At 45.2% G+C, this 71,806-nt stretch overlaps 2 protein-coding genes and 1 gene segment (V, D, J or C); all 3 read left to right on the top strand.

Moving 5' to 3' along the window:
* smoc1 (SPARC related modular calcium binding 1) overlaps positions 1-25,365 on the top strand; it is a 63,862-nt gene extending 38,497 nt beyond the window's left edge. The window contains exons 10-14 of the mRNA XM_061222937.1: positions 4,009-4,091; positions 6,468-6,573; positions 7,575-7,822; positions 9,682-9,715; positions 22,580-25,365. Coding sequence (XP_061078921.1) covers positions 4,009-4,091; positions 6,468-6,573; positions 7,575-7,822; positions 9,682-9,715; positions 22,580-22,619 — 511 coding nt within the window. The 3' untranslated portion in view covers positions 22,620-25,365. The remainder of the gene's footprint in view (positions 1-4,008; positions 4,092-6,467; positions 6,574-7,574; positions 7,823-9,681; positions 9,716-22,579) is intronic.
* A 7,140-nt stretch (positions 25,366-32,505) lies between these two features.
* On the top strand, positions 32,506-40,312 carry LOC133140959 (solute carrier family 2, facilitated glucose transporter member 1). The gene is made up of 12 exons (XM_061261289.1): positions 32,506-32,519; positions 32,721-32,782; positions 33,224-33,472; positions 34,606-34,739; positions 35,039-35,199; positions 35,756-35,996; positions 36,627-36,789; positions 37,476-37,660; positions 38,234-38,338; positions 38,897-38,998; positions 39,416-39,619; positions 40,133-40,312. Exons 1-12 carry the CDS (start codon positions 32,506-32,508, stop codon positions 40,310-40,312), a joined length of 1,800 nt encoding a protein of 599 aa, XP_061117273.1.
* Positions 40,313-49,791: 9,479 nt separating this feature from the next.
* On the top strand, positions 49,792-50,318 carry LOC133140669 (T cell receptor alpha variable 5-like). The segment is given in 1 exon segment: positions 49,792-50,318. A coding segment is annotated over 1 exon segment (459 nt).
* The last annotated feature ends 21,488 nt before the right edge of the window (positions 50,319-71,806 follow it).

The raw sequence follows: 71,806 nt of genomic DNA, 5'->3' as shown, positions 1-71,806 counted from the left end.
GAAGTACTGGCCCTGGGACAGGAACTTGTTTTACATACCTGCATACCTACCAAGAACAAGAAGTAACCAAAACCCAATGTATTAAGCAGAGGCTATCTCCACTGCTCCGCTTCCTATTTGAAAGATATTTCTTAGGACATTTTTGAAAAATGAATAGCCCACTTGCAGAAGCGTAAATGGCCTGTGGCTCTTTATGGTCTTGCCACCATTTCAAAGGCCCAGATTCAGGCCTCAGTGACCCGTCTGTCAGTGTGTGTGCATTTTCAGCGCCAGCCCAGTTGGGTTTTTGCAATGTTCTGTGTCATGGCTGAAGGCCCTCTCTCCACGTATTGAGAGGGAACTTTTTCCCGAAAGTTCCCGAAAAAAAAAAAGGCATGTTCAGGTCATATTGAAATGAAATGCACATGCATTTTTGAAATTCAATTGTTTCACCCCCACAGTTTAGACACGGAGAAAGAACATTCGTGCCAGTTGTCTCCTGCCCGTGAAATGACAAGAAGTGAATGTACTTTCATCTGCGATAGAAAACAAACAAACAAACAAACAAACAAAAAACATAATGTCTTGAAGTTTTCCCAAGGAAAACTTTATGGTTTCATACTGTAGGGTGCTTCTCAAATGGTTACCAGAAACATGAGAAAAACATTCATATTTACGCATTATGGTTTCAGATTCCGTGTTCAGAGTTGTTGGCAGCTTGTTCTGTTTTATAAGATGTGGTATGACTACAAAGCCCTTTTTTTTATTTCTGGAGGGTTGTATTTTTGCGGTCATGTGTGCGCTATCGTGTTACTGTGCGCCGTTGCCTTGTCGCTGGCTCTTTCCTGCCTCCCCGGATCATGGCACTGCTAGCCTTCCTTTACACAGACAGCGTCTCGCAGTGCGTCTCCCAGTCAGGTTCTGTTTAATAGAACATATCTCAGAGGCATGTCTCAGGCAGTTTCCGCCATTTTTTTTTTTTCTACACTTTTCCCTCCTTTTTCAAAAAGCATGTCAGCACTCACTGCTAAAACCTCTGCGATTGATTCAGGAGGGATAGAGGTACGTTATTGAACCCACTGAATGGTCCTTTGTTATTTGGCTGATCCAAACTGTCCAAATCGAAAATTTGTCCTCTGCATTTAACCAATTCTGGCTACTTAAGATCAGAGGGCAGCCACAGTGCAGTGCCTGTGGAGCAACTCTTGATCAAGGGCAATGGCAGGAATGTATATAGCCTGATGTACATGTATTTCAGTGTGGGAGGAGACCCACACAAACATGGGGAGAACATGCAACCTCCTAGCAGAGAGCTAAGCTTAATGAATATAACCAGAAATAGTCTAATAGTCCTTAACAGGCACTCTAATTTAAGTGAACCTAACATCACTCACATATATGCATTGTCTCGCCTGTAGGCAAGCGGCACAAATTATGGGTCGCATTTCTTTACAGGGCGTGGATAGGGGACTGGTTATCCTCTTGTGACGCACTGCGAGGAGAACATTCGGTTGAAAATAGGACGAGAGTTAACACGCCTAATTCTCCAAAACTAAAGAACGGACATACTAGTACTTTCATCGTGTTTCTTCAATGCCCTCTTGTGCAAATAGCTAAAAAAAATCGAGAGAGAGGACCGACCGCCATGTTAACCAATTAACAGGCGCCAAGGTCAACCAGCAGGGCTCGCTAGCGTGGGAGGAGATTCCAACGCTTGTCGACTGAACCGTCACTAGCCCTCAGCGATGCTCCTGCCAATCACACGTCGGCTCATGTGGCCTGCCAATCACGTGTCGGCCCGTATGGCTACCAGGCAGGATCAGGGTTTGTTCCTGGAACTTGAGGCCCATCCGTTTTCACAAGAATGGGGGCCTCAACTCAATGCGCCTTCCAGTAGCACACTCTGGTATTTCAGTGATGCAATTGCAAACATCACTAGGTGCAGGAGTGGACCTGAACGAGCCTACCGAACAACCAGGATTCTTTCGATAAATTCCCTCTGAGTCCTTATGAGTCCTGTTTATGTGGTGTTGTGCTCTCTGTCCTAAACTCCTGAAGTTTGGCTGCACCCTCGGCGCGATGCTAAATTGTGCAGTGGCGTAAAAGACGTAAAACTTCACCACAGACACATGTTGTTCTTCGTAAAATTCCGGGATGTAATTTTAGCGTCCCGCCGATCCGTCCAAACATCTGAAATTCATCGTCAGACTTTCAAAGAGACGCTCGAAAAAACACGGTCCAGCGGTGACAGCAGACAATTTAAAGTTTCCCGTCTTGCGGCTAAGGCCTCGCTTAATCCGACTGTGCACTGCACTGCACTGCAGACGCTGAAGTGCCTCAGATGACTCTTCCTCCAGAAAGGCCGTAGGGAGGTTAGATTTAGTCTGTACGAAGTCATGAGCCGACTGTTAATTAGCGGACGGATAGTTAGCGGACAGATGTTGTTGCGCTCGTGTGGATTGTTTGTATTCCACAGATACCACTTGGAGCGGGTAATGTTTCCCTGTGAGGTTGTGATGTCGCTATTTGCCTGGTCTGCTGTCGACCTGACTGACTTAAAGATGTAATATAAATATAAAATTTTTTATCAGTTTATCCAACATTTCCTGATATTTTATTTTGAAAATGTATACAGTGTCGTAGTATCTGCTGTAAATGGTTGGCATCTATATAGAGCCTTTCCTATATAGTGCCTTTATCCAAACCGCTGTACAATTGATGCTTCTCATTCACCCATTCATACACACGCTCACACACCAACGGCGATTGGCTGCCATGCAAGGCACCAACCAGCTCGTCAGGAGCATTTGAGGGTCAGGTGTCTAGCTCAGGGACACTTCGACACACACCCATGGCGGGATCGAACCGGCAACCCTCTGACTGCCAGACAACTGCTCTTACCGCTTGAGCCAATGTAACCTACTACATTGGTATTGCTGAGTACATTTGGTATTGCTAATGCATGATTGTAGTATTAAAACCAGTCTTCAAGCCAGATTGGTCAGACCATTACGGTACAACCGATCCACTCCCCCTTACAGAATGGCGATCATGCTAATGAGCTTACATTCAGGCTGTGGATGCCTGCCACAGACCGTGATGTCACCCTGCAGTCAGAGTAGGGGATCTTGGTCAGACTCCCCCCCCCCCACCCCACCCCCCATGCACACTGTGCATTTTTCATTCAACCTGCCCCCCACGTTGGGAACCACTGAGTAAGAGTCTGATTAGTTCTCTTGGCTGCAAACCACAGTCTTTAACTCAGTGGGCTAATAAAATCTCTTGTTACACAGACCAGAGTCAAACCCACAGCAGAAATAACCCCCTATTTCACACACCAACAGCAGCATTTCTGCTCTTTGCTGGCTTCTTGGGTAGGGCCCGGTGTATTAGTGCAGTTACTGTTCGGTTGCTGATACACCTGTAGGCCTGCCAGGCAGTCAAATCTGACAGCTCTCATTAATCTCTCTCTCTCTCTCTTTCTCTCTGTCTCTCTCTCTCTTTCTGTCTCTGTCTCTGTCTCTCCCTCTCTCTGTCTCTCCCTCTCTCTCTCTGTCCCTCTCTCTCTCCATCTTGCTCTCTCTCCCTCTCTTTCTCCATCTCACTCTCCCTTCCTCTCTCTCCCCCTCCCTCCCTCTCTCTCTCCTCTCTCCCTCCCTCCCTCCCTCCCTCTCTCCCTCTCTCTCCCCCTCCCTCCCTCTCTCTTCCTCCCTCTCTCTCTTCTCTCTCTCCTCTCTCCCTCTCTCCCTCCCTCTCTCCCTCTCTCTCCCTCCCTCCCTCTCTCCTCTCTCTCTCCCTCTCTCCTCTCTCTCCCCCTCCTCCCCTCCTCTCCCTCTCTCTCTCTCCTCTCTCTCCCCCTCCCTCCTCTCTCCCCCCTCCCTCCCTCTCTCTCTCTCTCTCTCTCTCCCTCCCTCCCTCCCTCTCTCTTCCTCCCTCTCTCTCTCCTCTCTCCCTCCTCCCTCTCTCCCTCTCTCTCTCCTCTCTCCCTCCCTCCCTCTCTCCCTCTCTCCCTCCCTCCCTCTCTCGTAGGTACCAGACCCCTGATGTGACAGCAGGTGCTCGCTCTCGCACTTCTGAGTCAGAAGATCCCTTCAGGGAGAGAGACCTGCCTGGTGAGTGAGCTTCTGTCCTGATCCCCCCACTACAGATACTTCACTTAACAAACCGATTCAATTTTATTTGTGTAGCGCTTTTTTCCAGAGAACTGTCTCAACGACGCTTTACAGAGAAACAGAAGGAAAATTGATTAAAAAAAACCAGGCCTGAACCCCCCAAATTCAGGTGTTGTTTTTGTCTTGTCCTGTAGGATGGTCTATGACAGGGGTTAAATCATGGTCCCTGAGGGCAGAGAACTGCTGGTTTTCCACCCTCCCTTTACCTGGGTGGATTTACAGTGGTCTTGTAACAATGTTTTAGCACAAAGATCTTACCTATTGTACCTTTAAGTTGCATTTCAGATGGAATAATACACCATTATTAAAGGTAGCCCAGCTGGCCCTCTGCAACCCCATTGGTGATCTCTGAAAACTCCAAATGTGTTTAAAACGAACCATGAGCCCTGCACAGTCCTCTCAGCAATGGTGTCTCAAAAGATGGTGGGAGAACCATGTTGCGGTAGCTCTTAACATTTGCTTCCTCCATGGGAGAACACAGTTTGCCATATTCTGTATGTGGTATCAGTCCCCCCCCCCCTTCGCCTGGTTACTGTTGACTTATTTCTGTTGCTACCCTCTTTCCCCATCATTCACGGTTGCATCCTATTTAAGCCTATTTAAGCCCAGCATCTGGTTACTTTACAGAGTCGAACATTGCTTCTCACTGCGCCGCAGATGTGCGGTGTGTGTGTTTTTTATTTATTGTGGGGGTGAGGGAGTGGGGGCGGGTGAAAAGGATTATTTTTATGTACTGTAGTAGGACGTTCTGAACCGCCACAACAAAGCGGCCATTTTGTAACAACCTCATCAAGTCAGAGGACCAATAGGAGACCGTCAATTAACTCCTGTGCCTTTCGGGCTCTTTTTCTTCAAGCCTGGGATTAGAATGTCCGAATGGACGGGGGTAAACATGCTTATGAGAAGACGAAAAATAATTTTTTTAAAACAAGTACACGGACAAAATGGAGCTCTCTGGGGCAGTGAGGTTATAGCTGTGGAATTATGTGTTCCCTGCACTGGATGCCGTACAGTTCTGTCTAATTTAACACTCGGTTAAAAACGCAGTGGGCCGTTGCATCCTGGCGCTTGTCGTATCTGAGGAGATACTAATTGGATTCACCTGGTGTGCCAGTGGTGACCCTGCGACCCACACAGTGGCTCGAGTCAGCATAAACAGAAACAAAAAGAAAGAAAGGAATGGTGGGGTATGGTAAGAAAGAGAGAAAGAGAGAGAGAGAGAGAGGTGAGGGAGAATGGGCCGAGAGATCCAGAAAAAAAAAAAAAGTAAAACGAGAAGATTAGTTTATTGCGTCGTGCGCGTTTGAAGTTTCCCTTTAAGAGACACAATTAAGGTGGAAAAATTTGCGCTGGTCGGGCACGCTATAAAAGCGCGCATCTGGGCAATTAGAGAACGCTACCCTAGGTGTTCGGCATCGCACCATAAAACTTAACGAGGCTGCACAGCCACAGCAAGGCCCTGTCACCTCTCTCTCTCGCTCTCCCTCTCTCTCTCTCTCTCTCTCTCTCTCTCTTTCTCTCTCTCTTTCTCTCTCTCTCGCTTTCTCTCTCTCTCTCTCCCCCTTTCTCTCTCGCTTTCTCTCCCTCTTTCTCCCTCTCTCACTCCGTTACTCTCTCTCTCTGTCTCTCCCTCTTTCTCACTCTCTCCCTCTCTCCCTCCCTCCCTCTCTTCCTCTCTCCCTCTCTGTCTCTCTCTCTTTCCCTCCCTCCACTTTTTGCTCAACCATACTCTCGCTCACTTTTCTTTCTTTCTTGTCTACACACACACACACACACACACACACACACACACACACACACACACACTTCTTGATCTGTTGATCCCTGAAGGTTATTTATCACAGTGAATATAAGTAGTGCAGTGTATTGGGTTGTTCAGTGTGCATATTTACCCCAAAAAAAGCTGCTGAGCCTCCTTACAGTAGGCAGTAGTCTACGGTCTGAGGTTGGTCCCAGCAGGGCAGGGGCCCCTGTGATGAGGCTTGTGATGCCTGCCTGTGCTTATGGAAGAAGGGTCAGCACTGGTAAGGGGGGGGGTTCAGGAGGGAGCGTCTCTAAACTCACGTCCCAGCTGTGTGAGTTCAGTGCAGCATACAATAAGGAAATTTGAAATGGGTTAAAAGAGATTTTACCTTTATTCAGAAGGGGGATGTTGGTGATATAAGTCACTAGGTCCACGCTTAAGCTTTATTTTCCAGTCATTGAAATGGATCTAGTTGTGTTTTAGTGATAATACATATTTAATATTAATGTGTATCAACATAAATACATATGGATTTTCTTTCCTCTTTAATTGCTTCTTTATACTTGTGACAGGCTGTCCAGAGGGAAAGAAAGTAGAATTCATCACCAGCTTGTTAGACGCCCTCACCACTGACATGGTGCAGGCCATAAACTCACCGGCCCCCTCTGGTGGGGGGAGGTAAGTGATGACGCTGCTTCAGCCTCAAGACTACAAAAGTGCCGGACCACCAAGTGAGAGTATTTTAACGAGTAAAATGTTCCTAATCATCGTTAGATGGGACATGCTCTCTCCTTCGGACACAATCAGCAGTGTGGCTTAGTGGTTCGTCAAGCAGTAAATAACAGGTGGTGAAACCCATTAATAAAAGGCACAAATCCAAGGTCCTGTTCTACCCTTGGGCTAGAATGCAAAGAGAGAGAAAGAGAGAGACTTTCCATCTGTGTAAGTGGATAGCAAGTAAGAACTTAAGCTATGAAAATCTCCCTGGATAAGTTAACAATTCTAGTACACTCTCAGAAAAAATTGGTTCCAAAGGGAACCCTATGATTCCATAGAAGGACCCTATTTAGTTTGAGGGTTCTTTGTTGGGCAACATGGTTCTTTGTCTGCAAGCTTTCACACTTCACACCTATGATAGAGGGTTCCATAAAGAAAAATAGGGTTCCTCTATGGTAGTGGTAACCAACCCTGTTCCTGGAGATCAGCTGTCCTGTAGGTTTCCATTTCAACCCTAACCTGACTCTACTAAATAGCAGCTCAACTAGCTGTTGAATGAGGTGTGCTTTGTCAGGGTGGAAGTGAAAACCTATAGGATGGTAAATCTCCAGGAACAGGGCTGGTTTCCACTCTTCCATGGTGATAATTGAAATTGACAGTTGACAGTTGACAGTTGAAATTGAAATAGTACTTCCCTCCAGGGTCTTTCAGTGCACTTATCCCTGGTTATGGGTATGCACTTTGTTGTACGTGGCTCTGGATAAGAGCGTCTGCCAAATGCCATTAATGTAATGTAATGATAAGTCAACAAGCCCTTTTGTCTGAGAGTGTATAGTAAGGCCTAAACCATAACGTTGAGTAATGGGGAGAGACACACACACTCACCGGGGTTTGAGGCAGGCACTATGGCCTGTTCCTCTTGCTTGGTTTTGACGGGAACACTTGCGCCCCCCCTTTCGCAGGTTCGCGGAGCCCGACCCCAGCCACACCCTGGAGGAGAGGGTGGTGCACTGGTACTTCGCCAAGATGGACAACAACGGCAGCCAGGACATCAACAAGAAGGAGCTGAAGCCCTTCAAGCGTTACGTGAAGAAGAAAGCCAAGCCCAAGAAGTGCGCCCGCAAGTTCACCGACTACTGCGACCTCAACCAGGACAAGGCCATCTCCCTGCTCGAGCTGAAGGGGTGTCTGGGCGTCGGCAAGGACGGGGGTGAGAGGGAGGAGGGGTTGGGGCGGGGTAAGGGTTTGGGGTGAGAATCCGGGATGAAGAATTGAGGTGGGATTAAGGGCAGGGGTGAGCATTTGGTCGCTCCGCTCACTGGAAACTGCAGCAGTGTTTGGGGTTTTGCGTTGTCCAACCGCTGGAAGGCTTGGGCCGGGTTCCAGAACGTTCCCTTGCCGATATCGCCTTCTCAAAAACAATCAGCGAGCTAACCGGAACAATGTATGAAGCCGTATTGAGTGACAAGGACAGATAATGCATGTAGATGTTTTTCAATTATTCAACACCCAAAGTTGATACCGCAGAGTTCTCTCGAGTATTTATGGCTTTTTAAATCCGAAAAATATGTTACATTGATGAATAACTTTCAGGAACTAGGCAGTAAATAAAAAAGTTGTAGACCTTGTTCTGTAAACCTTATAATGCTCTTTTTTGTTTTATATTCTCATCAGTTGTTTACAAGTGAATCTGCCGGTGAAAAACATTTCTTTATAGTCTCTTATTCAGTTTAATTTACACATAATCCTTTATTAGATTATAGCAGATAAATAGATGCAGTAGTCTTTCAGTAGCAAATGTACATTTTGAACAGAGTGATAGTTCAGTCGTCATAGTGAAAAAATTGAACTAATTACTAAAACGCACCTTCTTTCACCTTTGACCCTTGTGTTGTCTTAAGGGCCAAAAATGACCCGCCACTATGTTTAACAGCAAAGAAAACCCCCTAAATTATCTTTTTTCAACTTGAAATTTGATGACAAAGTTTGTGATGAGTGACAGGTTGTTTCTTCATGCAAAATAGATTTGGGGTTTAAAATTCAATTAAGCTGCTTTATTTTCGGGGTTTAGTGAAGGCGGGTCATTTTTGACCCTCTGGACAAGGGGACTATACAGAATGTTACGACTACACAAGAGTTAATGAACCTGCACAAATTTACCCAGTGTGGGCCCTAACCTGTTGTTCAATAATAGATCCATATAATAAATTATATAATATAAATTAGCGTTCAAAGTTAGGGGTTCTGGAACGCATTCAGTCATTGTGAATGTGAAACATAATGAGGTCAGTCTTGTGGTTTCAGCATAATGGCACAGTAATTACTCATAAGATTTTCCGTGAGTGTTATCTCACCCATACTGCTAACCATATGCTGAAAAATTCTGTAAAGTAAGTATTTTCAGACTTTTCCTGCCCAGAGTCCACAAATGAAAATTAGCTTTGGAGCTATCTCTGGCATAGCAGTTGTGATGGACCTGGTCCCTGCTAAATAAAATAATAAAGTAAAGTCAATGTATTTTCATACATTACTGTCTAGTAATGCCAATAGTGAAAATAGATCTGATGGAGCCAGTCTTTAAATAGTAAGATCAACAGATGAAGTAGTGTACTGCTCAAAAATCAATTATTCTTCAATTTGAAATATGTCAACACCAACATAGATAGTTTTTTCTTACTCAAAGATGGTTGATTCCTTTACCTCAAAGCTCAGATATGTTTTCTAAAAACAAAATTGCATAATGCAGTGTGTGCAAGCCAGGCTAAACACGGTGACAGGGCCAATTAATGGCTCGTTATGAGAATGGAAAGAACGCCTTCAGACTCCCAGGGTGCATCTCTTTCCATCTGAGTTTGTGGGGCGGGCGGGCGGGGGTGGGGGGGGTGGGGGGGAGGTGGACACGGTAACAAGTCGCACACTAACACCTTTGTAAGAAGCAGACACGGTGTCGGTCGACCGGGAAGAGTGCCGTACGTTTTTTTTTTCTTTCGATGGGGAAAGCGGGGCACCCCGAAACCCGTTTGGGATGAATAACCGTTGTGTTTCTCTCTCCCTCTCTCCCGTTCGCAGGCAGTTCAGTGAGCAGCATCAACCCAGGGACAAGGCAAGGGACTCATTTGTTCAGTAAGGCACACACTAATGCTTTCACTAACCAGACCCCGCTGGCCCTTCAGCACCGCAGGTGGCTTGCCTATAATACACTAACGTTTGTCCACACCGAGAACGTGACACTTTGTGGTAAGGGCTGTACTTTTTTTTCCCCCTGCTACGCGTGAGGGCTTTGAGCCTTTCTTCTGCTCTGCTGTAGTCTAAGCCTTCCTGTGCTTCATGGTCTCCAAACTCATTTAACCCTTTCAGTCCCAAGCGCAATGTGAAGGGGCTCCACCCAAATCCAAATCAAAAGGGGTATTGGGTTTGGTTGAGAAAATTGAGAATATTTTGTAGGGTTTTAATAGGGGCTCAAAACAACAGTATAGCGGCCATTTTGGTCAGATTTTACGGTAGCTACGCTCGAGTGCTATATGGCTATAAGGGACTGAAAGGGTTACATCGCATTCGAGATGACTTCAGCAACATTTCAGTTACTTTTTCCTTACTTTTTCTATAATATCGGGAGCGAATTTGCTGATGTGGCTGGAATGTGCCTTGAATGAAGTGTATGTTGTTTGTGTACTCCTGCCCGGAGTGTGTCGAAGAGTCCCTGAGCAAGACACCTAACCCCCAATTGCTCCTGATGAGCTGGTTGATGCCTTGCATCAATTGTACAGCGCTTTGGATGAAGGTGCTATATAAATGCAGAGTCTGTTGAACGAGGACGAGTTGAAATAGAGAGAAAAGTAGCCGTTTCCAGAACGGGGCTGCTTTTGGGGTGGCATTTTCATATGAATGAATTTCTAGACTAGCTATACTGTGTGTGTGTGTGTGTGTGTGTGTGTGTGTGTGTGTGTGTGTGTGCGTGTGTGTGTGCGTGTGTGTGTGCGTGTGCTTGTGCGTGTGCGTGTGCGTGTGCGGTGGCACGGATGGTGCAGTGGGTAGCGCTGCCGCCTCACAGCAAGGAGGTCCTGGGTTCGAAACCCGGTCGGCCTCTCTGTGCAGAGTTTGCATGTTCTCCCCGTGTTTGCGTGGGTTTCATCCGGGTACTCCGGTTTCCTCCCACAGTCCAAAGACATGCAGGTTAGGCTGATTGGAGAGTCTAAATTGCCCGTAGGTATGAGTGTGTGAGTGAATGGTGTGTGTGCCCTGCGATGGACTGGCGACCTGTCCAGGGTGTATTCCTGCCTTTCGCCCAATGTATGCTGGGATAGGCTCCAGCCGGTTAGGATAATGAATGAATGTATATGTGTGTGTGTATATATATATATATATATATATATATATATATATAGTTCCATGGCTTGTTTCCCTAGAGGGACCATTGCTTATGGAACCCTCTATCATAGGTCTGCAGTGTGAAAGCTGCCAGACAAAGACCCCCTTGGACTAGGTGGGTCTCCTCTATGGAATCACAGACTTCCTTCTTTTTCTGAGAGAAGTACTATGAGACTTGATGTTCGACTACGCAGGACTAGGTGGTCCAGCACTCTGTCTGTTTGGAGGAGTGCTTTTGCACACTTTTCAGTCACTACATGGCATTAAATCATTAAGTTATATTTCTATGGTAAGGTATTTCAGTGATGTATCGCCTTAATGCAACTGCTGTAGAAGTTATTACTGACAGTATATTAGATAGACAATTCCCTGTTATTTTTTCCTCAAACAGGTATTTATTTCCATTTCCATTATGTCACCCAAGAAACATTTAACATTAAATTTTATTTAGCAGACGCTTTTATCCGAAGTGACGTACCAAACAGTGCATATCAAGGTCATACAACAAACAACCGAGCACGTCAGATAAGGAATTCCTTTGGGGGCAATAAAATGATATACTGTAGTAAAAATATAATCCTTTTTGACCTTAGGTTGATTCAATAACAAGACATATAAAACACAAAGGCACCTATGTCTATGCCAAAGGAAAATAACCTAGGGAAAGCATTCAGTTGGCTGTACCAGGTCGTTATAAATCTTTGCACAGGCCATTTACTGGCTGTGAGCTTGGTGCCGTGCGTCCAAAGAAACATTTTCCCCCGAGATCAATTTTGGATACTTGTTGATTTTTCCCAGAAAAACTAAAATGACATTCAGGCTCAAATTAGAACTGTGGGGTTCATAGTTTTCCTCTCATTTTTCAAGTAAGTTTTTGCATGGCAGCCTTTAAGATGAAAATGATAATACACTATTATTTTTCTTCTTCTTCTTCTTCTTCTTCTTCTTCTTCCTCCTTACAATTGTTGTGCCAAATACACTCACTTATCACATACTACTTCTGGGTTAAATATTCAGTAAATGCAGCTCACATTGAGTGTTCGTAGTGCTGTTTTGTTTCACATAGAGGAGTCTGTGTTATTAGTCTATTCATTCATTATTAGTCTGTTCAGGGCACAGCTTGGGTCAGTGAGCAGCACTGCAGTGGATGCTACATTGAGACTCACTGGTCTCTGCGCAGCCTGACTGTTATTTTAGCGCAGGAGAGGTTAAACGGACACGTTCTGCGCCAAGACAAATCAGCACGTTCGCGGCACCTCGTGTTAAAATGTCTTCGGCCCCCACCGTGCGTCCAGATTTATTATCTGTTTATTTATTTTCCTTTTTTCGCACGTGCGCCGTATATAAGAAAATCCAAATAAACGGAGCCGTTTGCGCCGCGGCTAAATATAGGCCATAAACCTTAAACGCCAGGAGCGGAATGGTGCCTCGGGGAGTCCTATAGGCTCGACACGGTGTACTTTTGCTGCGTGTGATAACACGGTCCTGAGTTCGGGGAGCCCCTGTCCTTGTGTGCTCGACCCAGTGGGGACACTCGGGTTCTGTGGACCCGTGCGGGACGCACCAGGCCAGAGCACGGGGCCGACATTTTGCTCTCACAGAACCTTCTGGAAGTGCTGCTGAATGCAGCGCTGTGAGTGCTGATATTGTGACTTGTAGGACGGAATAAACGGCAGTGTGCTTTTCAAACTATACTCATCGTCTCTGTACGTCTTAGTTCTTTTTTTTAACCGGCCTATATTTATCAATAATATTTCGTCATTAAACCGGGGAAGGTAATCTGTGAATTCGTTTTGCGAAGCGAGGATAAAAATGTGAAAATGACTCACAGTCCTTGGAAAAAATTGCAATGAAAAAACTGAAAGAAAGAATGACAGACATCGTCTTTGTCATGTTTGCCGTTCTGCGTTGTCTCTGTTATTTTAATGATTTCCAGCAGAGGTATGTTCCATTTTCTGACCCCTGTTCAGACGGCCTTGGGCCTAGACACGTGCCGGTGACCGCAGGTTTTTCAGTACGAGGTTCATTTTACATTCGTGTTCAGTGACCTTGGGAACAGGGAGCTGTGCAGTGCACAGTATTGTACAGCCAAACCCACTGTAGGGGAAAAAAATGGCTGCTAGTCTGAAAGCAGTGGATTGTGGTATTACATCAGAATATTGTAACATCTGTACATTACAGACAGAGATGGGATCAGAGCACAGGAAGTGCCATGGGCGGACAGGAAGTGCCAAGTTATAGGGGTGGAGAGCTGAGTGCCCTACGGACTGTACCACACAGTCCCCCCCCCTATTCTTACTCCCAGTAAAGCCTGCCATTAGATCTTTAATGACTGCAGACAGTCTAGACCTTGGTTTAAACAACTGATCTAAAATACAGCAGAGGCCCAACTATGGTACAATGCCCAGGGATATTCAGCCTCATTAAAGTCACTGTGTGTTTCAGTTCTCCTTGTTCTTTGGGTTGATTTTGCTGTTTTTAAATTTACCTGGGCAAGTATCCCTTTGTAGATTCAGACTCGTGTTACAGATACTGCAGGGTTTCCTTTCAAAACAGTTCAATGCTTGAATTCGGAAGCACAATTTACTGGCACTTTGAATTTATGTGGTGTGAAATTTGAGGTGAATCGGTGTCTGTTGTTAGGGTGTTTTGGTGTTTTTTTTCTGCCATGTTTGGCTCCACGGTGGTGGAACGAACTCCCCGTTGAGGTCAGAACAGTAGAATCTCTTCCCACCTTCAAGCGCAAACTGAAGACGCACCTCTTCAAGCTGCATCTCTCCCTGTCCCTCCCTACCTCCCTGTAAACCTTAATTGTTGTCTTTCTGTGATTTACTTGTGTATCAGGATGTTTAGTTTGGCTAGGTAAGCAGTGTTTGGCTAGGTAAACGGTTTGTTCATACACTTGCGTGTTACGGTATTATGATTTAAAATAAATAAATAAATAAAATAAATAAAATTGAATGTAATGTAAAATGTAATGTTTGAGGGGAGAGGGAGCAGATGGTTCTACTGGAGGCAGCTGAATCACTGAGCCGTCAGTGACCTGGGCTCCCCTTCCTATAGGGAGTTTCAAGCATGCACTCACCCTATTTCACAGGGAAATTAAGTGCTGGTTACACGCACTGCTAAAAGTGACAGTCCTAACAGCCATTTTTTTTATTAGAAAATATTAGCTGTTTTAAGTTACTGCTTGATTGACAAGTAAAATTTTTTCATTCCATTGGCAAATCTCTGAGGTGAGTCAAGCTGTCTTACCTCATTGGGAATATTTAATATAAGATTAAAATAATAAAATACTAATACTGTTATTTTTTGTCGTTACTTACACGGTGTAACGACTAAGAGACTGGCCTGGGTCTGTGGTGGGATTTGAACCCTGTGCATCTCACTCGTCCAAAGAGTCCGAAGACAAAAGCGTCAGCTTTTCCTCAGTCGGCTAATGGCGAAGGGCAACGGCATTATTACGTAATTTTTCAATTTGAGGGTTGTGTCGGCAGAGAGAGTGTTGCCATGGTAACCTGCTATGTGGCCTGCTATGTGCTTCACTAGCAAGCTAGCTGAGCTACACCTGCTAAACCGGCTTACTTTTTTTTGTTTTTGTTTATACAGCTGGATATTTATTGGAGCAATTCGGGTTAAGTGCTGTACCTCGCTTTAGGGTACGGCAGCTGTACAGAACCTGGGAATTTAACCTACATGTTCCTCTCTAACTGTCGTACTAAACTGGCGGCTCATGGAGCAGTCATTGACAGAGCCTTGGGCCCATCGCCGCCCCCTCGCTGACACACAGGAACGAGACGCGAGTGTGTGTGTGTGTGTGTGTAAACCCCACGGAGCACACGTCCGGCCCACACCACGTCCTGCGGTCAGTGTGGCCGCTCAGCCTCCCTGTCCCCATCTGTGGTGTGGCGGGACCAAACTGATAGACCCCGCTCCTCACCCCTCACCCTTCACCCCTAACCCCCCCCCCCCCCCCCCGCCCCCCCGTCCAGACCCTGTTTACACCAGCTGGCCGGTCTCCACGGAGCGAGCGAGGCCTGAGCTAATGTGTTTACCCTGGCAGCGCTGCCCACCGCCGCTGAAAAGCGCACCTCACACCGGGCATAACGTCAGGCCCATCCAACACGGCCTGCGTGCCAGTATAAACAGCGAGCAGCTCGGGCAGCGGACGGCCGCACTGGCCTGACGATGGTTTGTTTTACCCCCCCTCCCCCTCCCCCCCCGCCCTCCCCTTCACCTGTGCCCGGGGAACAGGCCATGGCCCAATGCCTGCTTAAGAGGCCGTTTAACATCACGCCGTTTGGTAGGGCTGGAAGAGTAATTGACGAAGCTTATGGGGCTTATCTTAGTTAGAATGCTTCGGTGACACAGGCTAGATGTTTCCAGAACGTAATGGTGAACAGAGACAGTTGGGAGAACCGTGGTGCCTCACAATTAGTCTTTGGGGTTTGGGAATGTAAACCTCTTCAGTGTTCACCCCAGCAAGGAAAGCTTCTTAGTTTAAAGATGTACGATGAGCCTTTTGCTGCTATTTTTTTTCCCTTTTTATTCCTTGTGGCTCCATAAAACAAATGGTTCAGTTTTGTGCCGTGGTTGAGACGTGATTAATATGAATGTGAGCATACTGCGGAAGCCTGTGGCTGTGTTGTGCATGCGTAGAGCTAACCGAATAATCCCAATGCTTATAAATCTTGGGGAACATCTCACAAAAAAATTTAAATCTGTTCAGCTGCCTTTTTGCGCAAGTTCAGCCATCAAAGCTGATATCGAATGGGGCAGCGGGTATTATTGCGGGAGATTTTTTTGTTCTTCATTTAGTCTTCAGGGGCAAAAGACATCTGTATGTAGACTTTTCTTTTTTTTTGGGAGATTGGCAGCTGCAATGGAAAACATGTGACTACCTCTTGCCTGCGATTTTTGGGGAGGGAACGTGGTGCATTCCCTCCCTGGGATTCGCCGTACGGGAACCCTGGTAATGAGTGGACCGTTTTGTGGATTAGCCATGAATGATCTTTGCTTGTGGTGTGAAGTCATTTGGTTTGTCTCGCCAAAACCATACCAGTGTCCAAGCCACTGGAGGTCTGTGGTTAGGTACTTCATTAGCCTCCAAAACGTTGTTTGGCTGGCCCTGCACACAATGGATTTATAACATTGTTTGTGTTCCAAAAGATGCATCAGTGCACCAGGGTTTGCATTTTGTGTTGAAGGCTCTGGGGTTTTGTTTGGACGGTCCTGAACTTTGAGGATTAAAAAATGTTGTCAGTTTGTTCACCGGTATATCCTGACCCTGCTGACCAGTTCAAATCAGCTCACAGCTCAACCTGGTTTAGCTGGTTGACCAGTTCAGACCAGCTCCCACCTTGACATGGTTTGACCAGCTCAAGCTATGCTTTGAAACAGCTAGTAGCTGGTTGACCAGCTACCACCTCAGACAAGACAAGTTACCAGCACTAGCACTCATACCCAACTAGACCAGCTTTATGACCAGCTTAGCCATGCTGGTTGACCAGCTCATACCCAACTAGACCAGCTTTATGACCAGCTTAGCCATGCTGGTTGACCAGCTCATACCCAGCTAGACCAGCTTAGCCATGCTGGTTGACCAGCTCATACCCAGCTAGACCAGCTTAGCCAGAAGAGGAACATTGTGCTGTAGCAGAGCTCTTTGAATGCGAACGATCAGCTGTGCAGCGTTAACTGAGGCCAGCACCGACCGAGTGCCTTCGCACACAGTGAGCTGCCAGACTCGATCCGCAGGCCGGTGATACCTGCACATACTGCTGTGGAGTTGTGTGCTGACATCGCAGCAGCATATGTGTGGCGCTGCTGCAGGGTTTCATGTGCTATCAAATCCATACTTACTGTTCAAGTATGTTAAGTGCTGAGTGCATTCAGTGTGCAGTTCAAAGAGAAAGTGTGGCATATCGTTTTTTTAAGCAATGCTCCGTGAATTATGGATACTGTATGTGAGCACTGCTCAGAGTCTATTTGGCTGAGGCTGTAGCCAGTCGTCGGTCCTCATGTTAACCTTATCCCATCCCCCTTTTATTACGGTTACCTAGCAACATGTAATACAGCTTGTGAGACAGGAATACATTACCTGTATAGCGAGTGGAATTATAGTGCCGACTGCGCATTGGGAGTATATCATCGGTTAACCGGCTCCCTTTGATGAAAAGCACGTTACCCAGCAACCGGTTAGCGGTTGTTAACTTTAGCAGTCTATGGCAGAGGGCCGAGATTGTCAGATTTCTCATTCTTTTCCCAGTTGGGGATGAATAAAAAGACATGTTGTTTGTTTTCCCCCGGTTGTGTGTGAACCCAAGGGCATGGCGGGGATTTTCCATTGTTTTTCAAACTTTTACAGGTATTCTTTGGTTAATCAGAATTATCTTGGACAATACAGTATATTCCCACTTTGCTTGAAGTAAAAAAAAAGACAAAACATTGAATTGACATTGTTCTTCTAATTGTTTTCAGATAAACAATTTGCTTAAATGTAATTGACTCATTAAAAGGGAACAGCAAAATACTTTCTTGTGTTGTTGCCAAATGTGGTCTGATGACAGAGTCTGTATTAAATAAAACTGAATCTAACTGCACTAGTTAACAGACGCAAGACAAGAGACACTCTGCCTTTAACAAATTAATATATAATTATATCTGTGTATACATAATTAACATAATTAATATGGTGGTTACTGTAAATCTTTTTTTTTTTTTTTACTTATGGGTCTGATAAGTTATCTCCAGGTTGGAGAATGAATTCATTCTCCAGAACCATCAGTGTGATTTATGGGTCTTGTTTATCAACTTGAAGACAGCAATGAAGATGGTGACTTACTATTGTAATAGCTTACAGTTAGTTAGCATTCTAGCTAGTTGGTTAGCTATGTCACCTGGGGATGAAGACTACCATATCATAACAAATAGGAAGAAATACAGTGATGAACAAGACCAAAATAAAAAATGCAAAAAAAGAATATTTCAGATATCAGAGGACACTTTCACAATGAAATGTAAAAAATAACTGATCTCAGCTCATTAATGGAAGGCAAAAGGGCGAAAGCCATTTTGAATCATTTCCCAGTTTTAACACATTAGGGTCCCACTTATGTAACTGCAGACACTAAGGCTATTTTCATTACAGAACAATCAAGAGTTTATTTTTCCCTGTCTTGGTCTGGTGCCCGGTAACTGCAAACTGACGCATCTTCTCAGACTGCCGGCATCGCTGCAAGTCCAAGTGGAATTCCGGCCTTTGCCAGAATCGTGGCAGCTTGAATTATTAGTCAGGCTCTTCTGTCTCAACAGTTTAACTTTCTCTTGAGGGCTGTCAGCTCTGTACCAGTAAACCATTAGGGTTTTTCTCTTCATCTCTGTATCTCTCCAGAGAACGCTCTCTGCCCTGCTAGACTGGTCAAATCGTGTTGAGCGTGGAGCTGGTCTGAACTGGTCAACCAGCTACCAGCTGGGCAATTCCACGGTAACTTGACGTTACGACTGCTGGATATTTGGGTGGTAAAGCCCAATACAGCTGCATAATAGAGACTGATAAGAGTTATTCCCACCTGAGGGTTATAAATGCATATGTCTCTTATGTGTCTGTGTTGGGCTTTACCACCAAAATATGCTGCAGTAGTAACGTCAGTTACCGTGGAATTGCCCAGCTGTTTTCAAAACCTAGCTTGAGCCTTTTTCAGCAGGGCATTATGGTATTTCAGAGGGTCTGTATCGCACCCAAGAATTCTCTATGCCCTGTTTGATTGCTTTTGGCTGTAAGTTAAATCACTTCGAAATTACCAGCAAACCAGCCATTTCAAAACCCCATCTGGCTGCTCCACATCAGGCCCGAGTGTGGCTTTATGACCCGCTCTGGCAGTGCAACTCGAGAGACTCCAGCGATCTCAGTGACCCGTTAGCGATCTCAGTGACCCTTTAGTGATCTCAGTGACCCGTTAGCGATCTCTGTGATGCGTTAGCAATCTCAGTGACCCGTTAGCGATCTCAGTGACCCGTTAGCGATCTCTGTGATGCGTTAGCGATCTCAGTGATGCGTTAGCGATCTCAGTGATGCGTTAGCAATCTCAGTGACCCGTTAGCGATCTCTGTGATGCGTTAGCGATCTCAGTGATCCATTAGCAATTTCAGTGACCTGTTAGCGATCTCAGTGATGCATTAGCAATCTCAGTGACCCGTTAGCGATCTCAGTGACCCGTTAGCGATCTCTGTGATGCGTTAGCAATCTCAGTGACCCGTTAGCGATCTCAGTGACCCGTTAGCGATCTCTGTGATGCGTTAGCGATCTCAGTGATGCGTTAGCGATCTCAGTGATGCGTTAGCAATCTCAGTGACCCGTTAGCGATCTCTGTGATGCGTTAGCGATCTCAGTGATGCGTTAGCAATTTCAGTGAGCCGTTAGCGATCTCTGTGATGCGTTAGCAATCTCAGTGATCTGTTAGCGATTTCAGTGACCTGTTAGCGATCTCAGTGACCCGTTAGCGATCTCAGTGATGCATTAGCGATCTCAGTGATGCATTAGCGATCTCAGCGACCCGTTACCGATCTCAGTGATACGTTAGCGATCTCAGTGATGCGTTAGCAATCTCAGTGACCTGTTAGCGATCTCAGTGACCCGTTAGCGATCTCAGTGACCTGTTAGCGATCTCAGTGACCCGTTAGCGATCTCAGTGACCCGTTAGCGATCATTACTCCGCAGCGGGTCCCTTTTAATGGCAGGTAACGTCACAGCAATATATCAGCCCACGTGGATGTGTTACCTGTCTGCGCTTTGCAGTTGCTTTACCTGGGTTATTCACCTTTTACCTGTTGTTAGTGAGTCAGAGACTAAGTCCGCCCCAGACAGACTTCTCTCTTTTGTTCAGAGAAGGTTTGTGAATTCTCCTGCTGTACTACACAGCTCATAAGAGATATCATCTGAAGGTATAGCATGGATATAATCACCATATATATTACTGGCAAACATAACAAATGTGGAACAATGTGGTCTGTTTTTGGTAAAAAAAAACAAAAACAAAAAACAGCTCAGGCTAGGTTTTGAAACAGCTGGTAGCTGGTTGACCTGTTCAGACCAGCTCCATACTAAACATGGTTCGACCAGCTGAAGCTACATTTTGAAACAGCTGGTAGCTGGTCATTTTAAAGCTGGTCATAGCTGCATTTTACACCAGGGATCTTTTCTAGAAGGGTAAAAAGGACTTGATACAGTACAGAGCTAACAGTACATGGGAAACAAAAACTAATCTCCAGTACCACTTTTTAAGAGTGCTCTCCTGAGAAGAAGAGATGCAGACAGAGGATTTGGTTTCCCCCTTTATCAGATGTGAGCCTGGCTGTCCTGGTTGAGGGGAGAGGGGGGTGGGGGGTGGGGGGGTGAGGGTGTTTTTGTGTTGTTAATGGCGTGGGTATTTCAGCACGTCTCTCTGTGAATGGGCGCAGGGCGATGCTGGCTGTTCTGCTGGAGCCATGTAATTGACCCCGGTTTAACTACAGAGGCGGTGGGAGGGGAGGGGAGGGGAGGGGAGGGGAGGGGCGGGAGAAGAACACAGTGCTCTCACACTCTCTGATCTCACTGGCTCGTATACCCCCCGCTCTAAAACTTTTATTTTATTTTGAGTTTGTTTCAGAGTTCAATGAAAACAGTCAACAAAAAGTTTCAGCTATTTGATTGCTGCGACTACCTCTACACGCGTTTGCAGGATAATTCTACCCTTCTTAGTAGTATTTCACTGGAGTTTTTTTTTTGTGATCTCCTTGGTACTAACTTGCGTAGGGGTTGCTCCTGTACGAAATAGAATTATATAGAGTGAGCTGGCTGAATTTACGGAGGGTGACTGGGTTTTTCACACGGTCAAAAAAAGTCTAAGAGGGGCTCCACCTGTGCTCTCCCACCCACCCCCCTGCTGTTAAATCATACCCTCCCCCCCCCCCAAAAAAAAAGACCCACACACATCTGATGTGCTCCTCAGTGCCGGGGAGACTCACAGGAGTGCCCCCCCCCCCCCCCATGGGGAGGCTCACAGGAGCGTGCACACCCCCCTCTCCCAAAACCATCTGTAAGCAATCGGAGCTCCATGCCCATCTCCCCCCCGCATCACAAGGCTTGCTCTTCCCCTCTGATTGATAGGCCCAGAAGGAGTAAGGCTCCCGGTCCACCGCCTCATCCCTTCCTCTGTCCCGCAACCCAATTCCGCCACTGCTGCAGACAGTACGCCAGGGGTGTTCAACTCTGGTCCTGGTTTTTCTTCCAACCGGTTACCTTAATTTTAGGTCTTCTGACAGCTCTATAAACTACACTGGTTCACTCCTGTACTTTGAGACCAATGAAATTGTTAACATGCTCTTGCAGTCTCCAGCTGCGGCTGGTTCTTCGTACGAATGTCAGATGACGATATGATTGAGATGTTTATATAATTAATGCCAGAAAGTTGCCGTGAAATCCTGGAAGGGCTCAGGGGCCTGGCTGCGCACCCCCTCCAGTGTGCTGTACGCGGTCATGTGTTCGTCTGCGCGGCGAAAACGCAGTGCAGCAGTGCATGTCTCTATTATGCTCAGACAGTTGCTGTAGTCCTTTGTAAAATGATGAGACAGCAAGGCGAAAGAGAGAGAGAGAGAGAGAGAGAGTGAGAGAGATGAGAAACACTGAAAGATTGTTAAGCAGAGACGGAAGACGCGGCAAGAGAGTGATTAAAGACAGACGTGAATAGATTAAGAGCGGTATTGGGAGAGAAAAGAACAGACAGAGTGGAGGAGAGATTAGAAAAAGCAACAGAGAGAGATGCGAGATGAAAAGGTGAGTGATGAGAGAGAGGCGGAAGGGAGTGAGAGAAAGCGAGTGACGCACCAGCCACAAAGGATGTGTCTGTTTCGCACGATTTCGAGAAGAGCGCAAAGACGTGCGAAGCCCTCCGCCCTCTGCTGTCTGCTTAAGCTCGTGTGTGTTGGAAAGGGCGTCTGGATCTTCTGGACCTCTCGGTGTTCATCTGGATGAGCTCTGTTCTGAACTGTCTCTGAACATCTCCTGTCTGTCAGAGAGAGATGCCTGCAGTGCTGTCTGCTTACTGGTGCTGTTTGCCTCATGTTTTGCACGGCTGGGACTGCGGATTGCAAGTGTGTGTGTGTAAGTGCGTGTGTGCATGTGCATATTTAAGTATGAGTGTGAATGCTTGCGTACATGTCTGTGCATGCACACACACACACACACACACACACACAAGCGTGCACACACATACATGAGCATGCTTGCACTGAGGCACACACAAAAGCAAGCACACTTGTGTGTGTGTGTGTGCCCGCACACGCTCATGAGCCCACACGCCCAGGCGTGTGTGTGTGTGTGTGTGCACGCATGTGTGCTCTCGTTTGCGGGTATGTGTGTGTGTGCGTGTGTGCGCACAGGCTTGTGTGTGTGTGTGTGTGTGAGTGCGTATGCTGTGGAATGTTGCTGTCCTGTCACGCAAATAGCTGCTTGCATCTGTGAGCCGAACAGCAGAGGAGCTGTCTGACGGTCCCCCACCGCCCCCACCCCCCCCCCCCCCCCCAACCCCCCCCTCCCCAACCCCCCCCTGTCTGTTCCCAGTAGGTCGTCTGGTGTGAAGGGTGACGGGCCCCGGAGCTGAAGGGGGGAGCCGGGGGCACAGAGAGAGAGCGTCTGTGTGCCTTCACACCGCGAGAGGGACAGCAGAAACAGAGAAAAAAGTTCCAGTTCAAATAAAGAAGTGGCGCCAAAATATTTGCACTTTCTCCTCCCAATGTTAAGTATTGTACATGTTTTTGTTTTTATTTGAACGTATGACTTAAAAAAGTCAACAGAAATATTAATGATTTAAGAGCTCAATGCTGGTTCGAGAAATTATAATTAAAAAGGAGGAACTGAGTCATCGTTACATTCAGCTGTGTTCCGACCAATGGGTTTGCCACAGCTAATTTTGTATGACATCACTAAAGCTAACCTGACCACCTCCTGATTCCGCAGCATGTGGTCAGCTACCTAAAAACAGGCTATCCAGGGCCACGTTCATGGCTAAAACAAGACGATTTCGGCAAGCTTTAAACTGTTGTACGATGTACTTAAACAAAAAAAACAAAAAATGTGACACGTTACCAGGACCATGTCAGTCTATAGTCCATGTTTAATCTGGAATCTGTCCGTGGTTTCTACCCTTCTTATGTCACAATATTTATTTTCACTGATTTGTTACATCTCACAGAAATTAACTAGTTTAAGCCGTAGTGAATCCCCGGTATTTTGATTTTGTGTTTTAGCCGTGAATAGTCACGTTCAGTTACAGTTGTTGATTTCCAGAGTACCAGCACTACAGAATGTGTTTTGTGATAGATTATGCCTTGTGTCTTGAGTGAATTCCTATTAAAAGAAAGAGAGAGAGAGAGAGAGAGAGAGAAAAAAGTTAGAGGCAGAATGTGTTTGTTATGAATACAAAGTGTTGACGGTTGTAACCGACGGTGATGTACAGAAGCAAGCTTTTGTGGAGCCACTGATCTGGAGACAACCTGTGATTGTGGAAATCTGTGGGGGCACGCAGTGTTCTCCATCCATCCCAAGCAAAACACACTGTGCCACTCTGTGCCCATCCTACACTCAGAAATAAAGAGACAGTGGAGGCAGTGCATTTATGTTCTTCAAGGATCATATTTCCCCAAAGTACCCTACAGAAGTACAGCAATGTTCTATTTGGGTACAAATTAGCACATTTTCCAAACAAAAAAGGTACACTTTAGTTCTATATTGCTGGCTGGGGCTACAAGTTCATGCACCTATAGGGTAGCCCCCCCAGCGACAAGCATTTGTATCTTTTTAGGCACTTTTCGTACCTTTATTTCTGAGAATGTTACCACTGTGCAGGTTGAGTTGGCGTGGGTTCACGTGGTTCAGATCCCTCTTTGAAGAAAGTCAAATAAAGTAACTAATTAGAAGAACGACAGCATACAGCCCCTCAGATGGATGCAGGCCTCTGTCAAAAGGTGAAGGTTTCTTTTTTTTGTGTTGTGCATTTCTTTATTTTTTTTGTCTTTTTTTTGTCTTTTTACGTTTGTGTATTTGCTTGCTTATATGGACATATAATTTGTACCGAGAAGCCTTAGCACCTGCTCGTGGAATTAAAGGTAAAGATGCTCACGATGTAAATATGTATCATACGCTTTTCATTCACCCGCTGTCCCACATTGTCAGGCTTGGGTTTTGGCATCTCCCTAAAAGCAGTTCCACCGTCGTTCAAGCTGCTCGACACAACCCCTCGCGGGCTAACGCCCTGTCAATAAACCGAGTCATACTGCATCCACATAACCCGACAGCAAGACCGTACACGCTACAAGATTTGCGAAATGTTTTTGATAACGTCGTTTTGGCAGCGGTTTTGTATTTTTCTTTGATACGTTTCTTGCATTGACTGTGCAGTCTTTTACTTCCCTGTGAACGGAGAATGTCACCGGCTGCTGTGAGGGTTTTACGGAAAAAAGCAGAGTCAGGAAGTTTGATACTGCAGACCCTGAACTGTCTGGATCTTTTCTCTCTTTTCTTTTCCGCCAGTGTCACAGTGATTACGGCTGGGACCGGTAGGCCCCTCTCTCTCTCTCTCCCTCCTTCTCTCTCTCTCTCTCTCTCTCTCTCCACCTGAGCAGCTCTCTTTGAAACACTGGGTCTGTGTGTCTGCCTCCAGCCCCCCCGGGGACGGATCACATTTTAAACATCTAAATTGTTTAGCGGCGCAGACATGGTCGCAATCACAGCTAATCAACTGGAGGAGCCATTGTGAAGGCGGGGTCCGCAGAGGACTGGGGAGGGGAAAGGAGAGAAAGAAAAGACATTTTGAAGAGGTGTGACCAGCTAGCCGGCACAAGCTGTGTAGGGGCGTTCCCAAACTTTTTTTCTGATACGACCCCCAAATTAATGTCCACAAATTTACGTGACCTCAGCATCACACCCACACACATGCCTTGTGCCTAACAACCCCCTTTGATTGTATTGGCCGTGCCTATATATATACCACGGCCTCTCATGCATTGCATTTTGTTATGGTTCATTCATTGGGAGCAGTGAGTAGCCTACATGCTCATATTTTAAAGAGACAAAATTACAATTTAGCTTAAAAAATTGAGAAGACCCTATCCTCACATAAGGCGACCCCTCTGTACTGCACTGGCGCATTTTGACATGGAGAGCGAGGTCGTTTCTGAGGGGGGAGGGGTCAATAAGAAGTACTTGAGAGCACGTTAGTGAAGCCTACTGGTAGAAATAGGTAACTTCTTTTAAAGGGCACTGCCAAAACCCAAGCATTTACCTTACAATCCCTTTGTAGACAGATTGTTAAAACTAAGAGGAATAAAAGCAATATCTCTTTTTTTGAATATGCCGGTTGATTTCTGTCATTTGAAATTATTTGTTTTAAAAAAATATATCAATTGTCTCCTCTTTGAATAAGTCCACCCAAGGTAGAGAAGTAACTAGCCAGGCTGGACCTTTTTTAGTGTGTCCTGCTTACAGGTGGCTATACAGGTGAAACATATGACATATAAAACGAATCTGTTCTATGGGAGAGATGTTCACACAGCCAGTGTGCCCATTCAGTGAGCAAACCTGGCACCTGGACATCTGCCGGAGTGGAAGTCTACCTGACATACAGAAAGGCTATGTTACACAAGGTCGCACCTGGATATAGCCTGGAAACTTCCTAGGCAGCTGAGAAACTTACACTTTTCAACTAAACGTAGTTGCATTTTGACCTGAATGCTGTGACATCAAATGTTACCGCATTTTCACCCCAAAAACGTTCACGTACCACAGTCTTATCGGTAGTTTTGCACCATTATATACCGTATCTATAGCACATCATGGCAGTCCAATCATATCTGAATAATGTTGGTGTAGGTGCAAGTTTTTGTTTTATTCTGGCACTATTGGCTCAGGCGGCAAGAGCGGTCGTCTGTGCAAGACACCTGGTCCAAATGCTCCTGATGAGCTGGTTGGTGCCTTGCATGGCAGCCAATCACCATTGTCGTGTCAGTGTGAGTGTGTTTATGAATGGGTGAATGACAAGCATCAGTTGTATATAAATGCCAAACATTTACCATGACAGCTGATTGAACTAATTAACTGATCATAATTTCAACCAGGACCTCAATAAGTAGAATCTGGTGTCTCAGTGCTGGGCTAAAATACACCCAGTACCACAGTCTCTCTCTCACAGTAAAATACCAGCCCCTTTTCAGATAACATTACATTTGGCAGATGCTCTTATCCAGAGCGATGTACAGTTGATTAGACTAAGCAGGAGACAATTCTCCCCTGGAGCAATGCAGGGTTAAGGGCCTTGCTCAAGGGCCCAATGGCTGTGCGGATCTTATTGTGGCTACACTGGGATTTGAGCCACTGACCTTGCGGGTCCCAGTCATATACCTTAACCACAACGCCACAGGCCACCCCTTAAGGCTGCTACAGATAAGACTGGGCACCCCTGATCCATTATCATCAAGTCAGGGGAGCAGGGGGGTTTGCAGAACAGGGCTGTGTGCAGGTGCGGTAGGGTTCAACTTCCTGCTTCTCCCCAATAGAACCAACCACCAGAAGAAGCCCTGGTCACCGGGCACACGTTACTCAAAACAGGCGATCGCAGTTTTCGGATGTGGGGTATTATGGCATTGCGGTAAAGACAGGCTGAAGATATTTGGGGGTGTGAGTGTAGTTGTTGTTAGAGTGAGGTTTTTCTGGAGTGCGGGGGTTGCTGTTGGAACAGAGTTTGTGAGTGTGGTTGTCGTTAGAATGGGGTTTTTCTGGAGTGGGGGGTTGCTGTTGGAACAGAGTTTGTGAGTGTGGTTGTAATTAGAGTGGGGTTTTTCTGGAGCAGGGGGTTGCTGTTAACAGAGGTTGTGAGTGTGGTTGTTGTTAGAATGGGGTTTTTCTGGAGTGGGGGGTTGCTGTTGGAACAGAGTTTGTGAGTGTGGTTGTCATTAGAATGGGGTTTTTCTGGAGTGGGGGGTTGCTGTTGGAACAGAGTTTGTGAGTGTGGTTGTCGTTAGAATGGGGTTTTTCTGGAGTGGGGGTTGCTTTTGAGTTTGTGAGTGTGGTTGTCGTTAGAATGGGGTTTTCTGGAGAGGGGGTTGCTTTTGAGTTTGTGAGTGGGGGCGGTGCGGGAGATGAAATGGGAACTGGAAAGCGGCTGCAATGCATGTGTCTTAAACTGCCACATGTGGCATTTGACATCTAGTGAGAAGTTCAAAAGAGTTTTATAATGACGCAGCTGCTCTGGGATGTGTGGTGTGTGTGTGTGTGTGTGTGTGTGGCGTGTGTATTTTGGGTGTGTGTGTGTGTTTGGGGGTGTGTGTTGTGTGGTAGGGGTGGGGGGGAGGTTATTTAGGAAAAGTAAGGCCTTGATTGTGCATATGAGAGTTTAGGTGTGGGAGGTGATGTGTAATTGCATTTATTTCCTATTTGCGGCTGTATTATGTATGTGTGAATGTGGGAGAAACTGATGTGTGTTAGACACCACAGATATGGCTTGGTCTGCCCTGTGCAATAAATGCCTCCAATTTCACATTACATTACATTATTGGCATTTGGCAGACGCTCTTATCCAGAGCGACGTACAACAAAGTGCATACCCATAACCAGGGATAAGTTCGCTGAAAGACCCTAGAGGTAAGTAGAATTTCAACTGCTACCTGTACAACAAAGATAAGGACAAGGGCCATTTTTTTTTTTTTTTTTTTTTTTTTTTTTTTTTGAACAAACAAACAAACAGAGCAAAAGTCACCAAATTTCACACATAACGTTTCTGATACAACAGACACTAAAAATAAAGTGTCATAAGATAATATTAAATTGGCGTATTTATCCATGTCAAGCAAAGGAAGTGAAGTATTTGAGGGGCGCAGTTGTATAAATGTGAAATGTCGTGGGCTTGTATTGTACTCTTCAGCTTGATTGATGGTATCTGCAGGGTGAGAAGATGAGGCATTTCAGCCCCCTTTAGTGCATCTTTGATCATGTGCTCGGGTGCCAATCAAGGGCCTGAGCCCTTCTCCAGATCTGCAGGATTGGAATTCCACATGAAATAACAACGAACATCTGACAACCTCCAAGCTGTTAAAACCCTTAGACATTCTAAAGGTTCCTGTCTCTCTCTCTCTCTCTCTCTCTCTCTCTCTCTCTCTCTCTCTCTCTCTCTCTCTCCCTCTCTCTCTCCCATAGTTCAACAAAATGTAATGCCCAATTATATAGCTGTGTACTCGTTCCGCAAGTAAACTAAGAATTTTATTGTAAAATGATATTCTTAAGAAAGTGGCTGCGTCAGTGGAGATATTTTTCAATGTCCAGTGTGTGTGGCAAAAGGGGATGCAGTTCAGATTCTTTCTGTGAAAATTAGCATTTTTAATTTTTTTAGACATATCTCCCTTTTCCTAAAAACAATTTCTCTTTATACCTCAACTGTTCTCTTCCTCTTCACGCCTCACAAATCGGCATTATTTTAAGCAAGAAGGTTCGATTTTCCGGGTAAGAACATGTGTTTCCTCAAAATGCTTCAGAGAAACTCTTTTCAAGCACGATTATAGATAATTAGAGGAACCATTCGGGGGTATAATACAGCTAATAGTTACAATGGGCCGAGGCAGGGTCAGCCGGCCGCAGCGAATGGCGGTCCAGAGAATTCCCATCTGTGCGCGCTGCCCTCTCTCCCTCTCCGCACAGAGCCTCACCTGCTTGGCCCATACGCTGGGGTCAAAGGTCACGTGCTAGGAGGTTGTGGCCTCTGTGCCGGAGGTCACGGTGGAAGCAGCCGTGGTGCAGGCTGATTAAGAATTCAGCTGGCCAGCAGGCCCACAAGGCTGCAGGTGTCAGGTGCTGGGCACCCACCCACCCCCTTCCTTTCTTAGGCTTTGGCATTTGTGTTTGGGTGACCGTGTGTGTGTGTGTGTGTGTGTGTGTGTGTGTGTGTGTGCGTGTGTGAGTCAGGCAAAGAGCTCTGTCAGTTATGCTTCTATTCAGGATTTATGTTCAATGGTTCCCGTATGTTTTTCTGGGAAGCGTATGTTATGCATCACTCCTTTTGTCCTTTTAAAGGTAACACATCCATCGTCTGCTTTATCAAGATAGAAATGTGCAAGTGTTTATGTGTTCGCATTGAGAGGACAACCTCACAGTCCCGTAGCACTGAAAGCATTCTCCTGAACTCTTCAATCATCCACGGCCCCCTGATCGACTCAGATCCTCGTGTCTCCCGGCACAGACCGACGATTAACCCTTTGAAGAATACATTTTTTGAAATGTTTTTTTTTTTTCTCCCACAAAGAAATTCCAAGTCGGTGTTCTAGAACTCCATCGCCTTCAATTAAAGATGGTTCAGCGTCAGCAGTAGAATGTTTTGGTTCAGAACATTCCGCTCACATATTTGTCATCGGGAACCTTAAAGGGTTAACCACGTGCAGCCGGCAGTGTAGTTATTTTTAAATGCATGTTGGATTTTTATATATATATTTTTGATTTTTCAAAATCTAATCTTTTGATATCCAGGTGCTGCATACTGTGGGAGATCCCTATATTATTTATTGATAATAAGTAAACTTATAAGTAAAATTATAGCAATAAAAAATATTTATTAGAAATTCACCCTGAATTTTAAAAACCCATTTATAAAGTAAAATGTTTTTTCACTTTCCTCTTTTTTATATCGAATGTACTTTTTCCAAAAATGTGATTAAAAGCAATTCCCTGCTCTCTGCTACAATATATATGCTGGGAAGTGTAACGTCTCAGTATGTGCACAGTGTGTGGGCCTTTAAACCGCACCGTTAGCCTGTGGTACATTTAGGACTATGCAGGACGCTGAATTGCATTAACCTGGAAATGCGGAGGGTAGCGAGGGATGAGAAATGGCAGGACCTGGGGTCTCTGTGTCCCTGGAGCCTTTGCTTGTCGTGAGTATTGTCTATACAAAGAGAAAGAAAGTACTTCCTTTTAAACATGCACAAATACGGGCCCACGGCGCACTGCTTTAAACCAGATAACAGAAAAGCACCGGCTTGTGCTTAAGGTGAATTACGTACTGTAGCAAGCTCGTTCCAACGGAAAAGTAAGACTCTTAACCTATTTGAAGCGCGATATTCTTGTCGCATTCATGTCGTCCTGCAATTACATCCCGTACATGGAAACAAAAGTCCCCATCTGCAGAACAAACGATCGCCGTTACCTCCACTTCACGAAACATCATCTTCATTAATGTTATGAAACGTGGCCTGAAGCGATAACGTTTCTTATAGGCACGTTTGTGAAGATGCCCTTTCTGCGTTTTCAGCTGGTGGGCAATTACTAGTGGCTATTAGCAAAATGTATGCGTGTTTTTCGGGAAAAAGCACCGCTTCTTATTTTTCCAGACACCCTGTTTCAGCATTTTCACCTCATGTACAGTAGTAGGCTCCTTTCCCCATTCTGTAACTTTCCTTTCCTCAGTACAACCAAACTTCATAACCAAAATGCCTGGGAGTGTATGCCATTTCTCCACATTATAATACAATAATATAAGGTCCCTTTCATGTGTAGCGAGTGTACATATTTGTACTTTAAGACCAAGCCCTTCTGTGCTGAATACTTTTCATCTGACTCATACAGTGTCACTCTGGTGGCAATCAGCGAATGATGTGCCTACATAATATTATACGATACATTGGTAGATTCCTTTAGCATGTACAGAACCTTTTTGCGCACGCAAAACCATTAACATTGTTGGGTCAGGGTATTTGTTTTGCACTAACCATTGGATGTGTTATTAGCTTTGTACATGCTGACATGTTTTCAGGCCTCATGTCTCAAAGTCAAAGTTTGGATTTATTTTACGATACTTATTTATTATTATTTTATCAAGTTATGTGAGTCTGGGTTCAGGACTGTTTCTTCGTCCGATTTTCCTGATCCAGACATTTTACATTTAAATTTTCTTGGATCTTCCTCAAAGTCTTTAGGAGTTCTTCAGTAACCCCTGCTTAGCTGCTAGTAACATGAACAGGATTTGAATCTGCCTAAAAACGAGACTCCACATAGTTTAGTCTCCTGCTTCCTCCACTCCTAGCCAAGATACTGCACCTTATCGGCCATTGCTAGATTAAAAAAAAAAAAAGGGTTTTTTTCTTATCAGGGTCTGACTCTGGATTAAATGACTCCAGATTTTAATGTAGCAGATCTGATTGGTCTGTGTAGCTGCTGCTCTCTCCGATCTCTCGCACTCCCTCCCTCTCTCTCTCTCTCTCTGTTCCTCTAACCCTCTCTCTCTCTCTGTCACTCTCTCTGTTTCTCGCTGCCTTGAATTGCAGTTCAGGCCGACAGGCCCGTTCAAAATGTGAAGATGTTATTTGGCAAACTGCCTGGAGGCCAGAGAAAGAGCAAGAAAGAAAGAACAGAAGAAGGAAAGAACAAAAGGAAAGAAAGAAAGAAAAAATTATGATTTAAAACTTAACTCCCCCAAGTTATCTGTTTCTCAAGAGAATGCACCGTCACCAGTGCGCGTTGTGTAAGAGGTGATTTTTACTGGAGTATAATTGCCCCCCCGACTCTGTCGGACACGCCGGCCCAGATGGGAGAAAACCACAAAGGAGAAGTGTGCTCTGGAGGCGGGCCAGCCGGGAAGGAGCACACAGGCGCGATTCCAGGAAGGGCCGGAACGCCGGGAACGGTGGCTGAGATTCCCGTTTTCTCCAGTCCTTTTCTCCTTTTCTCCCGACGCTGCAAAACCAGCCTCGACTGATCTTAGCGAAAATCTCACCACCTGTGTCATTGTCACCATCTGCGTCCAGCTTATATGGACCCCCCCTTTATAATTACCCGCTCCTGTATATTCAAGCAAAAGGGAATGCAAGACGAGTATTCAAGAGAGGGAGAGAAAGATAATGTAGAGCATGGGTCACCAACCCTGTTCCTGGAGATCTACTCTCCTGTTTCACTCCAACCTCAGCAAAGCAGATAAAGATGCCATCGAGCTGATCAGTAGAATCGGGTGCGCAAAATTTGGGTTGCAATGAAAACCAACGGGACGGTAGATCATCCAGGAACAGGGTCCGTGCTGTAGAGTGACAGGGTAGGGTTGCCAGATGGTCCGATTTTCAAATTATTTGTAGTGGTCCGGTTTTGTGGTCCAGAGCTGACAATATAATGCTCAGTCTGAGAAATATATATATATTTTTTCCTGTTAGTCTGTATTGAATTTGTCAACCACCCCCTTGTCCACAAAAGGCTCTTACAGTGATTGTAACCACAATCACCCCCATTGGTCCTGACAGCTCCCCACCTCATTCTCACCTCATGCTTTCAGCTGTGCATGTTGTCTGGTTTAATTTGGGGCAAGACAGGCACGCACGCACGCACGCACGCACACACACACACACACGCACGCACACACACTCACATTCTCCGAATCGAACGTGACTGCTCCTTTAATCAGGAGCTTGGCGCAGTAAGTCAATTAAAGAGTCGCCATCGCACATTGTGGCGTCTGTGTGTCAGGGATGGGGGGCCCCCGGTGTGTGTGTCTATGTGTGAGTGTGTGTGTGTGTGTGTGTGCGTGTGTGTGTGTGTGAGGGGGGTGGGGGTGCGGGGGAGGTCACGTGTGTTTTGGTTCCACAGATCGGGAGACCAGCGGGGGGGGGGGTCCCAGACAACCTTAAATGAGTCAGTTTGTAAGATGTAAGATGTCACCTCTCCGTTAACTCGTGATTCACAGGTGTCAATCTGACACCAGCTCCAAGCTTCAGCTCGCTGAGCAACACATCACACTCGTCCCAGGTGATATCACACCGGACATAAACATTACGTCACATTATTTGTGTCTTAGTGGATTATTCAATACTGTGTATGTGTGTGTGTGTGTGTGTGCGCGGGGGGTTATCATGAAATGACAGTCCAATCCTACAGGCAGCGAGTCGATGGAAAGTACATACAGAACATGCTACCCTATGTGTAGTAGGGTGCTCATTGTCAGTGTCCTTTTCAACCCTAACCTATGAAGCCAGCCTAGTCTAAAAAAGACTTTGTTGGGGACGGGGACGGGGGGGGGGCAAAAGTCATCTGTGCAAGAACAAGGGGGCTTCTTGGTTCCCAAACAGGGCCGTTTCTGCCAGGGGACCCAGGAGGCAGAAGGCCAGGGAGGCCGAGTCCTGTCCTCTCCCTGCAGCGCTGCATTGGCCCATTGCTGCCATTCTCTCAGCCCGACCACAAATTCTCCAGGCAGGTGTGACTTCGTCACCGCTCTCACGGGACAGGAGCCCGGCCTCTGCCAGGGGCGTGGGAGGGAGGGGGGAGCGCCCGACGGCACGGGACGGGCCCACGCGGCCGGGGCGGGGGGGGAGGGGGGGGGACAGCGGGAGACCGGAGAGAAGACGCATGGGGGAAGAGCGTGCAAAAGCCCGATTTTTACACAGAGGACGAAAAGGACAACCCGGACGTACAAAACGTACCCCGAAGGACCGGAGCAAGGCAAGCAAAGGTACGCACTTTACCTGGTGACAGATGAGACACCCGTCTGATAATCTGTGGATGGGAATCAAATTACGGTTATTTCATATGTCTTCATTGTAGATATGAACATACCTAATGTAAAATTTGAGTTTGCATACTTGGGTAATACATTGCCACAGATACAAGATGGTTGTAATTATTGGCTCACTGGTCCCATCACAAGGGAGTTGCATTGATGTTACTGGTTCACACAGGGGTGGAAAATAGCATGTAGCATGAAGATTTGTCGCTGAGCCAAATTTCAAGTTTCTGTTTATTAATGTTTACGGTGTTCTTTACTGCAATATTAAACTTTGATATTAAACTGAATGCAATGTGGCACATTTTGGCATTGCAGTATACACTGTCTTGCACAATTACATTTTTCATGCAAGAACTTTAAGATGTTTACATCAGAACTCACTCATCATAACTCAACAGCTTTGCATCTGGATTCAGGCCTGGAGTCATGCGGAATATAAAATGCTGACCGGTAAATGCGGACTGAATGTTGCCGTTTTCTATAAAGCTTGAGATGCGTAAAACCCTAAATATTAACGCGCGCTTTTTTGCTTCAGGACGAGGCGTCCCATCTGTATCATAATAATGGAATCCAAGGAGGTTAGTGGTTTTGTGTCTGATTGAAAGTCGTTAAGAGGAGTAAAATAACGGATTGCAAGGAAACTGAATGGATCCCTTGCAAGTGACTGGTGATGGACGATGGCGTTAGGTTGTATAAAGCGCGAAGTAAAACACAACACTTAGTAAGGGCATATCTGCTGCTATTGGATTACTTGGCTACCCATAACTTGGCGATATAATTTATGGACCGCGCAAATAATGTTCGCCAAGAGCATGGCGGCGAACGAATTGCATTGCACACGACCCTGTTTTTTTGGGGGCGATTTCTTATGCTGAACACACGAACAGACAGTCACATCCAAGTTACCAACAATCGATATTAATCATCTCGTAGGTACACCTGGGATACGCACGGAAATAAAGGTCTGCATATGTTTCATGAATCCCACGTTGTTTTTCATAGGTTCATAAGTTTTGTGAATGAGGCTAGATGTTCTTTTTATATATATAAATGTCTGTACGACTTGTAGTCTTGACCGTTGTCCTGTGCGTCGCTTGTTCGCAGACCACGATGACCGCCGTCCTTGTCATCGCCATTGTGTCGGCTGTGCTGGGCTCTCTCCAGATTGGGTATCACACGGGAAACGTCAACGCTCCGGCCAAGGTAAGCGTTCGGTCAACGGCAAAACAGAAACGTATCTTCCTCACAATACTTGTGCGGTGAAAATTCCAAATTCACTTCAGTTGAACTTGAATTTGTGACTTGAAAACCGCGGCATATCTATATATATTTTTGAGGAAGTAAAAATAGACAAATAATATAAGTATACTGAGCTTCCAGTGAGCTCTAAGATCCTTACCAAAATCAGATTGAAACTGCAACCGTGATCCTTGTTTCAAGAACACATTGCTGTGATGTGGAATGTTGCAGAAATTAGTCTCTCCTCTTTTCTGTCCTTGAAGATAATTGAAGAGTTCTTCAATGTGACTTGGAGGTCACGGCACAACACGTCGATGCCGGACCACAGCCTCACCTTCCTGTGGTCCCTGTCCGTCAGTATTAAGGATTTTGGAGCTCTGATTGGCTCCTTGGGGGTCAAAGGCCTCGCTGACAACTTCGGGAGGTGAGAGGAAATAATCAAACCCGCTTCGTTGTTAAAGAGAGAATATCCTGTATCGCATTGTCATCTACTGCACTGGTCCAGGAGACACTGCCACATCTACTGGCCTTGACTGTAACTCAGCACTTAACTCATCCGTTAACCATTTAAGGTGTGCTGTTTAAGGTGTCACTAATACATTTTTGACTGTAATGTTTTTAACTGTACAGTCGAATGCTGATGTAACAATCACTGCTAATTGAAAACGATAGAGATCAAGAACTCTGACTTGGCAAAAACATTCCCAAAAAAATGGACCTACTCTTCAAAGGGTTGAAACAGTTGATTATATGGTTAGGTCTCAGGCCCAATATGAAGTGGGTCCACTCAAATCCCAAGGGGTTTTGGCTTCGGTTGAGAGTATAGCAGCCATTTTGATTGGTTGAAAAGGTATAAGGTGGAGAGTGTCAGATGACTGGGACTGAAAGGGTTAACTTAACATAGGCTGCCGATGTTAAGATGAAAACAGAGACGTTGACCTGAGGATATGACTCTGTCCCCTCCCTCTCCGCGTGCCCAGGCGAAACTCCATCCTGATCGTGAACGCCCTGTCCATGGTGGGCGCCAGCCTCATGTTCGTGTCCAAGGCCAGCGAGTCGTTCGAGGTGCTCATCGTGGGGCGCCTCCTGTTCGGCCTGTTCTGCGGCCTGGCCATGAGCCTGAACCCGCTCTACATCCAGGAGCTGTCCCCCACTGAGCTGCGGGGCGCCTTCGCCACGCTCAACCAGGTGTCCTTCGCCACCGGCATCCTCCTGGGCATGGCGAGTCCCCGGCGTACTCCCCGAAATATCCCTCCTCACTGCCAAAACCGGAACAGCAGGGGCGCACAGCTCCGGCGCTGGACGGGCCGGTCCGCGAGCTGGTTTACCGTCGTTTATTCGTCCGACGGCTCTAGAAATGATGCTGGTTCACTCCTGTACTTGAGTTCACACAGTACTGAATCTTTAGGATACACTTGTCTGCAGCTGTAGCTGGTGCGTGTACAAATGTCTGATCAGGACATTATTTAGCTCATTAAATAATTGAGAGCAGTAATTGGGCCCAAATCCTGAAGCTGATCGTCCCTTGCTGTGCACCCCTGAAAAACAGTCAGTCTCAACAAGTGTTTTAGTCTTATAATCTCATTTCTATTTTTGCTAAATAAGGCAAAGATATTGCCATTGAGGTGAGATGGTTTACTCATTTCAAGATTTACTGATACGGTAAGAATGTTTTACTTGTCAAGCAAACGGTAACTTAAAACAAGATAACATTTTCTTCTTGAGAGTGAAAAAATAGACTCATTACAAGACTAAAACCCTTGTTACAGTTATTTCACACAGCTTCTCCATGACCACACAAAATGGCCGCCGAGGGTAATCTCACGGGTCGGATGGTGTGCTGTGCTGCAGGTGGTGGGCCTGGACACGGTGCTCGGGACGGAGCAGTACTGGGCCCTGATGTTCTCGCTGTCCCTGATCCCGGCTCTGCTCCAGTACCTGATTCTGCCTTTCTGCCCGGAGAGCCCACGCTACCTCCTCATCACGCAGGGCAAAGAGGAACAGGCAGAGACAGGTGGGTTGGCAGACGACACTGTCAGAAAAAGGAGTTCGGCAGGGTGCCGTTTTTCTTTTCCATAAACTGCAATGTTCCCTCCCTGGGTCATATTTGTACCTTAGAATACTAAATAAATAATACATTATTTGTTATTTCACTGATGCTTTTATCCAAAGTGACTTACAGTTGATTAGACTAAGCAAGGGACAATCCCCCCTGGAGGAATGCTTGGTTAAGGGCCTTGGTACAAGACCCAACAGCTGTGCGGATCTTATTGCGGCTCCACCAGGGCTCGAACCACCAACCTTCCGGGTCGCAATCATGTACCTTAGCCTCTAGGCTGCAGGCTGCCCTAATCTAGAGAAGTAAAGGGTGCAATGTGGGTGTATTTATGAGGGTACAGCCCCAGTGACAAGCCATTTAGGTACAATTATTATTTTTTTGTGGGTTATTTTATTGTCTGTGAGTTACAGCACCTGGGGAGGGGTGGGGTCTTAATTCTCTTACTAATGATAAATCTGCCCCCTGGTTCTTTGAACGTTTGAAGGTCTGGAAACATTTGAATCCTAACTGTCTTGTCTTGGCGATGCACCCTGAATGAGGGATCTGCGTGTGACAATCGTCTTTGTGAAACCCCGCCACTGAAGGTGTGAAAACCAGGAGCTTTGAGCTTTTGACCTCTGACCCTTGAACTTTTCCTTCAGCCCTCCGAAGGCTGAGAGGAAATTCGGACAAAGTTCTCCACGAGCTGAAGGAAATGAAGGAGGAGGCTGCTCACGCCCAATCAGGAGTGACCGTCCGACAGTTCCTGATGAAGCGCAGCTACAGGCAGCCAATAATACTTGTCCTCATCATCAACCTGGGCAGCCAGCTGTCCGGATTCAACGCTGTGAGTCTTCAAATCCCCAAAACGAAGGAGAGCTTTCCCAAAGGGAAAGGTCACGGCACATAAGGACCCATCACTCCAGTATCTTTATGTGCCGTAAAAAATCTGACACTTTCTCCATTTTTTGTCGGATTTTAAAACCATTAATGTTTTATGGTTTATCAAACTTTATAATAATGAGGTTGAACCATTCATTTTTTAATGATTTTACTTTATCAATGAGGTTGAATAATACTCCTTAAAATGTTTAAAAACGGAAAAAAATGTATCAAATGACTAGACAAAAAAGTTTTGAGACCAATTCCTCTTTTAGTTCAAACTAATTTGGTGAACTACCTGACAGGGAAAAACATTCTTGTATCTCCTTATTCTATCAGTAGGAATACAGGACTTCTTGAATATGTATGCACATACTTGTAAAAGCTCAGGATTCCGCGTAGTTGAATTTGAAGTTTATGGAGGATGACTACTCGGTCAGTAGGTCAGGGTTGTGCGCCTGGTTGTGAAGACGGTGTGGAAGAACACAGCTCTTTGAACACCGATTTCTGAATGTTTGGGATTCTTTTCCTTTTCCAGATAATAAATTATTCCACCAAGATGTTCTCCAAGGCAGGATTCCAGGAGGCCAAGTATCTGACGCTGGGGGTGGGGGCTGTCAATGTGACGTTTACTGTGGTCGCGGTGAGTCTTGCTGTGACATCTGCACTGCGCTTTGGAGTCGACTAACTAATGTTTCTGCCAGAACACCTAAGCAGCACTGTGTGAAAATGCTCGGGGGTTCAGGACGTAAGAGCAGTCGGGAGGGTTGCCGGTTTGATTCCTCGCCCCGGGTGTGTGGAAGTGTCCCTGAGCAAGGCCCCTAACCCCCACCTTGCACAGCCTATCGCCGTTGGTGTGCGAGTGTGTGGGTGGATGGGTGAATTTATTTATTTTATTTAGCAGGGACAGTGCACATTAATCAACATTTCTTTCAGTTTCCCCATCAATGTAAATGTGCCTGAGTTAGCTAATGAGCTCATTTTTCATCTGTAGTCCCTAACCCGCATGTCTTTTGGAATGAAAGGCATTCACTGTAAAGCACTTTGGCTGAAAGCACTATATAAATTCAGTCCATTTACCATTAAATGTATACTGCACTGTAACAAATGTACCGGTGGCCATCATCTTTATAGTTTTATGCATATTTTCAGTTGGAGGTAATGAGGCAACTAACTAACAGTCTTTTCGTTTTTTGAAAAGTTCTTCCTGGTGGAGAGGGCGGGGCGTAGGAGGCTGCTTCTGACCGGCTTCCTGTCGTTAGCGCTGTGCAACCTGCTCATGACCATCACCGACTCCGTCCTGGTGAGAACACAGGGGAATCTCCCCCTCTGTGGGGCTGTCAAACTATGCTTTCAACCTCTGTCTGTCTGTCTGTGCTCCCAGTTCAGGATATTCAGTTCAGTTTAAAAATGATTTGACGATCCCAGGGATGTCCGTCACAATGCAACATGAGAAAGGGTTACTCTCTCTGTTTTGGACCCTCCTGGTCTCTGTTAACCTTTTTCAATAAATGAATGTAAAACGGGACAATAGAAGTAACATATCACACAATACACCTAAAAGACAAAACAAATAACTGACGATCATTCTCCCTCTTCTGTTTTATACCTCAAGTCATTCTCCTTCATACTGTAGTTCTGTTATTATTTGTTTTGGTGCAGGAATGAGGTGAAGACATTTTGCACGGTGTTTTCTTACTGCCCCATCCTCCTCCTCCAGCACATAGTCCCAGACCTGCGCAGCCTGCAGGTTCTGGTGGTGTTCTTCCTGATCTCGGCCTATGAGGTGGGGCCCGGCCCGATCTCCTGGTTCATCGGCGCCGAGCTGTTCGACCAGCAGTCCCGGCCCATCGCCATGGCCTTCACCAGCATGCTCAACTGGGGCGGGAAGTTCCTGCTGGCCCTGCTCTTCCCCCCGCTGCTGGTACGTCTGTCAGTATGTCTGTGTATGTCTCTCTGTGTCTCTCTGTGTGTCTGTCTGTCTGTCTGTGTATGTCTGTTTCTGCTCTTCCCCCCGCTGCTGGTACATCTGTCTGTCTGTCTGTCAGTATGTCTGTGTATGTCTCTCTGTGTCTGTCTGTCTGTCTGTCTGTCTGTGTATGTCTCTGTGTTTCTGTGTGTGTGTGTGTGTGTGTGTGTGTGTATGTGTGTCTGTCTCTTCCCTCTGCTGCTGGTACGTCTGTCTGTCTGTCCGTCTGTCTGTGTATGTGTGTGTGTGTGTGTGTCTGTCTGTTTATGTCTGTCTGTGTGTGTGTGTGTGTCTGTTTATCTCTGTCTGTGTGTGTGTGTCTGTCTGTCTGCCTGTCTCTCTGCCAGCCTGCCTGCCTGTCTGTCTGTCTGGGGTCATAAGAGTCTGGCGGTTTACCTCTAATAGTCTCCTAAGTCCTTCACCTACAGTGTGTGTAGACAGAAGACCCTTCTGTGTGTGTTTGTGCAGAAAGTGTGCGGTGCCTACGTCTACCTCCTCTTCACCGTAATGGCCGTCCTGGCCTTCAGCTACACGCTGTTGCGCCTCCCGGAGACCAGGGGGCGCACTTTCGACGACATCGCGGCCGAGTTCCGGGGGGCCGAGGGCATTCCCCTCCACAACAAGACCAGTTTTAACACTTTTCCTTGACCGTGTACGTAACGGTGCGTCTCCACCTCCACCTCAGCGCAGTCCAGAGCTTCCAAACTGCATCTTTCAACAGTATGTCTGCTGAGATTCACCTTTGCCCTGGATGTATTTGACTTTCCGACTTTAGCTGGACAATATGTGCGTTTCCTGTTCAATACATTAACTATATTGTATTTATCAGTGGGAAGTTAATCACCAATGTGTACAACACAGCGTTTTGTACCAAAGGTATTGCTGCTGCTCTTGTCCTTCCTTGATCGGAAATAACAGACCTGTCTCCTTGCTCTTGGTTAAGGAAGGAGAATTTAAAAAAAAGAAAACAGGCCACACTTTATCATCTATCCACAGACTGCAGATCCCAGCGTCTCCTGAAACACCACAGTCTCACCTGGACTCAAGCCACCCAAACGCTGGAGTGTACAGACAGGGGAGACAGGAGCGCCTTCCCAAAATATTATTGGCCTGTGAAATCTGACATACCTCTGGACTGTGTACTTTTATGAGACACTGCAAATAGGGAAAACTGCCGAGCAAATAAATAATATTATCATATCCATAGTGTGCGGATGACAAGAACATAGAAACGGGATCAGCACCTGGCGTGGACTCACTTCTCAGCAGTGGACAAGACGGGATGGATGGCTTGTCTCTGCACTCAGATTCAATGTAACAGTAAACCCGTCCAAAGTGACATTCCTCTATTCTGCCACTAGAGGGCAGGGTTCATTTTGTCACTGAGAAAGACAAACTCAGTACTGTACCAAACAGAGGTGGAGATGAGTTGTCTTTATCCATTGTTTTGGTGTCTTTGATCCTTTGCTCACTGTGATAGTAACAGTATGATTAATATTTATATAACATGACCGGTTGCTTTTTGTGCATTTTTTAATTTTATTTCTTGTACTTTATTTTTGTGCTGTGTAAATTGCAGATTGTAATAAAAATGTCCAAGATGCAAAGACAAATATTCCTCTTTGTGGTCTGTTCAAAAATGAACTCATAATATGCACATTTGCCTTTTTACAAGAATGATTAAGGGGTCAGTGTGTGTAGCATGGAATTGCAATCCAGTGCTATGGATACAGCACTATAAACAAACAATGACCTGGACAGGTTAGGTAGATCATTTTTATGCGTTCGTGTAATGTGGTTCTGCAGTGTGACTACTTTAAGATAACAAGAACAATTACACGCGTGGTCATGGGAAAAGAAACACGGTAAGTTGAGATGTGTCTGGGACTGGCGTGTTGGCATCCTTGCTGAAACGGGTGTTTCCTGTTTTGAGACGCACTGCAGGGTAGGGATGTGTATCGTTAGGATTTTATTGATACCGATACCAATACCGATACTCCTTATCGGTGCCGGTATTTATCGATACTCTTATCGATACCACGGCGTGTAATTTAGTGTATAAAATAAAGACGTTACAAGATGGTAAAAGATTCAATCGTTTTTTATTACCACAAGGGGGGTAACACCAGCAACAGAATTAAACTTACAGCACCTGCCTTTTAAGCCCTTAGCAAGTCAACATGTGCAGTGCGAGGTATGTCAAAAAAACGAGCAGGCAGCTCCATACAGCCTTAAAGGTAACTGTCAATGTGATAATGCTTCAACAGAACAGAAGTTTAACTTACAATTACAAATGCTTCTCAGAATAGATGAAAAATGAAAAACCTAGGGAAATGACCAAAGCCCTTGCCTACATGTTCAACCCAACAGACACATACATGTAAACAGAACAGTGTAGGGGAGACGCTTCTCCTGACGCATTTAGCCCTAACAGTTTTTGTTATGGAAAAGCAACATATTTACTTTCTCTGGCAGCAGCCGAGCGCGCGCTGGACAGTGACGTCACGCTATACACTCGGATAAAATGGCGCTGCGCATTAAAAAAGGGTATTTTTAATCCAGCTTTACTGGCAGTCTTAAACTTTTAAGGATGTATATATTGGGAATCAATCTTGTAAATTATGCCAACTTAATCTAGTATTTCACTTCCCCTTTTAATGATTCATACACTCGCCGTGACTTGATGAAGAAGCACTGTCGGAGTCTGCCTGCACGGAGGAGGACACGGTGTTGTTAGCGTCTGCCGGGTTGCTAACTTTAGATAAGTTGTTTAACACGCCGCACTCCTTCAGCTTTATGCTATGGGTAGACTGCAAGTGTTTCATGATGTTGCTGGTGTTACCCCCCTTTGACGCAACTACTTTCTTGCATATATTGCATTGAGCCGAGGATTCATTGAGTTTGATGAAGTAAGCCCATACCTTGGAGCGCTTAACTCTTACGGCCAACATATTGACTACTGGAGAAAACAACGGGGCGCTGCGTCATAACCTGTCGACGGCGGCAGTGTCATAATTACGCGACGGTTAGGTAGACTCTTGAAAAATACCGAAAACAGTATCGTTTGTCCAGAATCTTTAGCGGTACTCTGGTACTGACCAATTAGGAACCGGTACCAAAAAATACCGGCTCTCGGTACACATCCCTACTGCAGGGGCACTGTGGTGGGGCAGTGGGTAGTACTGTTGCCTCACATGAAGGGCTGCCTGTAGTGTAGTGTAGTGGTTTAGGTAAATGACTGGGAGGCATTTACGTACGTGCGTGCGTGTGAATGGGTTAATGAGAAGCATCAATTGTACAATGCTTTGGATAAAGGCGCTATATAAATGCAGACGTGTACCATTTAGCATTCATATGGATTGGTGTATTGCCGCTTCTTGGGTGCAGTCCTGGTGTATTCCTGCTGGATCGGGGGGCACAGGAGACCCGGCGTCCGTCTGCCCCCCCCCCCCCCCACACAGAGAGGAGCAGCAGCAGGGCAGTGATGCACTGGGGCCGGCAGAGAAACGGCAGGGACTGCACATGGGCGGGGTCTTTTTCCATCGCCACACAGTTTTATTTATTTTTTCTATTGTGCTTCTCAACTCAAAAATGAGGCCTGTTACATACTGCTTTTATTCAGCCTATAATTGAATTGTATGCTTTCAGAAATGTTGAGTTCTGTGTGCAGTCCACTTTTGACATCGCTAATGAATACTGTGCACTGTCCATTGTATTTTTCCAATAGGAACCCTATAATTCCATAGAAGAACCCTATATACATAGTTAAAGGGTTTTTTGTTGGGCAAAATGATTCTTTGTCTGGCAGCTTTCACACTTTACACCTATGATAAAGGGTCCCATAAAGAACTAAAAAAGGGCTCCTTTATCTCATCAGGCCAAAGAACCCTTTCAGAACCCTTTTTTTCTAAGAGTGCGGTGAGACCCTGAATAGCACGGTTCAGGGAGTTAGTCTGTGTGATGCTTCACTGCCGTAAATCAAGATGCTCTTGTAGGCTGTCTCTAGCCACAGTACAGTTCTCATAATTAATGCATAACCTCGCTTGACAATTGATGTAAAGCATAAAGATCGCACATGGTAATATCAGAAGGGCACAAAATGTTTCCATGTAACCTGGTCTGTCACCAGAAATACATCTTATTTTAATATATATTTCTACTATGATTTACATACACTTGTAAATCTAAAGAATTACTTAAATATTTGTGATTAAAAAGGAGAACACAACAAATGATGCACAACTGAGTGACATCAGCCTGGACTAAGCAGGCACAATCCCCAGAACGCCAGCCCTTTCACTGAGTGCTGTAGTTTCACTGAATTCTGCTAGAGGGCACTCCTGAGCCATTGCCCAATAGGTTTGATTTCACAACAAGTGTTAAAGGTACAAGAGGTCATTTCCAAGAGAGGAATAGATTTGGATTCAAGGGTCAGATTTGAAGCTCCCTAGTCTATGCTCTGTGTTGGGGCCAATTGGGCAAATCTGCTAAGCACATTACTCTGGAGGTGGCATGATGGTGCAGTGGGTAGCACAACCTGTTCAGGATAATGAATGAATGAACATTACTCTGGACCTTTTTGGCTTTCGTTCTTCTTAAAGGTACAATAGGTAATTTTTACCTTTCTAACAGTCAAGAGAGGAATTGCAGCAATAAACATGCTCAAACCACAACACTGTTTTTCATACCCCTTCTCTGTGAATGTGCTGATGTTGAAACGTCATTGGCTGTGGCAATTAGAACCAATTTTCAAGCAATGAGCTTGAATTATTGTCCAGTTATACAATGTTTTGGAGTGCTGTCAACTGTATATTTTGAAACCCGAATTTAAGGACTATAAACACAGGCAGAAGGTGAGTCAACATGTCAGTGAGCCTTTTTCACTAATAGGAAGGGATTTACAATGGTCTTGTAACAATGTTTTAACGCAAAAATCTTACCTATTGTACCTTTAAGGACTGAAATTAATACTTTTTTTTTTTTTAATACTAATTTTTTGCATTGTCTGTTCCATTTTCTCACCAGATTTTGTCCCTTAAAAACCATCATTTAATAGCTGAGGTGGAGGACTGTGGAGGTGGATCCACAGTCTTGCCCCACTTCCTGTGTACAGGCGCAGATATTTTCAGAGCCTGACAGCTCAGGTTTTTCACGTCTTTGCTGATGATGATTCACACACTGAGGCCGAGGATCATGGGTCCTGTAGTTCTCCTGTTCCTCCTGCCACTCGGTAATATTTACACATTATCTGTAGCATTCTCTCTGAAAGGAATTTTCTATCATAAATATTTAAGTAATTCAATTCGATTTGCAAATGTGTCTAAATCATACGAAGTATATATTGAAATGAGATGTATCTCTGGTAACAGACCAGGTGTAAATATTGCTTAAGTCAAAAAAAATAAAAATCTTACAGGGAATTCTGTGCTCTTCTGATATTACACGTGCGATCTTTATGCTTTGAAGCAATTGTGAAATCTCTGTTCTTCAGGATATGCAGTTGACCAGCCACCAGCTGTCATTTGTGAAGAGGGATCCAACGTGACTCTGAAATGCGCCCAGATAAATACCTCCTCCAACAGCATGTACTGGTTCCTGCAGAGCCCCAGTGGGGCCCTTGACCTGGTCACGCATTACTATGTGAAAAGTGGAAAGGTAGAGGACAGGTTTCTGGGGCGGTTTTCAGCGGAGCGCACGGGGGCCGTTCTGAGCCTGACTCTCTCGAAGGCACAGACGGGTGACAGTGGGGTGTATTTCTGCGCCAAACTGCACACAGTGCTGCCCCTCAGTCTGCAGCCCGGGCAAAAACTAGTTCAACCAGTGCACCTGCTTCTGCTCTCTCTGGTTTTCTCACCCTCACGTCTTGTACCTTTACCACAAAAAGGATAAAGCCATGTCCCTTTTTCCCATAGTGCACCTGTTTCTCCAGGTTTACTTCGCAGTTTATTTAACTGGCACTTTACCAATGGTTGAATGGTCAATTCTCTTAGTGTTCACTGACTTCACTGTTGGGAAAAACCTTTACGTTATATAAAATATAAGAGACCAACTAATCCTGGGAAATGATATTCCTGTGACATCTGATGTTCTGTTACAATAATGCCTTGACGTGATGTTGTTTTACAGTGTGTCAAAAGTCAGTCAAAAAAGAGACTGCTGTGGTGTTTTCTCTGTGAAGTGCCTGTCCAATCAGGATTCAGAGTCAGATTGATATTTGATATCTAAGGGTCAACAATACATGACTGCTGTCTTAACTGTATGCAATGCAGTGTGCTGATCTTATAGCGCTCTGCTTATATCAGAAACAGCTAGGCAATACTGAAAAAGACGCCCATGGATTTGACCAAGTAAAGCAGTTTGTTTTTAAGGAGAGCCGAGTGATTTATGTGTGTGTGTGTGTGTGTGTGTATGTGGTGTGTGTGTGTGTGTTCATGGTGTGTGTGTGTGTGTGTGTGTGTGTGAAAAAGTGAGAAAGAGTGCTCTGACTGTCAGCTGGGATGTATATGATTAGCTACAAGAACAAATGTTTAAAGTTTAGGACCCTCTCAAAAATTATCCTTTAACTGATTTAGAGCACATAACATTGTGACAGCAAGCATTGTGTTCTCACTTCCTTTTCACCTCTCCTCAGGTCAACTAACTGTGCTGTTCTTCTTCTTCTCTCTCTCGAGAATCAACATGAGCAGATCTCTCATCAGACTCACTGTCACACTGCTATAGGCTGCAGGTAAGCACGGCTGACCCAAACAACAACAATAATACAAATACCAATAATACTATTAATGTACATTAATGGCATTTGGCAGACGCTCTTATCCAGAGCGACGTACAGTTGATTGGACTAAGCAGGAGACAATCCAGAGTTAAGGGCCTTGTTAAGGGCCCAACGGCTGTACATATCTTATTGTGGCTACACTGGGGATCGAACCACCAACCTAGCGAGTCTCAGTCATGTACCTTAACCACTACGATACAGGCACCCTGTATTACTGTATTTTACTGTGTTTTACTGTATTCATTTACAGTAAAAACCAGTGGTCACATTTTTTCATAAGAATAATAATAATAATAATAATTTATAGCCTCAGGGATAACTAACTTCTTTACCCCCATATGCCTTTGCATGGAAGTCAGGCAGTCTCTCCCCCCGCTTTGGAAGACACCGGAGGAGTCGACAGAGATGCAGTGCGAACACACGGACAGCTATGAGCGGATGTCCTGGTACCGTCAGCTCCCAGGACAGGGCAACGCCCGTCAACACCCCCGACTTTGCGGATTTCAGCCGGGAGAAGTACGGTGCGTCTAAGTCTGTCGCTCAGGAGGGAAATTTCACAGTCAGGAAGCTGGCGCCAGAGGGTGGCGGCTCGTATTTTTGCACCGCTGCCAGTCACCGTGACTTGACGTCGTGTCGGAGCTGTACGGAAACTCCGCCGAGCGCTGTGCACACACAGCGGACAAGGTCTTGACCTAGAGGGAGCACTGTTTGCACTGTTTGAGATTTACACAAGAGCCCCGTGAGTTATGCTGGAGGTATAACTGACGCCGGTTTACATTTGTGTTGTAGAAACAAGGCAGCACACCTGGGTCAAATGCATAATTGTTTTGGGATTTACATACTTTTCTTATGCGTTACTGACCTTGTCTAGTGCATTGGAACCTATGAAATAGTGCAAAGGACTTCTGCCTTCTGGTCCTCTTGATTGGCTCAATTGTACCAGGCAAGATCAATCGAGCACATAAAAGTATTCATTCATTCATTATCCCGTTTATCCTGAACAGGGTCGCAGGGGGGCTGGAGCCTATCCCAGCATACATTGGGCGAAAGGCAGGAATACACCCTGGACAGGTCGCCAGTCCATCGCAGGGCACACACACCATTCACTCACACACTCATACCTACGGGCAATTTAGACTCTCCAATCAGTCTAACCTGCATGTCTTTGGACTGTGGGTGAGTACCCGGAGGAAACCCACGCAAACACAGGGAGAACATGCAAACTCTGCACAGAGAGGCCCCGGCTGACCAGGATTCGAACCCAGGACCTCCTTGCTGTGAGGTGGCCGTGCTAACCACTGCACCATCCGTGCCGCCTACATAAAAGTATTTGAATCCAAAACAATTATGTACAGTAATTGACCCAGGCCTGAAACACAGATAGCACTCTCTATTTAAATCCAAGCACAGAGGTTTCTTCAGTGTGCTGCTGTTAAACCTGTGGAAAAATACTAAACAGATACCAACCAAAATAAGCCACTTAAAATGGATAAACCGTATAATGCGACATAAAATGACCGCCTAAAAGAAATATTTAGTTTTGAGTTACAAATACCAGGCCAGGTTTTGTTCAGCCAGAAAGTTACACATCAATCAATCCTGTCTTGTTTTTTTTATTTAGCTCTGTTTGATGAAGATATGATACGACCTTGTTTTGAAAAGTTGAATATACTATACAGAGAGACAGATAGATTCGTTCTGCAAGATAACTGCTTCTAATCCACATACATTTATCTGTTACAGCCCCTGCAGCTGTGCCAAACCGCAGCTAGCAAATACCGAGATAAAATAACAGTTGCAAGAGACTCCTGGCCCTTTTACTTGCAGTGATGTCACATCCTGTCTCTTTTCTCTTCAATGAAGTGGTGTTGTTGCATGTTCTCTCCCTCGTGCTAAAACTGTCCAACTTATGTCCACCTTCCTATGGCTCTTGTAAACAGATGGAACACCTTAATGTAAGACGATTGAAGGATAGGAGTTTTAAATCCTATATGCAGTTTATCTCTATCAATCAGAGAACATGTTCATTCAGTGTATTCAGCTATGACCGCATGGATTGGAACCATACTTAAAATATTTAAAATACTTTTTTACGTATATACTTTATTACACCCAGTAAGGAATTAAATTAAAAACTTCTACTGTACACAAAACAAAAAAAGTAATTCTAGTGCCAGCAGGGGGAGACGGAATGAAACAAATAAACTGTCATGAAAAAAAGAAAAACTGTTATCTTGTTGTGACGTCAAATCTTCCGCCGCTTTTTTCCTCCGAAGAGCCTCGTCTAAATTGGTTGTATTGGTTTTGTGCTGCTTTCCTATGTTACACACTGGCATATTAAGATTATATAAAACATTGGCTTATTCCAGCTTAGTTTCTGTAATTTACCTCAGTTTATTTGCACAAAGGAAGGGTTTTTATTGCAGCAGAGTGCCAGTGTTATTTGACACAGAAAATAACCCGAGGTGGCTTGGTTCACGTCAGCATGAACGGACTCCCCATCGCCCGCATTCTCGCTCTACTCTGGCTCACAGGTTAGCGACCTCCGGGTCGTGCGATGACAGTGAACACGTGAATGAGTTTTAGTCGCAAAGCCCCATTTTAACGTCTCCCCTCTTTCTCTCCGCAGATCCTTCTCTGTGTGGCGAAGTTCGCCAAAGCCCCCCCTGCCTGGCACGGCTCGCCGGAGAATCCGCCGAGTTCGCGTGTTCGCACCGCGTGGAGGGTGCCGATCGCATTCTCTGGTATCTGCAGTCGGGAAACGGGGTCTTCACGTACCTAGGATACCTGAATATGAATTTTGCCTACCCAGAGGATGAACTTAAAAGCAAAATCACTCTCAAAGGCGACGGGCGCAATAACGCTACGCTAACCATTCAGAACGTCTCTGCCACAGACGCCGCAACGTATTTCTGTGCTGCTGGTAGCACAGTGCCGCAGGGCCGCTCTATCCACCACAAAAACCTAGCAGAGCGCCAGGCTCAGCAGTCTGGGTACACCTACACACAGCAGCAAACCACAGACAACTGATACTTTCAGCAATGCATGTGCAATCATTCTGCGTAACAATATGTACATTGTGGATACTATATATATATATATATAGTATAAGTTCCTTCAATGTTTGGGTGTTCTTCAGATGCACAGGCTGAGGTTATTCTTCCTCGGGGGGGCATAAAGAGAGAGAGAGGGGGAGAGGGAGAGAGAGTGGGTGAGAGGGGGGAGAGAGATAAAGAGAGAGGGAGAGAGTATGTGTGTATGAGAGAGAGAGAGACAGGGAGAGAGATAAAGAGAGAGGGTGAGAGTATGTGTGTATGAGAGAGAGAGAGACAGAGAGAGAGAGAGAGATAGAGAGAGACAGCGAGAGACAGATCAGATCTGGTCAGGTTTGTATGGTGTGATGATCTGGATGACATCACGATGACTAGGGCTCCCATCGTCTTCATCACCGTGTGGGTCTGGCTCACGGGTATCATGCAGGTGTTCACCGCTCAGCCAGGCCGCGTTCAACAGTTCCCCCCATCGCTCCTCCTAAGGTCTGGGGAACCAGCGACGCTCAACTGCTCACACAGTGTCCCCAGCTACAACACAATTCTCTGGTACCGCCAACCAGGGGCGGGTGGGGTTCTGGAGCTCCTCGGATATCTTTACCACAACAACCAGAACCTGGAGCCTCTGATGGAGAAGACGCTCAAACTCGAAGGAGATGGAAAAAAGTCGGGAACCATGACGATCTCCGGCAACGGGTTGGCCGTCGGTGACGCGGTGTACTTCTGTGCAGCCAGTGACACACAGCGCGGCGTCTTCTCTCTCCCCCCCAACATAAACCCTCTGACATGCAGAAAGCAGCCAGCAGGGTGCAGTAAAAGATTAAGTTAACATAACACAACATGAGGTAATGGCGAGAACGGGCCATTCAGCCCGGCAATACTCGCCTTTTTTACATTACATTACATTAATGGCATTTGGCAGACGCTCTTATCCAGAGCGACGTACAACAAAGTGCATACCCATAACCAGGGATAAGTGCGCTGAAAGACCCTAGAGGGAAGTGCAATTTCACTGCTACTTGTACAACAAGTTTTCCTACCCCTAAGTGTACCTACTGCCTAGTTTGCCTAAAAGCTAAATAGTTATCTTGACACCGGATCAAGCCTGGTCTTGAAAACCACCCCAGTGTTTCTGCCTCCACTACATGTTGATGATGACTTTGTGACATCACTTCTTCCGCTCCCCACCCCATAGACTGCCCTTTGAGCACACTGCTGCATTATTACTGTTCTCACTAGCACTGAGTCAACATGATGAGACATCTCCTCCTATTCGCTGTCTCATTGCTCTCAGTGAGAGGTAAGATGCCATCTCTGGCCAATTTCAGAGACCCGGAAGCCATCTCTACAAGCATTAACAATTAATTTGATGGCAGACCACTACTTTCTTTACGATCACTCACCCAAGAGCGAAGTTACACTGAAAATTTTTCTTTTCTCCAGGTGTGCAGAGTGACGTCATTATGACCCCCAGAATTCTTTGGGCTCTGAGAGGGGATCCTGCACAGATGAACTGCAGCCACAACCTGGGAACAGCTTACACTAATATGTACTGGTACAAACAGAACCCACATGAGGGGATTCAGCTCATAGTGCTTACAAATCCCTATAGCAACCCTGAGTTTGGGAGTTTTAGCAAAGACCGATATCTGGCTGAGAAAACTGAGACTGAAAGAGGCTCTCTCACGGTGAAGAAGCTGGAGGCAGAAGACGGCGGCACGTATTTCTGTGCAGCCGGTGAACACGGCCCTGCAGACTCATTGCCTGGGTGAACATAAACCTCCCCGTGCCAGTCTGGCTGTGACAGGGGAGGAGCAGACCTGAAGCGAAGCCAAAAACACAAACAATAGCGAGGCTCTCCTGCAGGGGGATCTAAAGCTTCATAGAATGCTTCTTCACAGAGCATCCAAAGGCAGTGATGTAGTGCTCTAATTCTCACTCTGCCTCTGATGCATCATGATGATCAGAGCTGTCCTCACATTCAGTGTCTCTCTGATCTGTCTGAAGGGTGAGGTTTAACCCTTTGAGAAATAGGTGTTCCGGAATTCATTTTATTATTTTTGATTCTATGTCAGTGTTCTTGAACTCCATTGCTTTCTATTAACAGTCGTGGCTCTTAAATGAGCATGAAAATGTTCAGCTAAGAACATTCTAAGCACATGCTTGCAATCTCACGCCGTTAAAGAGTGACCGCTACATTGAGAGGAAACTGCTTTTGTCTCGGCGCTATCGTGTGCACGGCGATACAGACACAGCGACTCGCGAGCCGATCAGTGTGTGTGTGCTTCTTTCTTCTTGCCTCCCGTTCTTTGCCGTTCAGGCGGCTCCGTCTCAAAAGCGCCGCTTGTTCAGCTGCTCCCCGTCAGGCTTCTCGAAAGCCCCCCGGGGCGGTCGTGCACTTTGAGCTGCGGCTGCGCTGACCCCGGCTACGTCCGCATGCTCTGGTACCGGCAGCCCCGACGGGGAGCGGACGCCGAAGCTCATCGCCGTCCTTTACCGGGAGACTGCGTCGGCCCCAGGTTCCAGATAACGGGAGGTAGCCACAAAAAACGGGAACCTTTGGCGATATCCAACCTGACCCATGGCGACAAGGCTCAGGCAGCAAGAGCAGTCGTCTGGCAGTCGGAGGGTTGCCGGTTCGATCCCCCGCCCGGGCTGTGTCGAAGTGTCCCTGAGCAAGACACCTAACCCCCAAATGCTCCTGACAAGCTGGTCGGCGCCTTGCATGGCAGCCAATCGCCGTCTGTGTCTGTGTGTGTGTATGAATGGGTGAATGAGAAGCATCAATTGTACAACGCTTTGGATAAAGGCGCAATATAAATGCCAACCTATGGAGGACGCTGAGGTTTATCTCTGTGCCGTGGGCCTCGCACGTTGCTGCCGACGGCCCTCTGTTCTCTGCAGAAACCTCTTCCTGAGCCTCGGGCGCCGCTACAGTTCACATTACGTCCGCACAGCTCTGAGTGTGCTCTTCCTCTGCTGTCACTGAGTCACGTAGCAGAATAAGAAGCACATTTTGCCACAATGCACACTCTAAATATACTGGAAGGACATCGTCAAACATGTCCGTGTTTTCAATCTCATGAATACAGCCATTACGCTCACAATAAGTTAATTACCACACACATTTTTATATTTAATCACGGCTTTTAATGCATGAATACACCGTACCTTCTGTATTTTTCACAAACAGATGAATGCTCCAGTGTTCAAGTACTTCAGGAAATCCAACAGTATTTTACTGTATGTAGTCATATGCCAATTGTTTAAATTTACTTAGAAAATTTCAATGGCATATGCAGTGTCATACTTAAAAAAAAAAATACCGGATTTAAAAGTCTGATAATGGGATCACTGTGGGATCAAAGTATGTCTAATGGTATACATGTTATAGAGAAACTCTGTTTTTGGTGGGTCATTTATTCCTTTGTGATGTCACTTCCTCCTTCAGGAGATAGCTCAGTGCAGGTTAAATGATGCTGGTCTTTCTCCAGCAGTGAAGCAGCAAAATGGTTCCAGCACTCATCAAGTTAACAGGAGCCTTGCTCTGGTTGACAGGTAAGAAATAATTCCTCAGAAAGCAGGAGAAAACAATCTTGGTTCACTTTTTGAGAAGAAACTGTTCATGTGTGTGGTGGTTGAGCTCTTGAAATATCTTCTTTCTCTGTGTCCGTAGGGCTGGCGCTCTGTAGTAAAGTTATTCAGTCTCCTGGTGAACTGCTGAGAGAGTCTGGAGGTTCAATGAAGCTGAACTGCAGCCATACCAACCCTTCATACAGTATGATACTGTGGTACCACCGGGCAGCAGGAAACAGTGCCTTAACACTCATGGGATATGTATATTATAAGAACCCGACCATAGAAACCTCATATCAGGATCACTGCAGTTTGAGTGGAGATGGTGAAGTGGCAGTATCTCTTCTCATCCCCAAAGTGAGATCTGCAGACAGTGGAGTGTATTTCTGTGCAGCAAGTTATGCACAGTGGTTGCAGGTCCCTCTTCTCCACTACAAAAACACAAGGAATACTTTATAATGCACAGACTCATTATTGTCTAAAAAGATAAGAACGATACACCTGCACAAAACCACTAGATCATTCTTTAATTCAGTACCAAATAACTGCCACAGTACAGCTGCTCTGTCATAGAGAAGGGTTATCAGCGACTGTTGGAATGAAGACTTAAAGTTCCTCAGCAGGACCTAGTATGACAAACCACAGACGTGTTGAAGTTGTGATGTCACTTCCTCCCTCTCTTGACAGACGTTAGGATTCCAGGGTAGAATTTGATTTGCTCTCTCAGCATCTCTGAGGAATCAACATGATCAGACCCCTCAGTGCTTTCACCATCATACTGTACAGCCTCACAGGTAATCATGTAAAAAAAAGTAATTAAATGTTAGTAAGTGAAACAAACACTTTAAATAAGAACGAGGTGACAATGAGATTTTTGTTTTCTCCAGGTGTGCAGAGCGATGTCAGTATCACCCCCAGAATTATCTGGGCTCGTAGAGGGGACCCTGCCCAGATGAACTGCAGTCACAACCTGGGAGCATCTTACAGGCAGATGTACTGGTACAAACAGAATCCACATGAGGGTATTCAGCTCATAGTCCTTACAAGTTCCTATGGCAACCCTGAGTTTGGGAATTTTAGCAAAGACCGATATCTGGCTGAGAAAACTGTGGCTGAAAGAGGCTCTCTCACGGTGAAGAAGCTGGAGGCAGAAGACGGCGGCACGTATTTCTGTGCAGCCAGTGTACACGGCCCTGCAGACTCATTGCCTCGGTGAACATAAACCTCCCCGTGCCAGTCTGACTGTTACAGGGGAGGAGCAGACCTGAAACGAAGCCAAAAACACAAACAGTAGCGAGGCTCTCCTGCAGGGGGATCTACAGCCTCATAAACAGACTCACATTTAATTAAAAATGAACTTTCCAACACTGAGCTGACTGAAAAAAAACATTCAAAAGTGAACTTTTCTCCTGTCTCCTTCTCTAGAAATGACATTCTAAATTCCATTTTAAATGAGTGGGAAAAAAAAAACTATAAAAGTAGTTAGTTGAAGTTGATTCATTTAAATGATCCAAAAGATGTTCAATGCGTTCAGTTTTGTATTTTGCATATTTAATCCGGTAAATAATTTGCTTTCCTGTGTAAAAGCGAGGAAAAGTTTGTGAGAATAAATAATTGTAACTGTCATAGATAATGATTTGGTTTTTGTATGTATTTAATTTGTGTGTGGCTGCAATGGTTCAGAGACCAGAGTAGGCAGATACACTATGTCGTGATGTCACTTCCTCCTGAAGGACATGGCTCAGTGCAGGTTGAATGATGTTGGTTTTTCTCCAGCAGTGAGGCAGCAAAATGGTCCCAGCACTCATCAGGTTAACAGGAGCCTTACTCTGGTTGACAGGTACGAATTAATTCCTCAGAAAGCAGGAGAAAACAATCTTGGTTCAGTTTTTGAGAAGAAGCTTTTTATGCGTGTGGTGGTTGAACTCTTGAAATATCTTTTTTCTCTGTGTCCACAGGGCTGTCGCTCAGTAATAAAGTCAATCAGTCTCCTGCTGAACTGCTGAGAGCATCTGGAGGATCCATACAGTTTAACTGCAGCCATACCATCCCTAATCATGACATCATACTGTGGTACCACCGGGCAGCAGGGAACAGTGCCTTAACACTCATGGGATATGTATATTTAAAGAACCCGACCATAGAAACCTCATATCAGGATCACTGCAGGTTGAGTGGAGATGGTGCAGTGGCAGTATCTCTTCTCATCCCCAAAGTGAGATCTGCAGACAGTGGAGTGTATTTCTGTGCAGCACGTTATGCACAGTGATTGTAGGTCCCTTTTCTCCATGACAAAAACAGAAAGAAAACCTTCTGATGCAGACACATTATTGTCTATGAAGAGCAGACCAACACACCTGCACAAAACCACTGGAAAATTATTTTGTTCAGTGCCAAATAACTGTCACAGTACAGCTGCTCTGTCATAGAGAAGGGTTATCAGTGACTGTGGGAATGAAGACTGAAGTTCCTCAGCAGGACCTAGTATGACCAATGACAGAAGTGTTGTAATTGTGATGTCACTTCCTCTCTTGCTAGATGTTAGGATTTCAGGGTAGAATTTTATTTGCTCTCTCAGCATCACTGAGGAATCAACATGATCAGACCCCTCAGTGCTTTCACCATCATACTGTACAGCCTCACAGGTAATCATGTAAAAAAATAAAATTTAATGATTGTAAGGGAAATGAACACATTAAATAAGAACAAGATGACAATGAGATTTTGGTTTTTTTCCAGGTGTGCAGAGTGATGTCAGTGTAACCCCCAGAATTCTCTGGGCTCGTAGAGGGGACCCTGCCCAGATGAACTGCAGCCACAACCTGGGAGCAACATACTATCAGATGTACTGGTACAAACAGAATCCACATGAGGGTATTCAGCTCATAGTGTTTACCACACTTAATGTTGACCCAGATTTTGGGAGTTTTAGCAAAGACCGATATCTGGTTGAGAAAACTGTGGCTGAAAGAGGCTCTCTCACGGTGAAGAAGCTGGAGGCAGAAGACGGCGGCACGTATTTCTGTGCAGCCAGTGAACACGGCCCTGCAGACTCATTGCCTGGGTGAACATAAACCTCCCCGTGCCAGTCTGACTGTGACAGGGGAGGAGCAGACCTGAAACAAAGCCAAAAACACAAACAATAGCAAGGCTCTCCTGCAGGGGGATCTACAGCCTCATAAACAGACACACATTTCATGAAAAATTAACTTTTCAACACTGAGCTGACTGAAAAAAGACATTAAAAAGTTAACTTTTCTTCTGTCTCCATCTCTAGAAATAACATTCTAAATTCCATTTTAAATGAGTGGGGAAAAAAACAAAAAAAATAGTTGAAGTTTATTTGTTTAAATGATCCAAAAGATGGTCAATGCGTTCAGTTTTGTATTTTGCAGATTCGATCCGGTAAATAACTTGCTTTCCTGTGTACAGGTGAGGAAAAGTTTGTGAGAATAAATGATTGTAACTGTCATAGATAATGATTTAGTTTTTTTTTGTATTTTGTTTGTGTGTGTCTGCAATGGTTCAGAGACCAGAGTAGGCAGATACACTATGTTGTGATGTCACTTCCTCCTGAAGGACATGGCTCAGTGGAGGTTGAATGATGTTGGTTTTTCTCCAGCAGTGAAGCAGCAAAATGTTCCCAGCACTCATCAGGTTAACAGGAGCCTTGCTCTGGTTGACAGGTGAGAATGAATTCCTCAGTAAGCAGGAGAAAACAATCTTGGTTCAGTTTTTGAGAAGAAGCTTTTCATGTGTGTGGTGGTGGAGCTCTTGAAATATCTTCTTTCTCTGTGTCCACAGGGCTGGCTCTCAGTAGTAAAGTCAATCAGTCTCCTGCTGAACTCCTGAGAGAATCTGGAGGTTCCATACAGCTCAACTGCAGCCATACCATCCCTTCTTACTACACCATACTGTGGTACCACCGGGCAGCAGGGAACAGTGCCTTAACACTCATGGGATATGTATATTATAAGAACCCGACCATAGAAACCTCATATCAGGATCACTGCAGTTTGACTGGAGATGGTGCAGTGGCAGTATCTCTTCACATCCCCAAAGTGAGATCTGCAGACAGTGGAGCGTATTTCTGTGCAGCGAGTTATGCACAGTGGTTGCAGGTCCCTTTTCTCCACTACAAAAACGGAAAGAAACCCTTCTGATGCAGACTCATTGTTGTCTATAAAGGGCAGACCAACACACCTGCACAAAACCACGGGAACATTCTTTCATTCAGTGCCAAATAACTGCCACAGTACAGCTGCTCTGTCATAGAGAAGGGTTATCAGCGACTGTTGGAATGAAAACTGAAGTTCCTCAGCAGGACCTAGTATGACCAACCACAGAAGTGTTGAAGTTCCTCCCTCTCTTGTTAAATCTTAGGATTCCAGGGTAGAGTTTTATTTGCTCTCTCAGCATCTCTGAGGAATCAACATGATCAGACCCCTCAGTGCTTTCACCATCATACTGTACAGCCTCACAGGTAATCATGTAAAAAAAAGTAATTAAATGATAGTAAGAGAAATAAACACTTTAAATAAGAACAAGGTGACAATGAGATTTTTGTTTTTTCCAGGTGTGCAGAGTGATGTCAGTATAACCCCCAGAATTCTCTGGGCTCGTAGAGGGGACCCTGCCCAGATGAACTGCAGTCATGACCTGGGAACAACTTACAATCAGATGTACTGGTACAAACAGAATCCACATGAGGGTATTCAGCTCATAGTCCTCACAAGTTCCTATGGCAACCCTGAGTTTGGGAATTTTAGCAAAGACCGATATCTGGCTGAGAAAACTGTGGCTGAAAGAGGCTCTCTCAAAGTGAAGAAGCTGGAGGAAGAAGACGGCGGCACGTATTTCTGTGCAGCCAGTGAACCCACGGCCCTGCAGACTCATTGCCTCGGTGAACATAAACCTCCCCGTGCCAGTCTGACTGTGACAGGGGAGGAGCAGACCTGAAACGAAGCCAAAAACACAAACAGTAGTGATTCTCTCCTGCAGGGGGATCTACAGCTTCATAAACAGAATGACTAATGATTTTGAAAAGTGGCTTTTCCCCTGTCTCCTCCTCCCCCCACCCCGTCCTCTCCAAAGTGCATCCATAAGCTGTGATGTAGTGCTCTAATTCTCACTCTGACTCTGATGCATCAAGATGATCAGAGCTATCATCACATTCAGTGTCTCTCTAAGCTGTCTGATGGGTAAGGATTAATTCATCACAAAGTAGGAGAATCCAATCTTGGTTTTCTTTTCTAGAAGAAGCTGTAACGCATGTGGTGGTTGAGCTCTTGAGCTGTCTTCTTTCTCTGTGTCCACAGGGCTGGCTCTCAGTAGTAAAGTTAATCAGTCTCCCGCTGAACTGCTGAGAGTGTCTGGAGGATCCATGCAGCTCAACTGCAGCCATACCATCCCTAATCATGACACCATACTGTGGTACCACCAGGCAGCAGGGAACAGTGCCTTAACACTCATGGGATATGTATTTGTTAGGACTTCAAATATAGAAACCTCATATCAGGATCACTGCAGTTTGAGTGGAGATGGTCGAGTTTCAGCATCTCTTCTCATCCCCAAAGTGTGAGTTGCAGACAGTGGAGCGTATTTCTGTGCAGCACGTTTTGCACAGTGATTGCAGGTCCCTTTTCTCCACTACAAAAACAGAAAGAATGCCTTTCTGATGCTGACTCATTATTGCCTATGAAAAGTAGACCAACACACCTGCACAAAACCACTGGAACATTCTTTAATTCAGTGCCAAATACCTCTCTCAGTACAGGTGCTCAGTCATAGAGAAGGGTTATCAGCGACTGTTGTAAGGAAGACTTGAAGTTCCTCAGCAGGACCTAGTATGACCAACCATAGAAGTGTTGAAGTTGTGATGTCACTTCCTCTCTCTTTGGAGAGATCTTGAGATTTCATGGTAGAATTTTATTTTTTTTGTGTGTGGCTGCAATGGTTCAGAGACTAGAGTAGGCAGGTACACTATGTTGTGATGTCACTTCCTCCTGAAGGACATGGCTCAGTGCAGGTTGAATGATGTTGGTTTTTCTCCAGCAGTGAGGCAGCAAAATGGTTCCAGCACTCATCAAGTTAACAGGAGCCTTGCTCTGGTTGACAGGTAAGAAGTAATTCCTTAGAAAGCAGGAGAAAACAATATTGGTTCACTGTGTGGTGGTTAAGCTCTTGAAATATATTCTTTCTCTCTGTTCGCAGGGCTGACTCTCAGTAGTAAGGTTAAACAGTCTCCCGCTGCACTCCTGAGAGAGTCTGGAGGTTCCATAAAGCTCAACTGCAGCCATACCATCTCTTTGTACGACACCATACTGTGGTACCACCAGACAGCAGGGAAAAGTGCCTTAACACTCATCGGATATGTAGCTTATAAGAACCCGACCATAGAAGCCTCATATCAGGATCACTGCAATTTGACTGGAGATGGTGAAGTGGCAGTGTCTCTTCTCATCCCCAAAGTGAGATCTGCAGACAGTGGAGTGTATTTCTGTGCAGCAAGTTATGCACAGTGGTTGCAGATCCCTTTTCTCCACTACAAAAACAGAAAGAATGCCTTTCTGATGCAGACACATTATTGTCTATAAAGATTAGACCAACACACCTGCACAAAACCACTAGATCATTAATTCATTCAGTGCCAAATAACTGCCACAGTACAGCTGCTCTGTCATAGAGAAGGGTTATCCGCGACTGTTGGAATGAAGACTTGATGTTCTTCAGCAGGACCTATTATGACCAATGACAGAATTGTTGAAATTGTGATGTCACTTCCTCCTTCTCTTGACAGACGTAAGGATTCCTGGATAGAATTTGATTTGCTCTCTCAGCATCTCTGAGGAATCAACATGATCAGACCGCTCAGTGCTTTCACCTTTATACTGTACAGCCTCACAGGTAATCATGTAAAAAAAAGTAATTAAATAATCGTCAGTGAAACAAACACTTTAAATAAGAACAAGGTGACAATGAGATTTTTGTTTTCTCCAGGTGTGCAGAGCGATGTCAGTATCACCCCTAGAATTATCTGGGTTCGTAGAGGGGACCCTGCCCAGATGAATTGCAGTCACAACCTGGGAGCATCTTACAATCAGATGTACTGGTACAAACAGAATCCACATGAGGGTATTCAGCTCATAGTCCTTACAAGTTCCTATGGCAACCCTGAGTTTGGGAATTTTAGCAAAGACCGATATCTGGCTGAGAAAACTGTGGCTGAAAGAGTCTCTCTCACGGTGAAGAAGCTGGAGGCAGAAGACGGCGGCACGTATTTCTGTGCAGCCCGTGAACACGGCCCTGCAGACACATTGCCTGGGTGAACATAAACCTCCCCATGCTAGTCTGACTGTGACAGGGGAGGAGCAGACCTGAAACGAAGCCAAAAACACAAACAGTAGCGAGGCTGTCCTGCAGGGGGATCTAAAGCTTCATCAACAGACTCACATTTCATAAAAAATGTAGCTTTTCAATCCTGGGCTGACAAAAAAAAAGTGAACTTTTCTCCTTTCTCCTTCTCTAGAAATCACATTGTAAATTCTCTCAAATATTTGTGAGAGTAAATAATTGCAATTGTCATCGATAATGATTTTGTTTTTGTATGTATTTTATTTGTGTGTGGTTGCAATGGTTCAGAGACCAGAGTAGGCAGACACACTATGTTGTGATGTCACTTCCTCCTGAAGGACATGGCTCAGTGCAGGTTGAATGATGTTGGTTTTTCTTCAGCAGTGAGGCAGCAAAATGGTTCCAGCACTCATCAGGTTAACAGGAGCCTTGCTCTGGTTGACAGGTAAGAATGAATTCATCAGAAAGCAGAAGAAAACAATCTTGGTTCAGTTTTTGAGAAGAAGCTTTTCATGCGTGTGGTGGTTGAGCTCTTGAAATATATTATTTTTCTGTGTTCACAGGGCTGACTCTCAGTAGTAAAGTTATTCAGTCTCCTGCTGAACTCCTGAGAAAGTCTGGAGGTTCCATCCAGCTCAACTGCAGCCATACCATCCCTAATCATGAGACCATACTGTGGTACCACCAGGCAGCCGGGAAAAGTGCCTTAACACTCATGGGATATGTAGCTTATAAGAACCCGACCATAGAAACCTCATATCAGGATCACTGCAGTTTGAGTGGAGATGGTGAAGTGGCAGTATCTCTTCTCATCCCCAAAGTGAGATCTACAGACAGTGGAGTGTATTTCTGTGCAGCACGTTATGCACAGTGGTTGCAAGTCCCTTTTCTCCCCTACAAAAACAGAAAGAAACCCTTCTGATGCAGACTCATTGTTGTCTATAAAGGGCAGACCAACACACCTGCACAAAACCACGGGAACATTCTTTCATTCAGTGCCAAATCACTGCCACAGTACAGCTCCTCTGTCATAGAGAAGGGTTATCAGCGACTGTTGGAATGAAAACTGAAGTTCCTCAGCAGGACCTAGTATGACCAACCACAGAAGTGTTGAAGTTGTGATGTCACTTCCTCCCTCTCTTGCTAAATCTTAGGATTCCAGGGTAGAGTTTTATTTGCTCTCTCAGCATCTCTGAGGAATCAACATGATCAGACCCCTCAGTGCTTTCACCATCATACTGTACAGCCTCACAGGTAATCATGTAAAAAAAAGTAATTAAATGATAGTAAGAGAAATAAACACTTTAAATAAGAACAAGGTGACAATGAGATTTTTGTTTTTTCCAGGTGTGCAGAGTGATGTCAGTATAACCCCCAGAATTCTCTGGGCTCGTAGAGAGGACCCTGCCCAGATGAACTGCAGTCATGACCTGGGAACAACTTACAATCAGATGTACTGGTACAAACAGAATCCACATGAGGGTATTCAGCTCATAGTCCTCACAAGTTCCTATGGCAACCCTGAGTTTGGGAATTTTAGCAAAGACCGATATCTGGCTGAGAAAACTGTGGCTGAAAGAGGCTCTCTCAAAGTGAAGAAGCTGGAGGAAGAAGACGGCGGCACGTATTTCTGTGCAGCCAATGAACCCACGGCCCTGCAGACTCATTGCCTCGGTGAACATAAACCTCCCCGTGCCAGTCTGACTGTGACAGGGGAGGAGCAGACCTGAAACGAAGCCAAAAACACAAACAGTAGTGATTCTCTCCTGCAGGGGGATCTACAGCTTCATAAACAGAATGACAAATGATTTTGAAAAGTGGCTTTTCCCCTGTCTCCTCCTCCCCCCACCCCGTCCTCTCCAAAGTGCATCCATAGGCAGTGATGTAGTGCTCTAATTCTCACTCTGACTCTGATGCATCAAGATGATCAGAGCTATCATCACATTCAGTGTCTCTCTAAGCTGTCTGATGGGTAAGGATCAATTCATCACAAAATAGGAGAATCCAATCTTGGTTTTCTTTTCTAGAAGGAGCTGTAACGCATGTGGTGGTTGAGCTCTTGAGCTGTCTTCTTTCTCCTTGTCCACAGGGCTGGCTCTCAGTAGTAAAGTTAATCAGTCTCCCGCTGAACTGCTGAGAGTGTCTGGAGGATCCATGCAGCTCAACTGCAGCCATACCATCCCTAATCATGACACCATACTGTGGTACCACCAGGCAGCAGGGAACAGTGCCTTAACACTCATGGGATATGTATTTGTTAGGACTTCAAATATAGAAACCTCATATCAGGATCACTGCAGTTTGAGTGGAGATGGTCGAGTTTCAGCATTTCTTCTCATCCCCAAAGTGAGATCTGCAGACAGTGGAGTGTATTTCTGTGCAGCACGTTTTGCACAGTGATTGCAGGTCCCTTTTCTCCACTACAAAAACAGAAAGAATGCCTTTCTGATGCTGTTGTAAGGAAGACTTGAAGTTCCTCAGCAGGACCTAGTATGACCAATGACAGAAGTGTTGTATTTGTGAGGTCACTTCCTCTCTTGCTAGACGTTAGGATTTCAGGGTAGAATTTTATTTGCTCTCTCAGCATCACTGAGGAATCAACATGATCAGACCCCTCAGTGCTTTCACAATCATACCCTACAGCCTCACAGGTAATCATGTAAAAAAAAAAAAAGTAATTAAATGATAGCAAGTGAAATAAACACTTTAAATAAGAACAAGGTGACAATGAGATTTTTTTTTTTTTTTCAGGTGTGCAGAGTGATGTCAGTATAACCCCCAGAATTATCTGGGCTCGTAGAGGGGACCCTGCCCAGATGAATTGCAGTCACAAACTGGGAGCATCTTACAGTCAGATGTACTGGTACAAACAGAATCCACATGAGGGTATTCAGCTCATAGTCCTTGCAAGTTCCTATGGCAACCCTGAGTTTGGGAATTTTAGCAAAGACCGATATCTGGCTGAGAAAACTGTGGCTGAAAGAGGCTCTCTCACGGTGAAGAAGCTGGAGGCGGCAGACGGCGGCACGTATTTCTGTGCAGCCAGTGAACACGGCCCTGCAGACTCATTGCCTCGGTGAACATAAACCTCCCCGTGCCAGTCTGACTGTGACAGGGGAGGAGCAGACCTGAAACGAAGCCAAAAACACAAACAGTAGTGATTCTCTCCTGCAGGGGGATCTACAGCTTCATAAACAGAATGACAAATGATTTTGAAAAGTGGCTTTTCCCCTGTCTCCTCCTCCCCCCACCCCGTCCTCTCCAAAGTGCATCCATAGGCAGTGATGTAGTGCTCTAATTCTCACTCTGACTCTGATGCATCAAGATGATGAGAGCTATCATCACATTCAGTGTCTCTCTAAGCTGTCTGATGGGTAAGGATTAATTCATCACAAAGTAGGAGAATCCAATCTTTGTTTACTTTTCTAGAAGAAGCTGTAACGCATGTGGTGGTTGAGCTCTTGAGCTGTCTTCTTTCTCTGTGTCCACAGGGCTGGCTCTCAGTAGTAAAGTTAATCAGTCTCCCGCTGAACTGCTGAGAGTGTCTGGAGGATCCATGCAGCTCAACTGCAGCCATACCATCCCTAATCATGACACCATACTGTGGTACCACCAGGCAGCAGGGAACAGTGCCTTAACACTCAAGGGATATGTATTTGTTACGACTTCAAATATAGAAACCTCATATCAGGATCACTGCAGTTTGAGTGGAGATGGTCGAGTTTCAGCATCTCTTCTCATCCCCAAAGTGAGATCTGCAGACAGTGGAGTGTATTTCTGTGCAGCAAGTTATGCACAGTGATTGCAGGTCCCTTTTCTCCACTACAAAAACAGAAAGAATGCCTTTCTGATGCAGACTCATTATTGCCTATAAAGAGTAGACCAACACACCTGCACAAAACCACTGGAACATTCTTTAATTCAGTGCCAAATAACTGTCACAGTACAGCTGCTCTTTCATAGAGAAGGGGTATCAGCGACTGTTGTAAAGAAGACTTGAAGTTCCTCAGCAGGACCTAGTATGACCAACCATAGAAGTGTTGAAGTTGTGATGTCACTTCCTCTCTCTTTGGAGAGATCTTGAGATTTCAGGGTAGAATTTTATTTGCTCTCTCAGCATCTCTGAGGAATCAACATGATCAGACCCCTCAGTGCTTTCACCATCATGCTGTACAGCCTCACAGGTAATCATTATTTACTGCAATTACATTGTACAATGAAAAGAAGAATAAGCAATTAAATTACAGAAAAACAACAGAAACACTTTAGATGAGCACAAGTTTACACGTCAATTTTTGTTTCATTTCAGGTGTGCAGAGTGATGTCATTATGACCCCCAGAATAATTTGGGCTCATAGAGGAGACCCTGCCCAGATGAACTGCAGCCACAACCTGGGAACAGCTTACTATCTTATGTACTGGTACAAACAGAATCCACATGAGGGTATTCGGCTCATAGTGCTTACAAATCCCTATCTCAAGCCTGAGTTTGGGAGATTTAGCAAAGACCGATATCTGGCTGAGAAAACTGTGGCTGAAAGAGGCTCTCTCACGGTGAAGAAGCTGGAGGCAGAAGACAGACATTAGGATTTCAGGGTAGAATTTCATTTGCTCTCTCAGCATCTCTGAGGAATCAACATGATCAGACCGCTCAGTGCTTTCACCTTTATACTGTACAGCCTCACAGGTAATCATGTAAAAAAAAGTAATTAAATAATCGTCAGTGAAACAAACACTTTAAATAAGAACAAGGTGACAATGAGATTTTTGTTTTCTCCAGGTGTGCAGAGCGATGTCAGTATCACCCCTAGAATTATCTGGGTTCGTAGAGGGGACCCTGCCCAGATGAATTGCAGTCACAACCTGGGAGCATCTTACAATCAGATGTACTGGTACAAACAGAATCCACATGAGGGTATTCAGCTCATAGTCCTTACAAGTTCCTATGGCAACCCTGAGTTTGGGAATTTTAGCAAAGACCGATATCTGGCTGAGAAAACTGTGGCTGAAAGAGTCTCTCTCACGGTGAAGAAGTTGGAGGCAGAAGACGGCGGCACGTATTTCTGTGCAGCCCGTGAACACGGCCCTGCAGACACATTGCCTGGGTGAACATAAACCTCCCCATGCTAGTCTGACTGTGACAGGGGAGGAGCAGACCTGAAACGAAGCCAAAAACACAAACAGTAGCGAGGCTCTCCTGCAGGGGGATCTAAAGCTTCATCAACAGACACACATTTCATAAAAAATGTAGCTTTTCAATCCTGGGCTGACTAAAAAAAAGTGAACTTTTCTCCTTTCTCCTTCTCTAGAAATCACATTGTAAATTCTCTCAAATATTTGTGAGAGTAAATAATTGCAATTGTCATCGATAATGATTTTGTTTTTGTATGTATTTTATTTGTGTGTGGTTGCAATGGTTCAGAGACCAGAGTAGGCAGACACACTATGTTGTGATGTCACTTCCTCCTGAAGGACATGGCTCAGTGCAGGTTGAATGATGTTGGTTTTTCTTCAGCAGTGAGGCAGCAAAATGGTTCCAGCACTCACCAGGTTAACAGGAGCCTTACTCTGGTTGACAGGTAAGAATGAATTCATCAGAAAGCAGAAGAAAACAATCTTGGTTCAGTTTTTGAGAAGATGCTTTTTATGCGTGTGCTGGTTGAGCTCTTGAAATATATTATTTTTCTGTGTTCACAGGGCTGACTCTCAGTAGTAAAGTTATTCAGTCTCCCGCTGAACTCCTGAGAAAGTCTGGAGGTTCCATCCAGCTCAACTGGAGCCATACCATCCCTAATCATGAGACCATACTGTGGTACCACCAGACAGCAGGGAACAGTGCCTTAACACTCATGGGATATGTAGCTTATAAGAACCCGACCATAGAAGCCTCATATCAGGATCACTGCAATTTGACTGGAGATGGTGAAGTGGCAGTGTCTCTTCTCATCCCCAAAGTGAGATCTGCAGACAGTGGAGTGTATTTCTGTGCAGCACGTTATGCACAGTGGTTGCAAGTCCCTTTTCTCCCCTACAAAAACAGAAAGAAACCCTTCTGATGCAGACTCATTGTTGTCTATAAAGGGCAGACCAACACACCTGCACAAAACCACGGGAACATTCTTTCATTCAGTGCCAAATAACTGCCACAGTACAGCTCCTCTGTCATAGAGAAGGGTTATCAGCGACTGTTGGAATGAAAACTGAAGTTCCTCAGCAGGACCTAGTATGACCAACCACAGAAGTGTTGAAGTTGTGATGTCACTTCCTCCCTCTCTTGCTAAATCTTAGGATTCCAGGGTAGAGTTTTATTTGCTCTCTCAGCATCTCTGAGGAATCAACATGATCAGACCCCTCAGTGCTTTCACCATCATACTGTACAGCCTCACAGGTAATCATGTAAAAAAAAGTAATTAAATGATAGTAAGAGAAATAAACACTTTAAATAAGAACAAGGTGACAATGAGATTTTTGTTTTTTCCAGGTGTGCAGAGTGATGTCAGTATAACCCCCAGAATTATCTGGGCTCATAGAGGAGACCCTGCTCAGATGAACTGCAGTCACAACCTGGGAGCAACTTACAATCAGATGTACTGGTACAAACAGAATCCACATGAGGGTATTCAGCTCATAGTCCTCACAAGTTCCTATGGCAACCCTGAGTTTGGGAATTTTAGCAAAGACCGATTTCTGGCTGAGAAAACTGTGGCTGAAAGAGGCTCTCTCAAAGTGAAGAAGCTGGAGGAAGAAGACGGCGGCACGTATTTCTGTGCAGCCAGTGAACCCACGGCCCTGCAGACTCATTGCCTCGGTGAACATAAACCTCCCCGTGCCAGTCTGACTGTGACAGGGGAGGAGCAGACCTGAAACGAAGCCAAAAACACAAACAGTAGTGATTCTCTCCTGCAGGGGGATCTACAGCTTCATAAACAGAATGACAAATGATTTTGAAAAGTGGCTTTTCCCCTGTCTCCTCCTCCCCCCACCCCGTCCTCTCCAAAGTGCATCCATAGGCAGTGATGTAGTGCTCTAATTCTCACTCTGACTCTGATGCATCAAGATGATCAGAGCTATCATCACATTCAGTGTCTCTCTAAGCTGTCTGATGGGTAAGGATTAATTCATCACAAAATAGGAGAATCCAATCTTGGTTTTCTTTTCTAGAAGGAGCTGTAACGCATGTGGTGGTTGAGCTCTAGAGCTGTCTTCTTTCTCTGTGTCCACAGGGCTGGCTCTCAGTAGTAAAGTTAATCAGTCTCCCGCTGAACTGCTGAGAGTGTCTGGAGGATCCATGCAGCTCAACTGCAGCCATACCATCCCTAATCATGACACCATACTGTGGTACCACCAGGCAGCAGGGAACAGTGCCTTAACACTCATGGGATATGTATTTGTTACGACTTCAAATAAAGAAACCTCATATCAGGATCACTGCAGTTTGAGTGGGGATGGTCGAGTTTCAGCATTTCTTCTCATCCCCAAAGTGAGATCTGCAGACAGTGGAGTGTATTTCTGTGCAGCACGTTTTGCACAGTGATTGCAGGTCCCTTTTCTCCACTACAAAAACAGAAAGAATGCCTTTCTGATGCTGTTGTAAGGAAGACTTGAAGTTCCTCAGCAGGACCTAGTATGACCAACCATAGAAGTGTTGAAATTGTGATGTCACTTCCTCCTTCTCTTGACAGACATAAGGATTCCTGGGTAAAATTTTATTTGCTCTCTCAGCATCTCTGAGGAATCAACATGATCAGACCCCTCAGTGCTTTCAGCATCATACTGTACAGCCTCACAGGTAATCATTATTTACTGCAATTACATTGTAAAATAAAAAGAAGAATAAGCACTTAAATTACAGAAAAACAACAGAAACACTTTATATGAGTACATGTTTACACGTCAATTTTTGTTTCATTTCAGGTGTGCAGAGTGATGTCATTATGACCCCCAGAATTCTTTGGGCTCATAGAGGAGACCCTGCCCAGATGAACTGCAGTCACGACCTGGGAGCAACTTACACTCAGATGTACTGGTACAAACAGAATCCACATGAGGGTGTTCAGCTCATAGTGCTTACAAATCCCTATCTCAACCCTGAGTTTGGGAGTTTTATCAAAGACCGATATCTGGCTGAGAAAACTGTGGCTGAAAGAGGCTCTCTCACGGTGAAGAAGCTGGAGGCAGAAGACGGCGGCACGTATTTCTGTGCAGCCAGTGAACACGGCCCTGCAGACTCATTGCCTGGGTGAACATAAACCTCCCCTTGCCAGTCTGACTGTGACAGGGGAGGAGCAGACCTGAAACGAAGCCAAAAACACAAACAGTAGCGAGGCTCTCCTGCAGGGGGATGTAAAGCCTCATAAACAGACTCACATTTCATTCAAAATTTAGCTTTTCAACACTGGGCTGACTGAAAAAATGATTCACAAGTGAACTTTTCTCATGACTCCTTCTCTAGAAATCACATTCTAAATTCCATTTTAAATGAGTGGGAAAAATACAATAAAAGTAATTAGTTGAAGTTGATTTGTCTAAATGAGTCAGAAGATGGTCAATGCGTTCAGTTTTGTATTTTGCAGAATCGATCCGGTAAATAATTTGCTTTCCTGTGTACAGGTGAGGAAATATTTGTGAGAATAAATAATTGGAACTGTCATAGATAATGATTTAGTTTTTTAATGTATTTTGTTTGTGTGTGTCTGCAATAGTACAGCGACCAGAGTAGGCAGATACACTATGTTGTGATGTCACTTCCTCCTGAAGGACATGGCTCAGTGCAGGGTAAATGGTGCTGGTTTTTTTCCAGCAGTGAAGCAGCAAAATGGTCCCAGCACTCATCAGGTTAACAGGAGCCTTGCTCTGGTTGACAGGTAAGAATTAATTCCTCAGAAAGCAGGAGAAAACAATCTTGGTTCAGTTTTTGAGCAGAAGCTTTTTATGCATGTGGTGGTTGAGCTCTTGAAATATCTTCTTTCTCTGTGTCTGCAGGGCTGGCTCTCAGTAGTAAAGTTCTTCAGTCTCCTGCTGAACTCCTGAGAGAGTCTGGAGGTTCCATACAGCTGAACTGCAGCCATACCATCCCTTCTTACAATACCATACTGTGGTACCACCAGGCAGCAGGGAATAGTGCCTTAACACTCATGGGATATGTATATTATAAGGACCCGACCAAAGAAGCCTCATATCAAGATCACTGCAATTTGACTGGAGATGGTGCGGTGGCAGTATCTCTTCTCATCCCCAAAGTGAGATCTGCAGACAGTGGAGTGTATTTCTGTGCAGCAAGTTATGCACAGTGGTTGCAGGTCCCTCTTCTCCACTACAAAAACAGAAAGAATGCCTTTCAGATGCAGACACATTATTGTCTATAAAGATTAGACCAACACACCTGCACAAAACCACTAGATCATTCATTCATTCAGTGTCAAATAACTGCCACAGTACAGCTGCTCTGTCGTAGAGAAGGGTTATCAGCGACTGTTGGAATGAAGACTTGATGTTCTTCAGCAGGACCTAGTATGACCAATGACAGAATTGTTGAAATTGTGATGTCACTTCCTCCTTCTCTTGACAGACGTAAGGATTCCTGGGTAGAATTTGATTTGCTCTCTCAGCATCTCTGAGGAATTAACATGATCAGACAGCTCAGTGCTTTCACCATTATACTGTACAGCCTCACAGGTAATCATGTAAAAAAAAGTAATTAAATGTTATTTAGTGAAACAAACACTTTAAATAAGAACAAGGTGACAATGAGATTTTTGTTTTCTCCAGGTGTGCAGAGCGATGTCAGTATCACCCCTAGAATTATCTGGGCTCGTAGAGGGGACCCTGCCCAGATGAACTGCAGTCACAACCTGGGAGCATCTTACAGTCAGATGTACTGGTACAAACAGAATCCACATGAGGGTATTCAGCTCATAGTCCTTACAAGTTCCTATGGCAACCCTGAGTTTGGGAATTTTAGCAAAGACCGATATCTGGCTGAGAAAACTGTGGCTGAAAGAGGCTCTCTCACGGTGAAGAAGCTGGAGGCAGATGACGGCGGCATGTATTTCTGTGCAGCCGGTGAACACGGCCCTGCAGACTCATTGCCTCGGTGAACATAAACCTCCCCGTGCCAGTCTGACTGTTACAGGGGAGGAGCAGACCTGAAACGAAGCCAAAAACACAAACAGTAGCGAGGCTCTCCTGCAGGGGGATCTACAGCCTCATGAACAGACTCACATTTAATTAAAAATGAACTTTCCAACACTGAGCTGACTGAAAAAAAACATTCAAAAGTGAACTTTTCTCCTGTCTCCTTCTCTAGAAATCACATTCTAAATTCCATTTTAAATGAGTGGGAAAAAAAAATCTATAAAAGTAGTTAGTTGAAGTTGATTCATTTAAATGATCCAAAAGATGTTCAATGCGTTCAGTTTTGTATTTTGCATATTTAATCCGGTAAATAATTTGCTTTCCTGTGTAAAAGCGAGGAAAAGTTTGTGAGAATAAATAATTGTAACTGTCATAGATAATGATTTGGTTTTTGTATGTATTTAATTTGTGTGTGGCTGCAATGGTTCAGAGACCAGAGTAGGCAGATACACTATGTTGTGATGTCACTTCCTCTTGAAGGACATGGCTCACTGCAGGTTGAATGATGTTGGTTTTTCTCCAGCAGTGAAGCAACAAAATGGTCCCAGCACTCATCAGGTTAACAGGAGCCTTGCTCTGGTTGACAGGTACGAATTAATTCCTCAGAAAGCAGGAGAAAACAATCTTGGTTCAGTTTTTGAGAAGAAGCTTTTCATGCGTGTGGTGGTTGAACTCTTGAAATATCTTTTTTCTCTGTGTCCACAGGGCTGTCGCTCAGTAATAAAGTCAATCAGTCTCCTGCTGAACTGCTGAGAGCATCTGGAGGATCCATACAGTTTAACTGCAGCCATACCATCCCTAATCATGACATCATACTGTGGTACCACCGGGCAGCAGGGAACAGTGCCTTAACACTCATGGGATATGTATATTTTAAGAACCCGACCATCGAAACCTCATATCAGGATCACTGCAGTTTGAGTGGAGATGGTGCAGTGGCAGTATCTCTTCTCATCCCCAAAGTGAGATCTGCAGACAGTGGAGTGTATTTCTGTGCAGCACGTTATGCACAGTGATTGCAGGTCCCTTTTCTCCATGACAAAAACAGAAAGAAAACCTTCTGATGCAGACACATTATTGTCTATGAAGAGCAGACCAACACACCTGCACAAAACCACTGGAAAATTATTTTGTTCAGTGCCAAATAACTGTCACAGTACAGCTGCTCTGTCATAGAGAAGGGTTATCAGTGACTGTGGGAATGAAGACTGAAGTTCCTCAGCAGGACCTAGTATGACCAATGACAGAAGTGTT

This window comes from Conger conger, chromosome 1, assembly GCF_963514075.1.
Source record: "Conger conger chromosome 1, fConCon1.1, whole genome shotgun sequence".
In the NCBI taxonomy this organism is placed as follows: domain Eukaryota; kingdom Metazoa; phylum Chordata; class Actinopteri; order Anguilliformes; family Congridae; genus Conger; species Conger conger.
Note: the sequence above shows the minus strand (reverse complement) of the source record. Positions and strands in the feature narration are given on the sequence as shown.

Coding starts and splice junctions, on each gene's coding strand:
- LOC133140959 (XM_061261289.1), top strand. Junction 35,997..36,626: donor CCGGCATCCTCCTGGGCATG/GCGAGTCCCCGG, acceptor GCTGTGCTGCAG/GTGGTGGGCCTGGACACGGT. Junction 37,661..38,233: donor AGCTGTCCGGATTCAACGCT/GTGAGTCTTCAA, acceptor TTCCTTTTCCAG/ATAATAAATTATTCCACCAA.